Below are 72,089 nucleotides of genomic sequence, written 5' to 3'. Positions count from 1 at the left end.
ACACATTTTGTAGGCATGTGATTATGCATGATGTAATGTAAATGCACCCGTGTGCACGTAAGTGTATGTGTGCCTGTATGTGACACAAACATGCATGCTTGGGACGCGGATGCATGCACATAGGTGTTTATGTTATACATGATTTTGATAAAAGAGTATATGCAATACAAATCTTTATATGTGTGTGGACACATATTTGATGTAGGTGCGTGTAATGTATGTTTGTAAGTGTCATGTATGTACATAATTACGTGTGTTGTTAGATCTCATTGAAAATCTGTTTCTGCAGAGTGAGACATACTTAGTTTTTAATATTGAATATCTTGAATTTATTTTTTTAAAGAACGCTTTGGATATTCTAAGCCTTTTGTGGGCAGTTTGTCAATTGCTACATAATGGCTTGTTGGTATAGATTGGAATTGCATTAAAACTATAGATCATGGGGAGCCTGGGTGGCTCAGTGGGTTAAAGCCTCTGCCTTCAGCTCGGGTCGTGGTCTTGGGGTCCTGGGATCAAGCCCCGCGTCGGGCCCTCTGCTCAGTGGGGAGCCTGCTTTCCTCTCTCTTTCTTTGCCTGCTTCTCTTTGTCCCTGGCATAATTTTTCCACTGTAAGTTAAACAAACCTCCTAAAAAAAAATCCAAGAAACAAAAAAACCCTATAGATCACCCTGGAGAAAACTGGTATCTTAACGTTGAATCTCCTGGTTCATGAATATAGTATCTTTCTCCATTCATTTAGGTCTTTTTAAATTTCCTTTCAGTGATGTTTTTGTACTTTTCAACATAAATGTTTTATACATATTCTGTTAAATACATTCTTAAGTATTTTTTATTCTATTGTATATGTTTTCATTTTTAAACTTCAATTTTCCAACTGTTTTATTGCTGGTACACTGAAATATAATTGTTCTTTTTTTGTGTGTGTGTATTGACCTTGTACACTAAGATCTTGTTAAACTTACTTATTTGAGCTGCTGGATTTTTTTGTAGATTCTTTAGAATGTCCTACATAAGCAATTATGCCATCTGCAAATGGAGTTTTAGTTCTTCCTTTCCAATCTATGTGCTACTTGCCTGCCTTCCTTCCTTCCTTCCTTCCTTCCTTATCTGTCTGTCTGGCCACCTGCATGCCCTTCTTTCTCTCTCTCCGCTTATTGCATTAGTTAGGATTTCTAGTACAACATTTCACAAATGTGGGAAAATATACATCTTTACATTATCCCCGGTCTTATAGGGAAAGCATTAATTTATGAACAATAAGATTGATGTTAGTTGCAGGGTTTTTGAAGTTATCTTTTATAAAGATGGAAGCAGCTCCCTTCTTATTAATAGTTTTCTGACATTTTATCATGAACAGATGTTGAATTTGTCAAATGCTTTTTCTGCATGTATAAGATTAACATATACTCCTTATTTTATTAGTTGGTTAATATGGTAAATTAATTTTTGAGTATTAAGCTTACATTCTATGGAAGAAACCCAATTGGTGATAAAATATGATTGTTTATCTGTTGCTAGATTTGACTCACTGTAATTTTGGTTAGGATTTTTGTGTCTGTGTTCATGAGGGAGATTAGTCTATAGTTTCTTCTTCCTCCCCCCCCCCCAGTCGTATCTTTGTATATTTTGGTATCCCAATAATCCTGGCTTCTAAAATGATGGGGAGTGTCCCATCTTTTAATAGTTTCTAAAAACTTTGTGTACAATTGGTCTTATTAATTCCTTTAAAATTTGATACATAGTGAATGAAATCGACTGAACCAGAAAGTTTCTCCCTGGGAAGTTCAATTGAACTTGAACCACAAAATCAGTTTCATTGAAAGATACAGGGTTATTCAGGTTATTTCTTTCTTTTTGAATGAGGTTTGATAGTTTTTAACCCGTTAAGACTTTGTCAAAATTATTGACATAAGGTTCCCATAATACTCTTTTTCTTCTTTTAAAGATTTTATTCATTGTCAGAGAGAGCGAGCGAGAGGGAGAGCGAGCACACCAGTAGGGGGAGCAGCAGGCAGAGGGAAAAGCAGACTTTGCTGAGCAGGGAGCCTGACATGGAGATCAATCCCAGGACTCTGGGATCATGGCCTGAGCTGAAAGCAGACGCTTAACTGACAGCCACCCAGGTGCCCCTAGGTTCCCATGATATTCTCTTTTCATTCTTTTTTAGCAGCTCAGTTGCGATAGAACACACTTACCATACAATTCCCTCCTGTAAAGTCTATGGCTCCATGATATTTGTATATTCACAGATAGGCACCCATCACTTCAGCTAATTTTAGAACATTTTCACTGCCTCAAAAAGAAATTCCAAACCCTTTAGCTATCCCAACCCTAGTTCCCTAGCCCAACATTGCTCTAAACAGCCACTAATCTCACATATTTGTCTCTATAGATTTCCCTAATTGGGACTTCTACATGACTGAAATCATATAATGTGTTTTTTTGTGACTCAATTATTTTATTTAGCATAATATTTTCAAGGTTCATCCATATTATAGCATGTGTGATTCTTCCCTTTCTTTTTATTACTAAATAATATTCCGTTGCATGAATATACTGCATTTTGTTCATCCACTCATGAGTTGATGGACGAAGGGTATTTCCTTTTGACTATCTGACTATTATGAATGGTGTTGCTATCAACAGTCGTATGCAAGCTTTTGTGTGGACATATGTTGATGCCCAGGAGTGGACTTGTTGGGTCCTATGGTAACTCGATGTTTAATCATTTGAGGGACTGTTAGACTGTTTTCCAAAGCACTTCACCAGTTTACATTTCCACTAGCTCAATTTCAGTTCACTGTATGATCTTTCAATGCCATTCTCAGAGGAAAAGCAAAAGGAATCTGGGATAGAGAAGCAATCATACTTGGAGAAATAAGGGAAAAAAAATGGAGTGAGTGCTTTTTTGGGTGCATCTGATCCAACTGGGATAATTTAAACATTAAGAATGTTGAAAAATTGTGGCACCTGGGTGGCTCAGTGGGTTAAAGCCTCTGCCTTCATCTCAGATCGTGGTTCCAAGGTCCTGGGATCGAGCCCCGCATCAGACTCTCTGCTCAGCGGGGAGCCTGCTTCCTCCTCTCTCTCTGTCTACTTGTGATCTCTCTCTCTGTCAAATAAATAAATAAATAAAATATTTTTAAAAAAGAATGTTGAAAACTTAGGGACATCTGAGTGACTCAGTTGTTAAGCATCTGCCGTCAACTCAGATCATGATCCAGGGGTCCTGGGATCAAGCTGCACATGGGGCTTCCTGCTCAACAGGAAGCCTGCTTCTCCCTCTCCCACTCCCCCTGCTTGTGTTCCCTTTTTCACTGTCTCTGTCTGTCAAATAAATAAAATCTTAAAAAAAAAGAAACCTCCCTTTTGGGCTGCCTGGGTGGCTCAGTGGGTTAAGCCTCTGCCTTCGGCTAAGGTCATGATCTCAGGGTCCTGTGATCAAGCCCCGCATCGGGCTCTCTGCTCAGCAGGGAGCTTGCTTCTCCCTCTTCCTCTGCCTGCCTTTCTGCCTACTTGTGATCTCTGTCTCTCCCTGTTAAATAAATAAATAAATAAAATCTTTAAAAAAAAAGAATTTTGAAAAATTAGGTTAATTTACCACTGTCTTTTGCTTTATTTTTGAAAATTTTGTAATACAAATTTTTTAGTATAGATTATCATCAATTTGAACAAGTTGCATTTACAAAATCCCTTGAACCCCTACTACTAATAAATTGAAATTAAAATAAAGAAAAATTTATTTTAGAGTATGTAATATATGTTGTAATACACATATGAATTTTCATAAAATTTGGAAAGATAACATTAACCTCAATTATTAATATTCTCCATTTGTGGCTAGACTATTCCTTAGGTTACCACTTATTTATTTCAAGATGTTGGACCAAAGACATAATTGAGGGAAGTGAACTTTAAAATTTTATTTATGAACATTTTCAACTACTATGAGAAAAATTAAAAAAAAAAAGGACAAGTCTATGTATGGAAGATTATTCTGTGTCTAATATTGTTTGCAATATTGCTACCAGAGCTTTTCAGAATTTATCCACAAAATGCCTAACAACAACTGATTGCTTTAACTAAGATGACCTCACTTTAATTTGTGTTAACAAGGACATGTACTCAAAAACTTTAATCAAACTGGTTTTGTACGATGATTTGGGGTTATAAGGTTATACTGTAATAAAGTGGTAAGAATTTGAACATTGGGTTCATTAAAAATAATCAAGTATTGATGGCTTCATTTTTGTGCCTATGATGATAGAAAAAGTTCTGTGTTGTTTATTGCTCTCTGTCTCCCTAGAAAGCCAGGACAATATTGTCTCCATAGCAAGGGCAAGATTTGATTTGATGGTGGGGGGGGGGGGCGGCGCTTTAGAGAGAGAGGTCCAGGGGAACCAGAAAAAGCTGAAGTGAGAGAAGAAACCTGTAGAGTCAGATTCATTGGAACACCATTGTCAGTGAACACATGAAGGGGAGAAACCTAAGAAGTAAATTACTTAGGGACACAACAACAGTTGCTAACCATTTCATGGTTTGATTATTTGTAGCCTCAGGAAAGCATCCATCAGGAAAGCATTTAGTGCTTAAATAGATTGCTTACTAATCTTGGTCATTCTGTAGCAGTAAGAGGAATATACATTTTTCTCAAATTCTTACTTAGCAACATCTATATCAAAGCAAATGTGCTTGACAGAAAGCCAAATCACATATATATTTTGCAATTCAGAAAGAAAATATAAATATGTAATAAAATGGCTTTGTCCATATTATAAAATTATGTACCTTTTAATAAATTATTTTGACACAAAGGAGAATTTTCTTTAAATAATATATAACACATAAGAGAAGTTTTACCTTATAAAACTCCAAATTTAGACAAATCAATAAACAGACACTTAAAATAGACTTGTTATAGAGAACAAAGTGATGGTTACTAGAGGGGAAGTAAGGTGGAGATAGAATGAAATAGTTGAAGGGGATTAAGAAGGGCACTTGTCTTGATGAGCATCAGGCAATGCATGGAATTGTTGAATCCCTCTGTTGTACACTTGAAACTAATATAACACTGTACATTAACTAAATGGAATTAAAATGAAAACTTTAAAAAAAGGTGGAAACCCCCCACCCTATGCAATTTATTGATGATCAACAGTGGCATACCAAAGGCAGAATTGCAAGAAGGTCCATCCCAGATGTAGCTCATAAAAAGAGGGTTAGTTCACAGTCTATAGAGAATTTTAAAACAAAGAAAACCTAACCAGTACCTGCTTGCCTTCTCTTATCGCCATGCTCTAGGTTTGATTTAAGCTCCAGACCAGGGTTGGCAAGTCTTTTCTGTAAAGGGCTAGAGAGCAAATATATTCGGCTTTGTGTTCTTTGCTTCTCTGTTGCCACAACTCTACAATGCATCTGGAGATCAACCACAGATGAAGTAAAGGGACCAGGGGTGGCTGTTTTCTGGTAAAACCATACTGGCTCCTGCTTTCTGTATGAAGAGTGCATCTCTACCCATCACTGGGTGACTTCCTAGTCACCTCCTAGGGGGCAAATAAAATGCTGTCTTTGCATTGGCATCAGGCTGAGCCTTAGCTGAGTCTTGTGAACTGAACATGACCTCCACTACATCTATGCAGACACTTGAAGAATACAGTGGGTCTCCTCCCTCTGCAGTGAAATGTATTACAGACCTTGTTGCTCCTTCTTTGTACACGTGGGGGTAAGGAAGACATATGGAGTAGAAGCAAAGGACAACTGATTTGTACTTGATAGGCAAAGCTTTGTTTTAAGACCCCTATGGGATTGCTTGTTTCTGCATTGAAACCTGCATTGAAACTGACTGATATATTTCATGTTAATGCAGTGTCAATCTTATCCCTTAAGCTGGAGGAGGACTGGGTTGTGGGAAAGGGCAGCCCAAACATAGTTATGAAAAGTATTTGTTGCCTAGAAGATCTATGAGTTCACATTATCTTCAACTTCGAAGTGAGTTGCTAAGAGAGCAGTGTTTTAAAGGAGTGACACTTGTGTGGGACATTTAATTCTTTCTCCCTATATTTCTTCTTTTTTTTAAAATTTTTTATTTTTTATAAACATATATTTTTATCCCCAGGGGTACAGGTCTGTGAATCACCAGGTTTACACACTTCACAGCACTCACCAAAGCACATACCCTCCCCAATGTCCATAATCCCACCCTCTTCTCCCAAACCCCCTCCCCCCAGCAACCCTCAGTTTGTTTTGTGAGATTAAGAGTCACTTATGGTTTGTCTCCCTCCCAATCCCATCTTGTTTCATTTATTCTTCTCCTACCCACTTAAGCCCCCATGTTGCATCACCACTTCCTCATATCAGGGAGATCATATGATAGTTGTCTTTCTCTGCTTGACTTATTTCGCTAAGCATGATACGCTCTAGTTCCATCCACGTTGTCGCAAATGGCAAGATTTCATTTCTTTTGATGGCTGCATAGTATTCCATTGTGTATATATACCACATCTTCTTGATCCATTCATCTGTTGATGGACATCGAGGTTCTTTCCATAGTTTGGCTATTGTGGACATTGCTGCTATAAACATTCGGGTGCACGTGCCCCTTTGGATCACTACGTTTGTATCTTTAGGGTAAATACCCAATAGTGCAATTGCTGGGTCATAGGGCAGTTCTATTTTCAACATTTTGAGGAACCTCCCTGCTGTTTTCCAGAGTGGCTGCACCAGCTTGCATTCCCACCAACAGTGTAGGAGGGTTCCCCTTTCTCCGCATCCTCGCCAGCATCTGTCATTTCCTCACTTGTTGATTTTAGCCATTCTGACTGGTGTGAGGTGATATCTCATTGGGGTTTTGATTTGTATTTCCCTGATGCCGAGTGATATGGAGCACTTTTTCATGCGTCTGTTGGCCATCTGGATGTCTTCTTTGCAGAAATGTCTGTTCATGTCCTCTGCCCATTTCTTGATTGGATTCTTTGTTCTTTGGGTGTTGAGTTTGCTAAGTTCTTTATAGATTCTGGACACTAGTCCTTTATCTGATATGTCGTTTGCAAATATCTTCTCCCATTCTGTCAGTTGTCTTTTGATTTTGTTAACTGTTTCCTTTGCTGTGCAAAAGCTTTTGATCTTGATGAAATTTTTGCCCTTGCTTCCCTTGCCTTTGGCGATGTTCCTAGGAAGATGTTGCTGCGGCTGAGGTTGAAGAGGTTGCTTCCTGTGTTCTCCTCAAGGATTTTGATGGATTCCTTTCGCACATTGAGGTCCTTCATCCATTTTGAGTCTATTTTTGTGTGTGGTGTAAGGAAATGGTCCAATTTCATTTTCTGCATGTGGCTGCCCAATTTTCCCAACACCATTTATTGAAGAGGCTGTCTTTTTTCCATTGGACATTCTTTCCTGCTTTGTCGAAGATTAGTTGACTGTAGAGTTGAGGGTCTATTTCTGGGCTCTCTATTCTGTTCCATTGATCTATGTGTCTGTTTTTGTGCCAGTACCATGCTGTCTTGATGATGACAGCTTTGTAATAGAGCTTGAAGTCCGGAATTGTGTTGCCACCAACGTTGGCTTTCTTTTTCAATATCCCTTTGGCTATTCGAGGTCTTTTCTGGTTCCATATAAATTTTAGAATTATTTGTTCTATTTCTTTGAAAAAGATGGATGGTACTTTGATAGGAATTGCATTAAATGTGTACATTGCTTTAGGTAGCATAGACATTTTCACAATATTTATTCTTCCAATCCAGGAGCATGGAACATTTTTCCATTTCTTTGTGTCTTCCTCAATTTCTTTCATGAGTACTTTATAGTTTTCTGAGTATAGATTCTGTGCCTCTTTGGCTAGGTTTATTCCTAGGTATCTTATGGTTTTGGGTGCAATTGTAAATGGGATTGACTCCTTAATTTCTCTTTCTTCTGTCTTGCTGTTGGTGTAGAGAAATGCAACTGATTTCTGTGCATTGACTTTATATCCTGACACTTTACTGAATTCCTGTATAAGTTCTAGCAGTTTTGGAGTGGAGTCTTTTGGGTTTTCCACATATAGTATCATATCATCTGCGAAGAGTGATAATTTGACTTCTTCTTTGCCGATTTGGATGCCTTTAATTTCCTTTTGTTGTTTGATTGCTGAGGCTAGGACCTCTAGTACTATGTTGAATAGCAGTGGTGATAATGGACATCCCTGCCGTGTTCCTGACCTTATCGGAAAAGCTTTCAGTTTTTCTCCATTGAGAATGATATTTGCGGTGGGTTTTTCATAGATGGCTTTGATGATATTGAGGTATGTGCCCTCTATCCCTACACTTTGAAGAGTTTTGATCAGGAAGGGATGCTGTACTTTGTCAAATGCTTTTTCAGCATCTATTGAGAGTATCATATGGTTCTTGTTCTTTCTTTTATTGATGTGTTGTATCACATTGACTGATTTGCGGATGTTGAACCAACCTTGCAGCCCTGGAATAAATCCCACTTGGTCGTGGTGAATAATCCTTTTAATGTACTGTTGAATCCTATTGGCTAGTATTTTGTTGAGTATTTTCACTTCTGTGTTCATCAAGGATATTGGTCTATAGCTCTCTTTTTTGATGGGAACCTTGTCTGGTTTGGGATCAAGGTGATGCTGGCCTCATAAAATGAGTTTGGAAGTTTTCCTTCCGTTTCTATTTTTTGGAACAGTTTCAGGAGAATAGGAATTAGTTCTTCTTTAAATGTTTGGTAGAATTCCCCCGGGAAGCCATCTGACCCTGGGCTTTTGTTTGTTTGGAGATTTTTAATGACTGTTTCAATATCCTTACTCGTTGTGGGTCTGTTCAGGCTTTCTATTTCTTCCTGGTTCAGTTGTGGTAGTTTATATGTTTCTAGGAATGCATCCATTTCTTCCAGATTGTCAAATTTGTTGGCGTAGAGTTGCTCATAGTATGTTCTTATAATAGTTTGTATTTCTTTGGTGTTAGTTGTGATCTCTCCTCCTTCATTCATGATTTTATTTATTTGGGTCCTTTCTCTTTTCTTTTTGATAAGTCTGGCCAGGGGTTTATCAATTTTATTAATTCTTTCAAAGAACCAGCTCCTAGTTTCATTGATTTGCTCTATTGTCTTTTTGGTTTCTATTTCATTGATTTCTGCTCTGATCTTTATGATTTCTCTTCTCCTGCTTGGCTTAGGGTTTCTTTCTTGTTCTTTCTCCAGCTCCTTTAGGTGTAGGGTTAGGTTGTGTACCTGAGACCTTTCTTGTTTCTTGAGAAAGGCTTGTACTGCTATATATTTTCCTCTCAGGACTGCCTTTGTTGCGTCCCACAGATTTTGAACCGTTGTATTTTCATTATCATTTGTTTCCATGATTTTTTTCAATTCTTCTTTAATTTCCCAGTTGATCCATTCATTCTTTAGAAGGATGCTGTTTAGTGTCCATGTATTTGGGTTCTTTTCAAACTTCCTTTTGTGGTTGAGTTCTAGCTTTAGAGCATTGTGGTCTGAAAATATGCAGGGAATGATCCCAATCTTTTGATACCGGTTGAGTCCTAATTAGGACCGAGGATGTGATCTATTCTGGAGAATGTTCCATGTGCACTAGAGAAGAATGTGTATTCTGTTGATTTGGGATGAAATGTTCTGAATATATCTGTGATGTCCATCTGGTCCAGTGTGTCATTTAAGGCCTTTATTTCCTTGCTGATCTTTTGCTTGGATGATCTGTCCATTTCAGTGAGGGGAGTGTTAAAGTCCCCTACTATTATTGTATTATTGTTGATGTGTTTCTTTGATTTTGTTATTAATTGGTTTATATAGTTGGCGGCTCCCACGTTGGGGGCATAGATATTTAAAATTGTTAGATCTTCTTGTTGGACAGACCCTTTGAGTATGATATAGTGTCCTTCCTCATCTCTTATTATAGTCTTTGGCTTAAAATCTAATTGATCTGATATAAGGATTGCCACTCCTGCTTTCTTCTGATGTCCATTAGCATGGTAAATTCTTTTCCACCCCCTCACTTTAAATCTGGAGGTGTCTTTGGGCTTAAAATGAGTTTCTTGGAGGCAACGTATAGATGGGATTTGTTTTTTTATCCATTCTGATACCCTGTGTCTTTTGACAGGGGCATTTAGCCCATTAACATTCAGGGTAATTATTGAGAGATATGAATTTAGTGCCATTGTATTGCCTGTAAGGTGACTGTTACTGTATATGGTCTCTGTTCCTTTCTGATCTACCACTTGTAGGCTCTCTCTTTGCTAGAGGACCCCTTTCAAGATTTCCTGTAGAGCTGGTTTGGTGTTTGCAAATTCTTTCAGTTTTTGTTTGTCCTGGAAGCTTTTAATCTCTCCTTCTATTTTCAATGATAGCCTAGCTGGATATAGTATTCTTGGCTGCATGTTTTCTCGTTTAGTGCTCTGAAAATATCATGCCAGCTCTTTCTGGCCTGCCAGGTCTCTGTGGATAAGTCAGCTATCAATCTAATATTTTTACCATTGTATGTTACAGACTTCTTTTCCTGGGCTGCTTTCAGGATTTTCTCTTTGTCACTGAGACTTGTAAATTTTACTATTAGGTGACGGCGTGTGGGCCTATTCTTATTGATTTTGAGGGGCATTCTCTGAACCTCCTGAATTTGATGCTCGTTCCCTTTGCCATATTGGGGAAATTCTCCCCAATAATTCTCTCCAGTATACCTTCTGCTCCCCTCTCTCTTTCTTCTTCTTCTGGAATCCCAATTATTCTAATGTTGTTTTGTCTTATGGTGTCACTTATCTCTCGAATTCTCCCCTCGTGGTCCAGTAGCTGTTTGTCCCTCTTTTGCTCAGCTTCTTTATTCTCTGTCATTTGGTCTTCTATGTCACTAATTCTTTCTTCTGCCTCATTTATCCTAGCAGTGAGAGCCTCCATTTTTGATTCCACCTCATTAATAGCTTTTTTGATTTCAACTTGGTTATATTTTAGTTCTTTTATTTCTCCAGAAAGGGCTTTTATATCTCTCGAGAGGGTTCCTCTAATATCTTCCATGCCTTTTTCGAGCCCGGCTAGAACCTTGAGAATTGTCATTCTGAACTCTAGATCTGACATATTACCAATGTCTGTATTGATTAGGTCCCTAGCCTTCGGTACTGCCTCTTGTTCTTTTTTTTGTGTTGAATTTTTCCGTCTTGTCATTTTGTCCAGATAAGAGTATATGAAGGAGCCAGTAAAATACTAAAAGGGTGGCAACAACCTTAGGAAAATATGCTTTAACCAAATCAGAAGAGATCCCCAATCGTGAGGGGGGAGAAAGGGGATAAAAAGAAGTTCAAAAAGGAAAAAAGAAAAAAGAAAAAAAAAAAGAAAAGAATTAAAAAAAAAAAAGAAAACAAATAAGAAAAATATAAAAAAGAAAAAATGTATATATTAGATAAACTGGTTAAAGCACGTTAAAAAAGAAAAATGTAAAAGTTAAAAAAAAAATTTTACCAGGAGGCGAGAAAAAAAACAAAAAATGAAAAAGAAAAAAATTAAATTAACTGCAAGACTAAAAAAAAGCACAGGGAAAAAGCCCTGAGTTTCGTGCTTTGCTTTCTCCTCCTCTGGAATTCTGCTGCTCTCCTTGGTATTGAAACCGCACTCCTTGGTAGGTGAACTTGGTCTCGGCTGGATTTCTTGTTGATCTTCTGGGGGAGGGGCCTGTTGTAGTGATTCTCAAGTGTCTTTGCCCCAGGCGGAATTGCACCGCCCTTAGCAGGGGCCGGGGTGAGTAATCCGCTGGGGTTTGCTTTCAGGAGCTTTTGTTCCCTGAGCACTTTCCGTAGAGTTCCAGAGGACGGGAATACAAATGGCGGCCTCCTGGTCTCTGGCCCGGAGGAGCCGAGAGCCTGGGGCCCCACTCCTCAGTGCGCCCTCAGAGAATAGCGCCCAGTTACTCCCGTCTGCCTGACCTCCGGCCGGGCTCCAAGCTCACCGAGCCTGCGACCGGTTCAAGGTAACCCCGAGCTGCGAGCTTACTGTCGGCTCTGTCTCTGTAGCTGGCTTTCCCATTCCAATACCCGCAAGCTCTGCGACACTCAGACACCCCCGATCCTTCTGTGACCCTGCGGGACCTGAGGCCACGCTGACCTTGCGTGGGCTTCGCCTCAGTTTAGCCTCTGGAGCGATGTCCCTCAGCGGAACAGACTTTTAAAAGTCCTGATTTTGTGCGCCATTGCTCCGCCGCTTGCCCGGAGCCGGCCCCTCCCCCCGGGGTCTATCTTCCCGTCGCTTTGGATTCACTTCTCTGCCGGTCCTACCTTTCAGAAAGTGGTTGTTTTTCTGTTTCCAGAATTGCTGTTCTTCTTCTCTTCGATCTGCCGATGGATTTTCAGGTGTTTGCAATCTTTAGATAAGCTATCTAGCTGATCTCCGGATAGCTGAAGTAGTCTCAGCCTGCTACTTCTCCGCCATCTTGACTCCTCCACTTTCTCCCTATATTTCAATTCCCATCAGCCTAAAATAAAAATCAAGCTGAATAAAATGTTTAAATCATCTACTTATTGTTTAGATTAAATGAAAACCTCAAGTTTCTTCTTCCAATAAGTAATCTCATTACAAAAGTAAATGATGTTGTGGTAGAGACCCTTATTTTACACCCGTTGAGCAGACTCAGGTACATTCCTAAGCAGTATTCATTAAACTTAATGCCTTTAGTTGGCCTCTGAGGGGACAGAAGTACCGAGAATTATTTCAATATTATAAGCCTTTAACAAATAAACTTTAGTCACAGCATTCCAGTGTATTTTATTTTATTTATTTTTATTTTTTAAAATTATTTTTATTAATATATATAATTTATTATTTGCCCCAGAGGTACAGATCTGTGATCGTCAGTTTACACACATCACAGCACTCACCATAGCCCATACCCTCCCCAATGTCCATAACCGAGCCACCCTATCTCTACCCCTCACCTGCTAGCAACCATCAGTTTGTTTTGTGAGATTAAGAGTCTTTTATGGTTTGTCTTCCTCTTGATCCCATCTTGTTTCATTTTTTTCTTCCCTCCCCTCCACAACCCCCTACCCTGCCTCTCAAATTCCTCATATCAGAGAGATGATATAATTGTCTTTCTCTGATTGACTTATTTTGCTCAGCATAATACCCTCAAGATCCCTCCACGTTGTTGCAAATGGCAAGATTTCATTTCTTTTGATGGCTGCATAGTATTCTGTGGTATATATACACCAGTATTCTTTATCCATTTATCTCTTGATGGATATCAAGGCTCTTTCCATAGTTTGGCTATTGTGGACATTACTGTTATGAACATTTGGGTGCACATGCCTCTTTGGATCACTACATTTGTATCTTTAGGATAAATACCTAGTAGTGTGATTGCTGGGTCATAGGGTAGGTCTATTTTCAACTTTTTGAGGAACCTCCATGTAGTTTTCCAGAGTGGCTCCACCAGCTTGCATTTCCACTAACAGTGTAGGAGGGTCCCCCTTTCTCCGCATCCTCGCTAACATCTGTTATGGGTCTGTTCAGCTTTTCTATTTCTTCCTGGTTCAGTTTTTGTAGTTTATATGTCTCTAGGAATGCATCCTTTTCTTCCAGATTGTCAAATTTCCTGGCATATAGTTGCTCATAATATGTTATTTTAATTGTGTGTATTTCTTTGGTGTTGGTTGTGATCTCTCTTCTTTCATTAGTGATTTTATTAATTTGGGTTCTTTTTGATAAATCTGGCCAAGAATTTATCAATCTTATTAATTCTTTCAAAGAGCCAGCTCTTCTTTTTATTCATCTGTTCTACTGTTCTTTTGGTTTCTATTTAATAGATTTTTGCTCTGAATTTTATTTCTATTCTCCTGCTGGGTTTAGGCTTTCTTTAGGTATAGGGTTAGATTGTGTACCCGAGACCTTTCTTGTTCCTGAGAAAGGCTTGTATTGTTACATACTTTCCTCTAGGGACTGCCTTTGCTCCCTCCCAAAGATTTTAAACCGTTGTGTTTTCATTTTCTTTTGTTTCCATGAATTTTTTCAATTATTCTTTAATTTTCTGATTTACCCATTCATTCTTTAGTAGGATGTTCTTTAGCCTCCATGCATTTGAGTTCTTTCCAACATTCATCTTGTGTTTGAATTCTAGCTTCAGAGCATTGTAGTCTGAAGATATGCAGGGAATGATCCTAATCTTTTGGTGCCAGTTGAGACCTGGTTTATCACCCAGGATGTGATCTATTCTGGAGACTGTTTCATGTGCACTAGAGAAGAGTGCATATTTTGTTGTTTTGGGATGGAATGTTCTGAATATATCTAGTCTGTCCATCTGGTCTAGTGTGTCACCGAAGGCTTTTATTTCCTTGTTGATCTTTTGCTTGGATGATTTGTTCACTTCATTGAGGGGAGTGTTAAAGTCCCCTACTATTATTGTATTATTGTGATGTGTTTCTTTGATTTTGTTATTAATTGGTTTATATAGTTGGCTGCTCCCATGTTAGGGGCATAGATATTTAAAATTATTAGATCTCCTTGTTGGACAGACCCTTTGAGTATGTTATAGTGTCCTTCCTCATCTCTTATTATAGTCTTTGGCTTAAAATCTAATTTATCTGATAAAAGCTTTCTTTTATGTCCATTAGCATGGTAAATTATTTTCCATCCCCTCACTTTAAGTATGGAGGTGACTTTGAGTCTAAAATGAGTTTTTTATAGATAGTATATTGATAGGTCTTGTTTTTTTTAATCCATTCTGATACCCTGTGTCTTTTGACTGGGGCAGTTAGCCCATTTACATTTAGGGCAACTATTGAAAAATATGAAATTAGTGCCATTGTAATTTCTATCAGACAACTGTTACTGTACATTGTCTGTTCCTTTTTGGTCAATGTTACTTTGAGTCTCTTTCTTAGCTTAAGAGGACCCCTTTCTTTATTTCCTATAGGTCTGGTTTGGTGTTTGGAAATTTCTTTAATTTTTGTTTGTCCTGGAAGCTTTTTATTTCTCCTATTTTCAGCGACAGCCTAGCTGGATATAGTATTCTAGGCTGCATGTTTTTCTCATGTGGTGTTCTGAATATATCATGCCAGTCCTTTCTGGCATGCTAGGTCTCTGTGGATAAGTCTGCTGTCAATCTAATATTTCTACCATTGTATGTTACAGATCCCTTGTCCCGAACTGCTTCTAGGATTTTCTCTTTGTCATTAAGACTTGTAAGTTTTACTACTAGATGATAGGGTTTTGACCTATTTTTGTTGATTTAGAAGGGGGTTCTCTGTGTCTCCTGGATTCTGATGTTTTTTCCCTTTGCCATATTAGGGAAAGTCTGTTATAATTTGCTTCAATATAACTTCCACCCTTCTCTCTCTTTCTTCTTCTGGTATCCCAGTTATTCTAATATTGTTTCATCTTATGGTATCACCTATCTCTCAAATTCTCCCCTCATGGTCCAGTAACTGTTTGTCTCTCTTTTGCTCAGCTTCTTTATTCTCCATCACTTGGTCTTCTATATCACTAATTCTCTCTTCTGCCTCATTTGTCCTAGCAGTAAGAGCCTCCATTTTTGATTGCACCTCATTAATAGCTTTTTTGATTTCAACTTGGTTAGATTTTAGTTCTTTTTATTTCTCAGAAAGGGATTTTATTTCTCCAGAAAGGAATTCTCTAATATTTTCCATGCCTTCTTTGAGCCCAGCTAGCACTAGTGTCATTCTGAACACTAGTTCTGACATATTACTGATGTCTGTATTGATAAGTTCCTAGCCATCAGTACTGCCTCTTATTCTTTTTATTTATTTTTTTTTGTGGTGGGTTTTTCCACCTTATCATTTTATCCAGAGAAGAATATATGAATAAAAAGCTAAAATACTAATAGGGTGGCAAAGACCCCAGAAAACTATTCCCTAACCAAATCAGAAGAGACCTGAAACTGGGGGAAGAAGAAAAGGGAAATAAATAAATAAATAAGTAAGTAAAATACATATATTTGACAGGTGAATAGAACAGAGCCACTCCCTTGATTTTGGATATGTTCTGGTCTCTTAGAAGAAACTACATCCCAAAATTTTAAAGAAAGAAAAACTTATATATATGCAAAAATAAGGGTAAATATGATGAAGGGATGGAATTTGACTATAACGATGAAAATTTTAAAAAATTCTACAAAAGACATTAATAAGATAAGTTGGTTGGAACAAGAAAAGAGAAAGGGGATAAAATACAATCAGGCTGGAACCAGATTTAAGGTACATTTTGGTCTATTAGAAGAAATTATATCCTAAAATTTTAAAGAAAAAAACCCCCTATATGTATATAAAAAATAAGGTTAAATACATTGAAGAGATAAAGTATGAATATAACAATGAAAATTTAAAAAGATTTAAAAAATATTGATAAGATAAAATGGTTTTAAAATGTTAAAAGAAGAAAGAGGAAAAGTTATAAAAATAGAATAAGAAAAAATAAAATTAAAAAAATTTAACTTTGCAAGACTAAATGATTGTGGGGAAAAAGCTATTAATTCTATGTGTTGCTTTCCCCTAGCTCTGGAGTTCCACAGTTCTCCCCAATTAGTGAACTTCATATTGGCTGGATGTTCTTGCTGATTTTCTGGGGGAGAAATCACCTGTTGCGGTGATTCTCAAATGTCTTTGCCCGAGGCAAGAATTTCACTGTGCCTGCCAGGGGCCAGGCTAAGTAATCTACTCTGGTTCACTCTCGGAGCTTTTGTTCCCTGAATGCTTTCCATGTAGCTTTGAAGGAGGAGAATGAAGATGGTGGTCTCCCAATCTCTGGCCCAGAGGAGCCGAGAGCTTGGGGTCCTACTCCTCAGTGCACCCTCAGAGAATATTAGTCAATCTCTCCTGTCTCCCTAGTCTATGGCTGCATTCCAAGCTCATCTAGCCTGTGACTCAGCATTTCTGTCTCTGATGCATAGCCCCATTTGGAGTCTCCAAATCCAGCAGTTTCTTGGATCCTGCACAGATTCTACAGTGTTCCTCCTGGAGGAGGAAGGAGGGGGTCTCTCCAGATCTGTCACTTGTGGGGTCCCTGCTTGAAGAGCATTGGCCTGACTGTGCTTTAGATCATGGTTTAAGGTAACCCTGAGCTGAAAGCCCCCTCCTCAGCTCTGTCTCTTTAGCCAGATTCTCGGCTCCAATACCTGGTAGCTCTGCCACACCCCTGCTCTTTCTGTGACCCTGCTGGTCCTGAGACCACACTGTCCCTGTAAGGGCTCCACCCCTACTTCGCCTCTGGAGTGATGTCCCATAGTGGAACAGAGTTCTAAATGTTCTTATTTTGTGCTCCGCTGCTCCACCCCTTGCCGGGAGCTGCCCCTGCCATCCCCCACAGTTTATCTTCCCATTGCTTTGGATTTACTTCTCTGCATGTTCTCCCTTCTTGAAAGTGGTTGATTTTCTCTTCCCAGAATTCCTACTCTTCTTCTCTTCTATCTCCTGTTGAGTTTGTAGGTGTTCTGAATGGTTTGATAACTATCTAGCTGAACTCCTGGGACCTAATGCTATTTCAGTCTCCTCCATTTTATTTTAATGATTTATTTATTTGTTTGAGAGAGAGAGAGAGAGAGTGAATGCACAAGTAGGGGAAAGGGTCAAGGAGCGAGGGAAAGAAATCCTCAAGCAGATTCCTCCCTGAGCACAGAGCCCAATGTGGGGCTCAATTCTAGGACCCTGAGATTATGACATGGACTAAAGTCAAGAGTCAGATGCTCAACCCACTGAGCCACCCAGGGGCCTCTAATGATGTTATTTTAAATCTAATTATATAGCTTCCATTTTGTTCTAACCAAAGCAAAATTAAGATGCTGGTTTGATTTCTATTATAAGTGACTCAGAGTAGATCTTCAATAAATTTGATTCCATCTGAAGCATCCTTGCCAGTGTGCTGGATCCAGGACCCACAGTGACATAGACCCTGCAATTTTGGAACTCTGGAATACCACTGGAGATGGACATCAATAAATTAATCACACAAATAAAATTAAAATTGCAACTCCGCTTTGAGTAAGAAACACATTGTACTTTGAGAATGCGTTTTAACATTTACCTAGTTTGAGAATCAGGGAAGGCTCCTCTGAAGAATCCATACTTGATCTGCTCCAGGAAGAGCAGAGGTTACTAGGTGAAGAGAGGTGAAGAAGTGTCCCAGCAGAAGCAGCAGTGTATGCAGATACCCTGTGGTGGATGAAGCACACTGGATACTTAGGCCTGAGACAATGCCAGTGTGGCTCTCTGCTGTACCATTTATGGTTAGCATGCCACAGGGTAAGACTAGAGAGGGGGCCAGAACACACAGGCCTTATAGACCATGTCAAGGACTTTTATGTTAATTAGAGGATATTCTCCTGGGTAAGATAGACTGGGTGCAATCAAATTGTGTTTGGAAAATATCGCTCTGGCTGTAGGAGTGAATAAGTTTGCTGTGCCCATAGGTGAGTATGTGGGCATGGTAAGGAGGACATTGCAGTGATCCAGGTGAAATCTCACTGTAACTTAGGCCAGAGGGGAATTGGGAAATGGAGAGAAAATAGTAAATTTTTTGTCATCTTGGAAACACCCCTTTCAGGCCCATAAGAGATGTGAAATATAGTTGGATATAGAGATATGGAGCTTAGAGAGGTCTGAACTCAGACAAAATACGTGAGTGACTACTATCACAGATATAAATCAGGTTGCCTAGGGAGAGTACAGAGTGAACAGTGGAGGAAGCCCAGATGTGAGCACTGTGGAAGGCTAACGTTTAATACATTTGCAGACTTTTTGGCCATTATTTCTTCAAATAATTTTTCTGCTCCTCTTTCTCTCTCCTCCTCTCATTCTGTTACTCCCATTATGAATATGTGAAGGTTCTTAGTAGTATCCCACAATTTTCTGAGGCTGTTTTTGTTTGTTCTTTTTCCCCTTTTCCCCTTAGAGTGCATTATCTCTATCAATCTTCAAATTCGTTAATTCTTTCTTCTGCCTGCCCATACTGGCTCTTGAGTGCTTGCTATTTCAACACCAAAATACCATTTTTCCATTTTCAACAACACCAAATTTCCATTTGGTTCATTTTCATAATTTCTATCACTTTACTGAAAACTGTGTCCAATGTGTATTGTCATCATACCTTCCTTTACTTTTTTAACTCATAGTTTCTTGCAGTTCTTTGAACGTAATTATAATGGCCACTTTGAAGTCTTTGTTATTTAAATTCAGGTGTCTGGTTACTCCCACAGCTAGTTTCTATTGCCTGCTTTTCCCCTAATTTCACATTTTCTTGTTTTTTAAATTTAAATTTAAATTTTTTTGTTTGTTTGTCTTGAAACCAGACATTTTAAATGTATTCTAACAACTCTGGATACTGGCCTCCCATTCCCATACCTGGGCTTGATATTGTTGTTTGTTTATTTGTTCAGTAACAAGCTAGATTATTTTAGTGAAGTCTATTCCCCCTCCCCCACAGTGTTAAGCCTCCTAAGTTGCTGCTCAGAGGATACACAGTTTTGGGTGTGCCCAGTCACCAAACACTGGTTTTGGCAGGGAAGTCTTTGTCTCCTTCTGTGATCACACTTAGATGGTAAAGTCCACTAATTGCTAATTGCTGGTTGATTGTCTTCAACAATGCCACTGGGTGTTTATTGTTCCAGAGTTTAGCCATTAAAATTAGGCTCCTTTAAAGGAATAATTTCCAAGGTCAGTGATTTGTATTTGCTCTGACCCCAAGTGGGCTCCTATCTGTCTCTTTCCCAGTTTCTCTTGGACAGACTATCTCAGTTGCCTTCACCATGACTTTCACAATTTATGAGAATGCTCTTAAGCTTGAATCTGTCGATACTCTGTTCCAAATGAAATCAATTTCTTTGAGAAGGTATTAGGAGATCTCTGTTTACCGCCCACTTCTCCTTTCAGGTAAAATGTCTGAGCCACAGCTTTGGAGCTGGGGTTGGGGACAATGGTATAATTCTCTTTTAATGATATTCTCACTTTAGGGAATAAGTGTTTGGTGGAAATAGGGGGCAGTAGACTCAGGTCTTTTTGGGTTGTGTCTCATGGCTTGCAAGTAATGGTTTATGAGACAGTAAAGGACCACTGAGGCCCCAGTAATCTCAGTGATGCCATTCAAGGTAGAGCCTCAGTATTATAAGTTGAGGTTGAGCAGAAGTAGGGAGTCCTCACTTCTTGGCACCACTTGCTTAGCATTTGGCTTCATCAAACTGTGGATAGGATGAGAAATGCTGACATCTTGCTCCTCTTGTAGAGAAAGTCCTCTGACTAACTGCTGGAGAGAAAGAGAGCTCTGTGTTCCTGGGTGCATCAATAGGTTTTCTATTGTATTGAGAACCAAGAGTAGGGGTCTCAATTCAAATACCACAGACTCTTGTGGTTCCTTTCAAATGTTCATAGACTTTCTTCATTTGTTTCTTCACTTGCTATATGTCCTTCAGATCATTTCCATAAACATTAAGTGATTCTTTAAAAATAGATAATTTTCACCGGGGATTGCGTCCCCAGAGTTTATCTGTGTCATGCTGGAAGTCCCCCTCTGAAAGTTAATTTTCAACAGCAGCAATAGAAGAGGATGAGCAATCCAATGAGGAAAAGAAGGAATGACCAGAGAGGTAGAGGTAGAGAGAAAACCAGAGAGTGTGTCCTCTAAGTCAAGAGACATGACTGGTAGGTCAAGTAAGACCGAAAAATGTGTGTTATAATTTACATAAGGAAGTCATTGGCACTGTTGGTTTTGGTGGGATAATGATGGTACTGGAAGCCAGTTTGGAGTGCAGTGATGATGGCAGCCAAAGAGTGTGAATGACTATTACATTTTTTAAATATAAAATTTTTAGGAGAAGAGTTTAGAAAATAAGAAATGAGTATTCCTGTGCCTGCTGCCACCAGTTTTATTAAATCTTAGCTTGTGGTCATATTTATTTTTGATTAAAATAAAATAAGTAATGTTTGCTTCCTCCAGAAGCAAGTATTGTCATTAATTTGATGTCTTTGATTTCTGTGCATATATATAATCCTATAACTACACTTGCACATATATGTAAATGATACAAAGTATTATTAGTCTGTAATTTGTATATAAATGATAATAAATGTTACATACTCTTCTACAACTTGATTTTAAACCTAATATTGTGCTTTAGAAATTCATCCTTTTATTCACAGGAGATATAGCTCATGTTCATTTATTTTAGAAATATGTCCTAATTTAACTTTTATTGATGGACATTTAAGCTGTTTATGAGTGTTTTTCTTTTTTTTAATTACAAAGAGCATTCCACTGAACTTTCTGGAGAGCACCTTCTTGTATGCACATGTCAGGATATTCTCAGAAGTGGGGATGCTGAAGTATAAGGTCACATGCCTGAAGTTTTGCCAGATGGTGTCAGTGACTCTCCAGAGCATCACTAATAACATATAAATTTCCATTTCTTTAACATCCTTATCAGCAGACTTTCTAAATTTGCCTTTCAGATGTGTGTAAAATGTGTGTCATTATGGTTTAATTTCTTTTCCCCATTTACTCATGAGGTTCAACATCTTTATACTTCTTATTGGCAGTTTGGCTTCCTCTTCTGAATGATTTCATCCTTTTGCCCATTATTATCTAGAGATATGTTTCCTTATAAATTTGTAGGAATTCCTCATGTGCTGTGGAGCCTAATTTTATCAAGAATGTACATTACAAATATAGTCTTTCAATCTGTGCCTTATCCTTCAGTTTGTTTGGTTTATTGCTTTGAACAGATATTTTTAGTTTGAATCTACTCACACTTACATATGTCTTCCTTTATGATTTGTTATGTTTGTTTTTGCTATTTGAGATTAGCTATTTCATTTTGGTTTTTCTCTTTCTTTGTTTCATCGATCACAGCTGTTATCAGAGGCGATGGGTCAAACATGAATTTATTGCTCACTCTGGGCCTTCTAAAAAGCTCTTGTAGATGTTTACCAAAGGCCAAAGTGGCATGGTAGTGGTAGATTGAAGGTCACACTGGAGGGATTTCTGAAAAAAAGTAGTAGATACTTAGTAAAGAGTGGAAAGGAGCTTATAGAATTGGAGATGGTTTGCTTAAAACCAGTAGGATGCATATGATTGAGATGAAGAGGCTGAGTATGGAGGGACTGTTACTACTTGTAATCACACATCTTTATTAGGTAGATGCATAAAGACCCTGAAACACTGGGAATAAATGACCAGGGAGTTACCGGCCCTTGGTAGGAGGAAGGCCAACATCCCTGCTATTAACACAAAGGAAGAAGCTAGAATGTGGGAGATGCAGCTGGATTTGTATGTGAGGAATTAGGAAGATGGATTTCTTCTACTTAACAGCTTCTATTTTCTCTGTAAAATGAAAAGATTAATCATCCATGGAAAAAAGGTCATTAGGATGGGATAAGATGGGTATCGCCCTCCTCCTCCCCCAACCCTCAATCCCTGGCATACACTAATCTTTCAACTGTTTCTATAGTTTTATCTTTTCTAGAATGTCCATCCTGGAATCATACAGTATGTAACCTTTTCAGATTGGCTTCTCTCGCTCTGCAACGGAGATTTAAATTTCCTCCAAAGCTTTTTATGATGTGTTGGCTCATTTCCTTTTATTGCTAAATAAAATTTCATTGTATGGATCATGATTTGTTTATCCTTTCACTATTTTTTTCAATAGTAGTATATTTTTTCAAAATTCACATTCACTCTTGAAGGGCATCTTGTTTTTTCCAAGATGAAATATGAATAAAGTTACTATAAACATTCATGGGGAGGTCTTTGTGTAGACTTAACTTTTCAACTCAGTTGGGTAGATATTAAGGAGTGTGACTGTTGGATCAAATGATGAAGACTTTAATTTTGTAAGAAACTACGAAATTATCTTCTAAATTGTATCATTTTGCATTCTTACCAGCAACAAAATAAGTTTCTGTTGCTCCACATCTCACTAGCATTTGATGTTGCCAGTGTTTTGGATGTTAGCCATTCTAATAGGTGAATAGTGGAATGTCATTATTATTATAATTTCCTTTGATGTGGAGTTTCTTTTCATAAACTTATTTGCAATCTGTATATTTTCTTTGGTAAGGTATGGATTAAGGTCATTTGTCTGCTTTTAAAATTGCATTTCTTGTGTTCTTATTGTTGAGTTTTAAGAGGTTCTTCTAGAAGAAAACATAGGTGGTAAACTTGAAATCACTCTTGGCAATGTATTTTTTGTATTTTCTCTTAAGGCAGTGGCAACAAAAGCAAAAATAAATAAATGAAACTACATCAAACTGGAAAGCTTCTATACAGTAGAGGAAACCATCAACAGAATAAAAAGACCTCCTTTGGGGCACCCGGGTGGCTCAGCTGGTTAAGTGTCTGCTTTGCACTCAGGTTGTGATCCCAGATCCTGGGACCAGGGCCCTCACTGGATACCCTGATCAGTGAGGAGCCTGCCTCTTCCTCTCCTGCTTCCCCCGGCTTGTGTTTTCTCTGTTAAAAATAAATAAATAAAATCTTAAAGAAAAAAAAAAGACCACCTTCTGAGTGGGAGAAGATAATTGCAAATTATATATCCAGTAAGGGGCTAATTATCCAAAATATACAAAACATCTGGGTGGCTCAGTTGATTAAGACCTGCCTTTTCCTTAGGTCATGATCCCATGGTCCTGGGATCAAACCCCATGTTGGGCTCTCTGCTCAGCGGGGAATCTGATTCTCCCTCTACCTCTCCTTCTGTGCTCTCCCTCACGCTCTCTCTCTTTCAAACAAATAAAGCTTCAAAATATATAAAGAAATTATACAACTCAATAACAAAGAAAACAAAATAATATGATTAAAAATGGGCAAAGATACTTTTTTCCAAAGACACACAGAGAACAAACAAGCACTTAAAAAGATGTTCAACATCACTAATCATCAGGGAAATGCAAAAGAAAACCACAATGAGCTGTCTCACACTTGTCAGAATAGCTGGTATCAAAAAGACAAGGAATTAGAGGGAGGAGTCAAGATGGCGGAGAAGTAGCAGGCTGAGACTACATCAGCTAGCAGGAGATGAGCTAGATAGCTTATCTAAAGATTGCAAACACCTGAAAATCCATCGGCAGATTGAAGAGAAGAAGAACAGCAATTCTGGAAACAGAAAAACAACCACTTTCTGAAAGGTAGGACCGTCGGAGAAGTGAATCCAAAGCGACGGGAAGATAGACCCCGGGGGGAGGGGCTGGCTCCTGGCAAGCAGCGGAGCAACGGCACACAAAATCAGGACTTTTAAAAGTCTGTTCCGCTGAGGGACATCGCTCCAGAGGCTAAACTGAGGCGAAGCCCACGCAAGGTCAGCGTGGCCTCAGGTCCCGCAGGGTCACAGAAGGATCGGGGGTGTCTGAGTGTCACAGAGCTTGCGGGTATTGGAACGGGAAAACTGGCTACAGAGACAGAGACAGAGCCGACAGTAAGCTCACAGCTCGGGGTTACCTTGAACCGGTCGCAGACTTGGTGAGCTCGGAGCGCGGCCGGAGGTCAGGCAGACGGGAGTAACTGGGCACTGTTCTCTGAGGGTGCACTGAGGAGTGGGGCCCCAGGCTCTCGGCTCCTCCGGGCCGGAGACCAGGAGGCCGCCATTTGTCCTCCGGAACTCTACGGAAAGTGCTCAGGGAACAAAAGCTCCTGAAAGGGCCCCTGGGTGGCTCAGTGGGTTAAGCCGCTGCCTTCGGCTCAGGTCATGATCTCGGGGTCCTGGGATCGAGTCCCGCGTCGGGCTCTCTGCTCAGCAGGGAGTCTGCTTCTCTCTCTCTCTCTCTCTCTCTGCCTGCCTCTCTGTCTACTTGTGATCTCTCTGTCCAATAAATAAATAAATAAATCTTTAAAAAAAAAAGCTCCTGAAAGCAAACCCGAGCGGATTACTTACCCCGGCCCCTGCTAAGGGTGGTGCAATTCCGCCTGGGGCAAAGACACTTGAGAATCACTACATCAGGCCCCTCCCCCAGAAGATCAACAAGAAATCCAGCCAAGACCAAGTTCACCTGCCAAGGAGTGCAGTTTCAATACCAAGGAGAGCAGCAGAATTCCAGAGGAGGAGAAAGCAAAGCACGGAATTCATGGCTTTCTCCCTGTGATTTTTTTTAGTCTTGCAGTTAATTTAATTTTTTTCTTTTCATTTTTTTCTCTTCTTCTGCTAAAATTCTTTTTTTAACTTTTACCCTTTTCTTTTTTAACTTTTTAAACTAGTTTATCTAATATATATATTTATTCTTTTTTATATTTTCTTTACTCATTTTCTTTTTTTAAATTCTTTTCTTTTTTTTTCTTTTTTTTCTTTCTTTCTTTTTGAACCTATTTTTATCCCCTTTCTCCCTCCTCACGATTTGAGATCTCTTCTGATTTGGTTAAAGCATATTTTCCTGGGGTTGTTGCCACCCTTTTAGTATTTTACTTGCTCCTTCATATACTCTTATCTGGACAAAATGGCAAGACGGAAAAATTCACCACAAAAAAAAGAACAAGAGGCAGTACCGAAGGCTAGGGACCTAATCAATACAGACATTGGTAATATGTCAGATCTAGAGTTTAGAATGACAATTCTCAAGGTTCTAGCTGGGCTTGAAAAAGGCATGGAAGATATTAGAGAAACCCTCTCGGGAGATATAAAAGCCCTTTCTGGAGAAATAAAAGAACTAAAATCTAACCAAGTTGAAATCAAAAAAAGCTATTAATGAGGTGCAATAAAAAATGGAGGTTCTCACTGCTAGGATAAATGAGGCAGAAGAAAGAATTAGTGATATAGAAGACCAAATGACAGAGAATAAAGAAGCTGAGCAAAAGAGGGACAAACAGCTACTGGACCACGAGGGGAGAATTCGAGAGATAAGTGACACCATAAGATGAAACAACATTAGAATAATTGGGATTCCAGAAGAAGAAGAAAGAGAGAGGGGAGCAGAAGGTATACTGGAGAGAATTATTGGGAAGAATTTCCCCAATATGGGAAAGGGAACGAGCATCAAAATTCAGGAGGTTCAGAGAATGCCCCTCAAAATCAATAAGAATAGGCCCACACGCCGTCACCTAATAGTAAAATTTACAAGTCTTAGTGACAAAGAGAAAATCCTGAAAGCAGCCCGGGAAAAGAAGTCTGTAACATACAATGGTAAAAATATTAGATTGGCAGCTGACTTATCCACAGAGACCTGGCAGGCCAGAAAGAGCTGGCATGATATTTTCAGAGCACTAAACGAGAAAAACATGCAGCCAAGAATACTATATCCAGCTAGGCTCTCATTGAAAATAGAAGGAGAGATTAAAAGCTTCCAGGACAAACAAAAACTGAAAGAATTTGCAAACACCAAACCAGCTCTACAGGCCAACTATATAAACCAATTAATAACAAAATCAAAGAAACACATCAACAATAATACAATAATAGTAGGGGACTTTAACAGTCCCCTCACTGAAATGGACAGATCATCCAAGCAAAAGATCAGCAAGGAAATAAAGGCCTTAAACAACACACTGGATCAGATGGACATCACAGATATATTCAGAACATTTCATCCCAAAGCAACAGAATACACATTCTTCTCTAGTGCACACGGAACATTCTCCAGAATAGATCACATCCTCCGTCCTAAATCAGGACTCAGCTGGTATCAAAAGATTGGGATCATTCCCTGCATATTTTCAGACCACAATGCTCTGAAGCTAGAATTCAACCACAAGAGGAAGTTTGGAAAGAACCCAAATACATGGACACTAAACAGCATCCTTCTAAAGAATGAATGGGTCAACCGGGAAATTAAAGAAGAATTGAAAAAAATCATGGAAACAAATGATAATGAAAATACAACGGTTCAAAATCTGTTGGACACAACAAAGGCAGTCCTGAGAGGAAAATACATAGTGGTACAAGCCTTTCTCAAGAAACAAGAAATGTCTCAGGTACACAACCTAACCCTACACCTAAAGGAGCTGGAGAAAGAACAAGAAAGAAACCCTAAGCCCAGCAGGAGAAGAGAAATCATAAAGATCAGAGCAGAAATCAATGAAATAGAAACAAACAAACAAACAAACAAAAAACAATAGAGCAAATCAATGAAACTAGGAGCTGGTTCTTTGAAAGAATTAATAAAATTGATAAACCCCTGGCCAGACTTATCAAAAAGAAAAGAGAAAGGACCCAAATAAATAAAATCATGAATGAAAGAGAAGAGATCACAACTAACACCAAAGAAATACAAACTATTATAAGAACATACTATGAGCAACTCTAAACCAACAAATTTGACAATCTGGAAGAAATGGATGCATTCCTAGAAACATATAAACTACCACAACTGAACCAGGAAGAAATAGAAAGCCTGAACAGACCCACAACGAGTAAGGATATTGAAACAGTCATTAAAAATCTCCAAACAAACAAAAGCCCAGGGTCAGACGGCTTCCCGGGGGAATTCTATCAAACATTTAAAGAAGAACTAATTCCTATTCTCCTGAAACTGTTCCAAAAAATAGAAATGGAAGGAAAACTTCCAAACTCATTTTATGAGGCCAGCATCACCTTGATGCCAAAACCACACAAGGATCCCATCAAAAAAGAGAGCTATAGACCAATATCCTTGATGAACACAGATGCGAAAATTCTCACCAAAATACTAGCCAATAGGATTCAACAGTACATTAAAAGGATTATTCACCACGACCAAGTGGGATTTATTCCAGGGCTGCAAGGTTGGTTCAACATCCGCAAATCAGTCAATGTGATACATCAATAAAAGAAAGAACAAGAACCATATACTCTCAATAGATGCTGAAAAAGCATTTGACAAAGTACAGCATCCCTTCCTGATCAAAACTCTTCAAAGTGTAGGGATAGAGGGCACATACCTCAATATCATCAAAGCCATCTATGAAAAAACCCACCAAAAATATCATTCTCAATGGAGAAAAACTGAAAGCTTTTCCGCTAATGTCAGGAACAAGGCAGGGATGTCCATTATCACCACTGCTATTCAACATAGTACTAGAAGTCCTAGCCTCAGCAATCAAACAACAAAAGGAAATTAACGGCATCCAAATCAGCAAAGAAGAAGTCAAACTATCACTCTTCACAGATGATCTGATACTATATGTGGAAAACCCAATAGACTCCACTCCAAAACTGCTAGAACTTATACAGGAATTCAGTAAAGTGTCAGGATATAAAGTCAATGCACAGAAATCAGTTGCATTTCTCTACACCAACAACAAGACAGAAGAAAGAGAAATTAAGGGGTCCATCCTATTTACAATTGCACCCCAAACCATAAGATACCTAGGAATAAACCTAACCAAAGAGGCACAGAATCTATACTCAGAAAACTATAAAGTACTCATGAAAGAAATTGAGGAAGACACAAAGAAATGGAAAAATGTTCCATGCTCCTGGATTGGAAGAATAAATATTGTGAAAATGTCTATGCTACCTAAAGCAATCTACACATTTAATGCAATTCCTATCAAAGTACCATCCATCTTTTTCAAAGAAATAGAACAAATAATTCTAAAATTTATATGGAACCAGAAAAGACCTCGAATAGCCAAAGGGATATTGAAAAAGAAAGCCAACGTTGGTGGCATCACAATTCCAGACTTCAAGCTCTATTACAAAGCTGTCCTCATCAAGACAGCATGGCACTGGCACAAAAACAGACACATAGATCAATGGAACAGAATAGAGGGCCCAGAAATAGACCCTCAAATCTATGGTCAACTAATCTTCGACAAAGCAGGAAAGAATGTCCAATGGAAAAAAGACAGCCTCTTCAATAAATGGTGCTGGGAAAATTGGACAGCCACATGCAGAAAAATGAAATTGGACCATTTCCTTATACCACACACGAAAATAGACTCAAAATGGATGAAGGACCTCAATGTGCGAAAGGAATCCATCAAAATCCTTGAGGAGAACACAGGCAGCAACCTCTTCAACCTCAGCCGCAGCAACATCTTCCTAGGAACATCGCCAAAGGCAAGGGAAGCAAGGGCAAAAATGAACTATTGGGATTTCATCAAGATCAAAAGCTTTTGCACAGCAAAGGAAACAGTTAACAAAATCAAAAGACAACTGACAGAATGGGAGAAGATATTTGCAAACGACATATCAGATAAAGGACTAGTGTCCAGAATCTATAAAGAACTTAGCAAACTCAACACCCAAAGAACAAAGAATCCAATCAAGAAATGGGCAGAGGACATGAACAGACATTTCTGCAAAGAAGACATCCAGATGGCCAACAGACACATGAAAAAGTGCTCCATATCACTCGGCATCAGGGAAATACAAATCAAAACCCCAATGAGATATCACCTCACACCAGTCAGAATGGCTAAAATCAACAAGTCAGGAAATGACAGATGCTGGCGAGGATGCGGAGAAAGGGGAACCCTCCTACACTGTTGGTGGCAATGCAAGCTGGTGCAACCACTCTGGAAAACAGTATGGAGGTTCCTCAAAATGTTGAAAATAGAACTGCCTTATGACCCAGCAATTGCACTACTGGGTATTTACCCTAAAGATACAAACGTAGTGATCCAAAGGGGCACGTGCACCCGAATGTTTATAGCAGCAATGTCCACAATAGCCAAACTATGGAAAGAACCTAGATGTCCATCAACAGATGAATGGATAAAGAAGATGTGGTATATATAAATACCAATGGAATATGTAATACCAATGGAATACTATGCAGCCATCAAAAGAAATGAAATCTTGCCATTTGCGACAACATGGATGGAACTAGAGCGTATCATGCTTAGCGAAATAAGTCAAGCGAAGAAAGACAACTATCATATGATCTCCCTGATATGAGGAAGTGGTGGTGCAACCTGGGGGCTTAAGTGGGTAGGAGAAGAATCAATGAAACAAGATGGGATTGGGAGGGAGACAAACCATAACTGACTCTTAATCTCACAACACAAACTGAGGGTTGCTGGGAGGAGGGGGGTTGGGAGAAGGGGGTGGGGTTATGGACATTGGGGAGGGTTGTGCTTTGCTGAGTGCTGTGAAGTGTGTATACCTGGCGATTCACAGACCTGTACCCCTGGGGATAAAAATATATATTTGTAAAAAATAAAAAATTAAATAAAAAGAAAATCAAAACAGAAAAAAAAAGAAGACAAGGAATTAGAAGCATTAAAGAAGTTGTAGAGAAAAGGTGACACTTTTATACTATTGGTAGGAATGTAAATTAGTGCAGCCACTATGGAAAACAGTATGTCAGTTCCCTAAAAAGTTAAAAATAGAACAATCATATTCCATTTCTGAGTATTTATCTAAATTCAATGAACACATTAATTCAGAAAGATGTATTCATCCCCATGTTCATTGCAGCATTATTTACAATAGCCAAGATACAGAAACAACCTAAATGTACATGCATGGATGAATGGATAAAGAAGATGTAGTTATATACTACAGAATGAAATATCACTCAGCCATAAAAAAAAGGAAATTTTGCCACTTGCAACTACAAGATGGTCCGTGAGGATATTATGCTAATTGAGATAAGACACAGAGAAACAAATCCATTTGATTTAACTTATATGTAACACATAAAAAACAAAACAAATGAACAAACAGAACAAAACTCAGACTCAGAAGACAGATTGGTGGTTATCAAAGAAGGAGGAGTTAGGTTTTTTTTTTTAAAGATTTTATTTATTTATTTGACAGACAGAGATCACAAGCAGGCAGACAGGCATGCAGAGAGAGGGAGAGGAGGAAGCAGGCTCCCTGCAGAGCAGACAGCCCGATGCGGGACTCAATCCCAGGACCCTGAGATCATGACCTGAGCCGAAGGCAGCGGCTTAACCCACTGAGCCACCCAGGCGCCCGAGGAGTTAGGTTTTATGGTAACAGATGATAACTAGTATGGTGATCTCTTTGTAGTGTATGCCTTTATCAACTTACCATGTTGTACACCTAACACTAATATACTATTATATAGCAATTGCTATTAGATTCTAATTTCCTACTGTTGTCATCAGGAAATATACTTGGTATGATTTCATTTTTCTTAATTTTGCTTAGACTTGTTTTGTCACCTAATATATGGTTTACCTGGAGAATATTTTGTGTGTACTTTAGAAGAATGTATATTCTGTTGCTTTGGGATGGAATATTCTACACATGTTTGTTAAGTTCACTTGGTCTATACTTTTATTTAGGTTATTTGTTTTCTGTCTGGATGATCTATTCATTGTTTAAAGTGGAGTATTGAAGTATCCTATTATTATTGTATTGTCTTTTTTCTCCTTCAGATCTGTTAGTATTTGCTTAATATATTTAGGGGCTATGATGTTGGGTGCATATATGTTTACAATTTTTAGATCCTTTTGATGAATTGACTCCTTTATCATTATGTAATGACTGTCTTTGTCACATGTTACAGTTTCAGACTTAAAGTCTTTTTTTTTTTTTCTGATATAAATATAGCTACCCTTGCTCTCTTGAGTTTCTATTTGGATAGAATATATTTTTCCATCTCTTCACTTTGACCCTATGTCCTTAAAGGTAAAGTGAATCCTGAGAGTTGATGGGGAGTTGAGGGGGGAGGGATAGGGTGGCTAGGTTATGGACATTGGGGAGGTTATGTGGTATGGTGAGTGCTGTGAATTGGGTAGGACTGATGATTCACAGACTTGTACCCCTGAAGTAAACAATACATTATATGTTAATAAAAAATGTAAAGTTATGGGACGCCTGGGTGGCTCAGTTGGTTAAGCAGCTGCCTTCGGCTCAGGTCATGATCCCAGCGTCCTGGGATCGAGTCCCGCATTGGGCTCCTTGCTCAGCAGGGAGCCTGCTTCTCCCTCTGCCTCTGCCTGCCATTCTGTCTGCCTGTGCTCACTCTCCCCCGCCCCCGATAAATAAATAAAAAAAATCTTTAAAAAAATTTTTTTAAAAAATGTAAAGTTAATCTCTTATTATTAGTACATAATTGGGTCTTTTTTTCCTTCCATCCATTTAGCCAATCTATGTCTATCAACTGGAGAATTTAGAGCATTTATATTTAAGATTATTATTGATAGATGAAGAATTACTAATGCTATCTTATTAATATTTTCTGGCTGTTTTGCACTTCCCTTTTTATTTTCCTGTCTTTCCTTGTGGACTTATGATTTTCTATAGTGGTATGCTTCTTTTTATCTTATGTGTATCTACTGTAGGTTTTAAAAAATTTTTTATTAACATATAATGTATTATTTGTTTCAGGGGTACAAGTCTGTGCTTCATCAGTCTTATACAATTCACAACACTCACCATAGTACATAACCTCCCCAGTGTCCTTCACCCACCCATTCCAGCCCTCCCACCTCCCTCTACTCGAGCAACCCTCAGTTTGTTTCCTGAGATTAAGAGTTTCTTATGGTTTGTCTCTCTCTGGTTTTCTCTGATTTCCATTTTTCCCTCCCTTCCCCCATGATCCTCTGTCTTGTTTCCAAAATTCCTCATATCTTGTTTCTCAAATTCCTCATATCAGTGTGATCTTATAATAATTCCTTTCTCTAATTGACTTATTTTGCTTAGCATAATATCCCCTAGTTCTATCCACATCATCACAAATGGCAAGATTTCACTTTTTTGATGGCTGTATAATATTCCTGTGTGTGTGTGTGTGTGTGTGTGTGTGTGTGTGTGTGTGTGTGTATCACATCTTCTTTATCCTTTCATCTGTTGGTGGACATCTAGGCCTTTTCCATTGTTTGGCTATTGTAGACATTGCTGCTATAAACATTCAAGTGCATGTGCCTCTTTGGATCTCTACATTTATATCTTTGGGGTGAATATCCAGTAGTGCGATCGCTGGGTCATAGGGCAGTTCTATTTTCAACTTTTTGAGGAACCTCCATGTGTTTTCTAGAGTGGCTGCACCAACTTGCATTCCCACCAACAGTGTAGGAGGGTTCCCCTTTCTCTGCATCCTCGCCAACATCTGTTGTTTCCTGACTTGTTAATTTTAGCCATTCTGACTAGTGTGAGGTGGTATCTCATTGTGGTTTTGATTTGTATTTCCCTGATGCTGAGCGATGTTGAACCCTTTCTCATGTGTCTGTTGGTCATTTGGATGTCTTCTTTGCAGAAATGTCTGTTCATGTATTCTGCCCATTTCTTGATAGGATTATTTGTTCTTTGGGTGTTGAGTTTGATAAGTACTTTCGAGATTTTGGATACTAGTCCTTTATTTGATATGTCATTTGCAAATATCTTCTCCCATTCTGTCCGTTGCCTTTTGGTTTTGTTGACTGTTTCCTTTGCTGTGCAAAAGCTTTTGATCTTGATGAAGTCCCAATAGTTCATTTTTGCCCTTTCTTCCCTTGCCATTGGCGATGTCTCTAGGAAGAGGTTGCTGTGGCTGGGGTTGAAGAGGTTGCTGCCTGTGTTCTCCTCAAGGATTTTGATAGATTCCTTTTTCACATTGAGGTCCTTCATCCATTTTGAGTCTGGTTTTATGTGTGGTGTAAGGAAATGGCCCAGTTTCATTCTTCTGTATATGGCTGTCCTATTTTCCCAGCACCATTTGTTGAAGAGACTGTTTTTTTTTCCCCATTGAACATTCTTTCCTGCTTTGTCAAAGATTAGTTGACCATAGAGTCTATTTCTGGGCTCTCTATTCAGTTCCATTGATCTATATGTCTGTTTTTATGCCAGTACCACCATACTGTCTTGGTAGAAGAGCTTGAAGTCTGGAATTGGATGCCACCAACTTTGGTTTTCTTTTTCTTTTTTCTTTTTTTTTTTTGAAGATTTTATTCATTTATTTGACAGAGACAGAGATCACAAGTAGGCAGAGATGCCATTGTCATTCATTTCTGAGCCAGAAAGACATGTTTTCTGCACACACTGTTGAAACTGGGGTGGGCTAACTCTTTAGCTTGCAGATAGGATAAAATCCCTACTTTATCTGTAAAGGACTCTTCACAGTTCTTGGGTGACCATCTAGCTCTAAAATCCTGCGGTCTGTGCTTACAGCTTTGACCAGCGAATGGGAGGATAAGCTCCCTACTTGAAATGAATGGTTTTCTTTTTTTTTTAGATTTTATTTATTTATTTGACAGAAACAGATATCACAAGTAGGCAGAGAGTCAGGCAGAGATTGATGAGGAAGCAGGTTCCCTGGCAGAGAGCTTGATGCGGGGCTTGATCCCAGTACCCTGAGATCATGACCTGAGCCGAAGGCAGAGGCTTTAACCCACTGAGCCACCCAGGTGCCCCTGGTTTTCTTTTTCAACATTTCTCTGGCTATTCAGTGTCTTTTCTGATTTTATATAAATTTTAGGATTATTTGTTCCATTTCTTTGAAAAAATTGATGCTATTTTGATAGGGATTGCATTAAATGTGTAGATTGCTTTAGGTAGCATGGACATTTTCACAATAGTTTTTCTTCCAATCCATGAGCACAGAATGTTTTCCATTTCTTTGTGTCTTCCTCAATTTCTTTCATGAGTACTCTAAAGTTTTCTGAGTACGGATTCTTTGCCTCTTTGCTTAGTTTTTTCCTAGGTATCTTATGGTTTTGGGTGCAAATGTCAATGGGATTGACTCCTTAATTTCTCTTTCTTCTGTCTTGTTGGTGGTGTATAGAAAGGCAACTAATATCTGTGCATTGATTTTATATCCTGACACTTTACTCAATTCACGTATGAGTTTCAGCCACTTTGGGGTTGAGTATTTTGGGTTTCCCACATAAGGTATCATATCATCTGCAAAGAGTGAGAGTTTGACTTCTTTGCCAATTCAGATGCCTTTTATTTCTTTTTGTTGTTTGATTACTGAGGCTAGGACTTCTAGTATTATGTTGAATAACAGTGGTGATAGTGGACAGCTCTGCCATGTTGCTGACCTTAGGGGAAAAGCTCTCAGTTTTTCCCCATTGAGAATGATATTCACTGTGGGTGTTTCATAGATGGCTTTGATGATATTGAGGTATGCACTCTCTATTCATACACTTTGTGTAGTTTTGATCATGACAGGATGTTGTCAAATGCTTTTTCTGCATCTATTATATCATATGGTTCTTGTTCTTTCTTTATTAATGTATTGTATCGAATTGATTGATTTGTGGATGTTGAACCAACCTTGCAGCCCAGGAATAAATTCCACTTGATCATGGTGAATAATCCTTTAAATGTACCATTGGATCCTATTGACTAGTATTTTTGTGAGAATTTTTGCATCTGTGTTCAAGGATATTGGTCTGGAATTATCCTTTTTGACAGGGTCTTTGTCTGGTTTTGGGATCAAGGTAATGCTGGCCTCATAGAATGAGTTCAGAAATTTTCCTTCCCTTTCCATTTTTTAAAACAGCTTCAGAAGGATAGGTATTATTTCTTCTTTAAATGTTTGGTAGAATTCTCCTGAGAATCTGTCTTGTCCTAGACTCCTGTTTCTTGGAAGATTTTTGACTTCTGCTTCCATTTCCTTGCTGGTTATGAGTCTGTTCAGATCTTCTCTTTCTTCCTATTTCAGTTTTGGTAGTTTATAAGCTCCCTGAAATGCATCCATTTCTTTCAGATTGCCTAATTTGCTTGTACATAGTTGCTCATAATATGTTCTTGTAATTGTTTGTATTTCTTTGGTGTTGGTTGTGATATCTCCTCTTTCATTCATGATTTTATTAATTTGGGTCCTTTCTCTTTTCTTTTTGATAAATCTGGCCAGGAGTTTATCAATCTTATTAATTTTTTCAAAGAACCAGCTCCTACTTTCATTGAACAGTTCTACTTTTTTTTTTTTTTTTGGTTTCTATTTCATTGGTTTCTGCTCTGATCTTTATTATTTCTCTTATCCTACTGGATTTAGGATTTGTTTGCTGTTCTTCCTCCAGCTCCTGTAGGTATAGGGTTAGGTAGTGTATTTGAGACCTTTCTTGTTTCATGAGAAAGGCTTGTATTGTCATGTACTTTCCTCTCAGAACTGCTTTTGATCCATCCCAAAGATTTTGAACAGTTGTGTTTTCATTTCCATTTGTTTCCATTTGTTTCTGTGAATTTTTTCAATTCTTTAATTTCCTGATTGGCCCATTCATTCTTTAGTAGTAGCCTCCATGTATTTGAGTTCTTTCCAGCTTTCCTCTTGTGATTGAGTTCTAGTTTCAAAGCATTGTGGTCTGAAAATAGGCAGGGAATGATTCCAATTTTTTGGTGTCAGTTGAGACCTGATTTGTTGCCCAGGATGTAATCTATTCTGGAGCATGTTCCATGTGCACTAGGGAAGAATGTGTATTCTGTTGTTTTGGAATGGGATGTTCTGAATATGTCTGTGATGTCCCTCTGGTCCAGTGTGTCATGTAAAGCTTTTATTTCCTTGTTGATCTTTGCTGTCCATTTCAGTGTCCATTTCAGTGAGGGGAGAGTTAAAGTCCCCTACTATTATTGTATTATTGTGATGTGTTTCTTTGATTTTTTTTTATTAATTAGTTTATACAGTTGACTGCTCCCATGTTAAGGGCATAGATATTTGTTTTAATTTAATTTAATTTTTTTCAGTGTTCCAAGATTCATTGTTTATGCTGAGTGAAACAAGGGCATGGATTTTTAAAATGGCTAGATCTTCTTATTTGACAGACCCTTTAATTATGATATAGTGTCCTTCCTCATCTCTTATATGTAATTTGTCAGATATAAAACAAATGTAATTTGTCTGATATAAGGATTGCCACCCAAGGTTTTTTTGATGTCCATTAACATGGTAAATTGTTTTCTACCCCCTCACTTTAAATATGGAGGTGTCTTTGGGTCTAAAATGAGTCTTTTGCAGACAGCATATTAATGGGCCTTATTATTATTATTTTTAATCCATTCTGATACTTTGTGTCTTTTGATTGGGGCACTTAGCCCATTTACATTCAGGGTAACTATTGAAAGATATGAATTCAGTGCATGCAGACATATTGTCTGTATGGCAACTGTTACTGTATATTGTCTCTGTTCCTTTCTGGTCTATGTTATTTTTAGGCTCTCTCTTTGCTTAGAGGACCCCTTTCAATAGTTCCTGTAAGGCTAGTTTGGTGTTTGAAAATACTTTTAGTTTTTATTTGTCCTGGAAGTTTTTTTAATCTTTCCTTCTATTTTCAATGACAGCCTAGCTGGATATAGTATTCTTGACTGCATATTTTTCTTGTTTAGTGCTTTGAATATATCAAGCCGGTCCTTTCTGGCCTTCCAGGTCTCTGTGGTAGGTCTGTTGCCAATCTCATATTTCTACTGTTGTATGTTACAGACCTCTTGTCCTGAGCTGCTTTCAGGATTCTTTTTGTCTCTGAGACTTGTACGTTTTACTATTAGATGATGGGATGTGGACCTATTTTTATTGATTTATAAGTGGGTTCTCTGTGCCTTCTGGATTTTGATGCTTGTTTCCTTCACCAAATTAGGGAAATTCTCCACTATAATTTAATTCAATATATCATCTGCCCCCCTCTCTCTTTCTTCTTCTTCTGGGATCCCAATTATTCCAATATTGTTTCTTCTTATGGTATCACTTACCTCTCAAATTCTTCCCTTGTAATCCAGTAGTTATTTATCTCTTTTTTTCTTTATTCTCCATCATTTGGTCTCCAAATCACTAATTCTCTTCTGCCTCATTTGTCCTGGCAATTAGAGTCCGCATTTTTTATTGCACCTCATTAATAGCCTTTTTGATTTTGACTTGGTTAGATTTTAGTTTTTCATTTCACAGAAAGGCATTCTTTATTATCTTCTATGCCTTTTCAAGCCCAGCTAGCATCTTTATAATCATAATTCTGAACTCTAGTTCCGACATCTTACTAATGTCCATAATTGATTGAGTCCCTAGTCAATGGTACTGCCTATTGTTATTTTATTTTTTTTAAGGTGAGTTTTTCTATTTTGTCATTTTGTCCAGAGAAGAATAGAGTGAATGAGAGAACAAAGTGTGCAAAGGTTAACAATGACCCCAGAAAAATATACTCTAAAGATATCAGAAGAGACTGGAAATGGGGGCAGGGAGGAGAATGAAAGAAAAAAAAATAAAAAAGAATATGATTAGGCTGGTGAATACACACACTATATTCTGGGTGTAATTTTGTCTGTTAGAGGAAACTGCCTCCCAAAATTTTAAAGAAAGAAAAACTTTATATATATATATATATATATATATATATATATATATATATATACTTAACCATATATATATATATGGTTAAGTACAATGAAGGGATGGAATATAACTGTAAAAATGAAAATTAAAGAAGATTAAAAAATGAATTGATAAGATATTGGTTAAAATAGGAAAGAAGAAAAAATTCTAAAAAGAAAAGAAAAAAAGGATATTAAAAAAATTAAAGTTGAAAGACTAAGGAATCATTGGAAAAAAGCCATTAATTCTATGTGCTGTATTCCTAAAGCACTGCTGTTTTGCATTTCTCATTTATCAGTAAACCTGGTCTTGGCTGGATGTTTTTGCTGATCTTCTGGGGGAGGGGTCTGTTGCAGTGATTCTCAAATGTCTTTGACTGAGATGGAATTGTACCGCCCTTGCCAAGGGCCAGGTTAAGCAATCTGCTCAGGTTTGCTCTTGGGAGCTTTTGTTCCGTGAATGCTTTCTGTACAGCTTCAGAAGAGGAGAATGAAGATGGCAGCCGCCCAATCTCTGGCCCGTAGGAGGCAAGAGCTTGGGGCCCCACTCCTCAGTGTGCTCTTAGAGAAAAGCAGTCAATCCCTCCCATTTCCCTGGTGTCCTGCCACACTCTGTGCTCACCTGGCCTGTGAGCAAGCATTTCTGTCTCTGGCACAAGGCCCATTTGGAGTCTCCAAACCCAGCAGATTCCTGCAGTGTGCTCCCACACCACTCCTCCTGGAGGAGGAAGGTGAGTCGCCCTGCATCTGCAGCTAGTTGTGTCCCTGCCAGAAGAGCAGTGGCCTGACCGAGGCGTGGATCATGGTTTAAGGTAACCCCGAGGTGAGAGCCCCTACTTTGGCTCCATCTCTGCAGCTGGCTTCCCCGCTCTGATACCTGGGAACTCTGTCACACTCAGACATCCCTGGTCTTTTTGAGTCCCTGTGGGTCCTGAGACCACATTACCCACGAGGGCTCTACCCCCCACTTAGCCTCTGGAACATCGTCCCTTAGTGGAGCAGATTTCTAAAAGTTCTAATTTTGTGCTCTGATGCTCTACTGCTTGCCAGGCCTTTCCCCCTTACCCCACCTCCCCACTGTCTCCCTTCCTGTATGTTGCCTCGGATTTACTTCTCTACAAGTCCTACCTTCCAGAAAGCTGTGGTTTTTCTGTTCCTAGAATTGCTGCTATTTTTTTCTTTGATCTCCTGCTGAGTTTGTAGGTGTTCAGAATGGTTTGATAACTATCTAGCTGAATTCCTGGGACCCAAGGAAATTTAGGTCTCTCACTACTCTGCCATCTTGCTCCTCCCCTCTACTGTAGGTTTTTGTTTAGTGGTTATCACGAGGCTTACATAAAACAATTTAGAGATGTTATAGTCTATTTTAAGTTGATTAAAGCTTAACTTTGCATACAAAAACAGTGCCTTTTTATCCCTGTTCATTTCTGTTTTTGATGCCACAGTTTACATCTTTTTGTATTGTGTATGCATTAACAAATTGTTTTAGGTATAGTTATTTTTAATACTTTTGTTCTTTAACCTTTATACTGGAGTTAAATGGTTACTACTCCACCATATTATAGTAATATAATCTTCTGAACTTAATTACTTACCTTTACTATTGTTTTTTATATTTTCATGTTACTAATTATGTCTTTTATTTCACCTTGAAAACCTCCCTTCAACATTTTCTGTAAAGCAGGTCTAGTGGTGATGAAATCCCTTAGCTTTTTTTTTTTTTAAACCTTTATCTTTCTTTTATTTCAGAAGTACAACTTTGCTGAGCAAAGTATTCTTTGTTGCTCCTTTTCCCTTTTAGCACTTCAAATATAATATTCAGCACTTTTCTAGCCTGCAAAGATTTTGCTTAGGAATCTGTTTATGGCCTTATGAGGGTTTCCTTATAGGTTTTTTCTTTTGCTGCTTTTAAAATTCTCCCTTTGTTTTTGATTTTGGGTAGTTTTATTGTGTGGCTTGGAGTAGAACTCTTTGAATTGAAAATTTTGGAAACCTATGAGTTTCATAAAATTTGATGTCTCCATCTCCCCCCAGATTTGGTGAGTTTGCTGTCATTATTCCTTTAAATAAACTTTCTCTTTATACCTCTCTCCTCTTTCTGGGACTCCAATAACGTACATATTGTTTGTCTTAGTGGTATCCCATATAGTGTGGTATCATATTCATGTAGATTTTTTTCACTTTTGTTTATTCTTTTTTCTTTGTTTGCTTCTGTCTGGGAATTTCAAATTACCTGTCTTTGACTTCACAGATTCTTGCTTATGCTTGGTCAAGCTTAATATTGATGCTCTCCATTGCACTTTTCATTTCATTCACTGTGCTTTTTAGCTCTAGGTTTTCTGTTTACTTTTTTTTTCATGATTTCTAGCCTCTGTTAAACTTCCCATTTTGTTCATGTGTTGTTTCTCCAATTTTATTGAATTGTCTTTTCTGCGTTTTCTTGTAGCTCAATGAAATTCCTTAAAGCAACTATTTTGATTTCTTCATCAAGAAAATTGCAGATTTTTGTGTCTTTGGGGTAGATTTCTGGAAAATCATTGTCATATTTCCTTGATTTTTCATGTTTCTTGAAGTCTTACATTGCTGTCTTTGTATTTGAAAAAGCAGCCACCTCCTTCCTTCTTTCCTGACTACCTTCAGGAAAGAAATACCTTCCGTCAGCTCTGCTAGGGATTCTGAGGCTTTCTCAGATATTTTCTTTATATATGCCTCCTCCACATCTCTAGTTCCCTTTTAAGATTATATGCCTTTTCTAGATCTTGCAAAGCCAGACAGGGTGCTTTCTCTACAGTGTTGCTAAATGCTCAAGTCTATGTATTTTCTCTAGTCCTGCAGAGTATGGCCAACTTTCTGTGCCTTCTTGCTAATCATCTACAAAAACTTTCACTTGTCTCCCTTAGAAGTACATACAGGGAGCCAGCCACAGGATGGGAGTTTGTGTGGGTGAGACATGTGGAATGTCAGTGGGGGGAGGGTGTCCTGTGGGCAAGTTAGGAGATTGACAGGCAAGGTCTCCCTGGTGGCTCAAAAGCAGGTTTCCTGATAAATCTGCAAAGTGGTTAGTACATGTCTTATATGCCTTCCAAGTGCCCTGGCTTCTGTCCTTCCAACCTATCCCTACCCTAAGGCATCAGTATTCTGAATGGGGCAAAAAGAAATGGGCTTCTTCTGCAAAGCTGTGGAACCCAGGTGCTCACTCATATGCCCTCATTTCCCCCTTGGGAGAGAACTGGATGGAGAATGTCTCTCTTGGCATGGAGCTGTGCTACCTTGGGGAAAAGAGATGTAGGTAAAATGGCACTGTTTCTCTAACCCTCTTTGATGTGTCCAATCTTGGATATTTTTTTGCTCCAATAGTATGCTGGAACTTCTTTGCTATACACCTGGACTTCTATAAATATCCTCTCATCTGTAGGTGATTGTTAAAACTGGTGTTCCTTGGGTGGGGGGGAGACAGTAGGAAACGCCTATTTTTCCATTTTGGTGACATCACTCTCATATCTGCTTAGTCATTTCAATATTCCCCTATTATAAAGAATCCTGTGATAAGCCCCATTGTGTGGAGCCTTTCTCTATGTTAAGGAGTATTTCTCAAGAATATTTCCTAAAATAAGAAATTACTAGCAGCAAAGTAAAAGCAGTTTTAAGGGTCCTGAATTATACTGCCAAATTGCTCTCATGAAAGGTTCTGCAAAATTACAGTTCTGATAGCAAGACACAAGCCTCCTTGTTTCATTTCACTCCCCATCATTGAATACTACCTAAAAACCTTTCTTAATTTCATAGGCAGTTTCCAACATATTGTGATTTAAAGTTTTTTTTTTTAAGATTTTATTTATTTATTTGACAGACAGGGATCGCAAGTAGGCAGAGAGGCAGGCAGAGGGAGAGGGGGAAACAGGTTCCCTGCTGAGCAGAGAGTCCAATGTGGGGCTCGATCCCAGGACCCTGGGATCATGACCTGAGCAGAAAACATAGGCTTTAACCCACTGAGCCACCCAGGTGCCCCTAAAGTTATGAAACCCTATAGCATCCTATTTGTCTTCAAATATACAAGCTTGCATATCACTGCAGCAAGGAGAAAGAATATTTCTCATCTCGCTCTTGTTTGGTAGTTATTAAAATGAAAAAAAAATTCAAACACACTTGTGGTTTTTTTTTTTTCCTGTGATGTATATAATTACTTGTACACACATTTTCAAAGCAAAATCATCAGCTGATTATCTCCAGATAAACATCCAATCAAATGTCATTAGTATTCACATTGGAAACAAGCAGCATTTTTATTGTGAACCATCAAGATTGCCCAATCTGTAGGGAAGAGATGAAACAGAGACAATTGCTAAAAGAACTAACAGCACAGCACTTTTAAGGACCCATAAAGAGCATGTAGTTCGGCTTCCTGCACACCTGTTTTCATTTGTGCTTTCAAATTGAAGGAAGTTTACAATGAGTCTTGACAACAATAAGTGCCATATGTTGAAGACAATCATTGCTCTAGCCTGTGGCTTCCCTAAAAGAGCTGTGGTTGAGAAATACCATTTTACACTCTAATAGGAAACAATGAGAACTACTTTTCTTTTCTTGTGTGTTTAGGAGTTCTTCCATGAACCGGGGCATTGACACTGTCATCTACGTAAACATTTGCCAAATACATAATTTGGGGAAACAAGCTCTAGTAAGAATAGGTACATGCTAATGGTTTAAGACCAATGATTTTGTTTTGTTTTTGTAAATCATCTCCTTTAAGCCTTAGCACCAGTCTCTGGGAAGAAGGAAGCCTTGGAGAAGACAGAGCTGAGCCCAGGACCGTCCTCTGGTATGTGGTTGCAAGTTAAGTTCATTGAATTCAAAGCTCTTGCTCTTTCTTTTCTTTCTTTTTTTAAAGATTTTATTTATTTATTTGACAGAGAGAGATTACAAGTAGGCAGAGAGGTAGGCAGAGAGAGAGAGGAGGAAGTAGGCTCCCTGCTGAGCAGAGAGCCCGATGCGGGACTCGATCCCAGGACCCTGAGATCATGACCTGAGCCGAAGGCAGCGGCTTGACCCACTGAGCCACCCAGGCGCCCCGCTCTTGCTCTTTCAACACCAGGTTGTTTGTCTCTCATTTCTCAAATAAGGTCCACAGCGAAGACCTTTCATCCCCTGCTCATTCCCTGCTAGCTGGAGTTGCTGCTGTAACTTTGATGGGGTCCATTAAATTTCATGGGTTTTATGACCTCCCTCCAAAGCATCCTTTTGTGCTTACCCAAAGACAAAATCCAACTACAAGCAGGACTGATATGGGTGCAGGACTTTTCATTTCATGGGGACTGCATACATTTGACTGATTAAAATGATGTGGTTTGGGAATCACCTTTGTTTGTGAGAGCAATGCTAGTCACTGTCATTTGGAAAGCCAGTCTGCATCTCCTTTGCCAAGGCTCAGAGTTAATTTCATTCAACTCTGTTCTGACTTTGTGGCCTGTATGGGCATGTACGTGGCCAGGCATTCACCTTGGCCTGAAAGGTTATAACTCTTGAGCTGGAGGGAGGCCAGACAGTCAGGTTGGGTCCCTCTAGAAAGAGTGTCAGTATCTTGGGCACCTTGATCTTATCATATGATAGATGGAAACAGCTTTTTAAAAGAAAGAAAGCAATAGGACTTGTGTTAGGATAATTTAAGACTTTGTGCCAGAATTAATGTTAGTCTTGGTTCCATATTAACTGGCTTTTTGTTTTGAGTAGACCTCTTATACACTCTCTAGGTTTTTTCAAATTGTCTCGGTTTTCTCACTTGTGCAATAGGGATAAAAACTTGGACATATCACAAAGTTTTGCTAAATCAAATGAGTCAATGAGTGCAGAAGCACTTTTTAAAATTAAAGCTGTATGTGAGCTCGTTGTCCAGATAGCTGTTCTCAAATCTGACATTTCTCTTCCCTCTGTCCTATGACTCCTTATTATCCCCCTGCACTGCCCTCCCCTCCCAGGTGCATCATGGAATTCTGTCAGAAATGTCAGGCTAAGGTGATTTCCATCCAGAGAGAGGCTTGGAGAAGTCAGCTCCTTACAGTAAACACTGCAGGTATGAATGTTCTCAGTTCTGTAGAGTGAGTGTCTGATTCGTGACAGCTCATACCCCTTAACTGCTTTCATCTCTGACATTCTAGCAAAAAATTACCTTTGCACTGTTTCAGCTGATAGAAAGGAAATTGCTGTTTTGTGGTTATTTGTTTGGAATTAGGCAGCAGAAAAGAAAACAGTACCCTGCTAGGCAAGCCATAAAATGGGATTTATCCCTTCAACCTATTGTAAAATTAGAAGACCCAATAAAACAGGGAGCACAGAGAACACTTTCCAGAAGTAAAAGATAACAGAGCATATGGTAAATGGAGCAAATTGTGGATGGTAGTGGTGCGAGAGCCAAGGAGGAAATTGCAAGAGTGTAGATATTTCAGCAAACTCTTAATTCAGGACCCTGACTGTGCCCTGGAAACTTGTTTTCTTTAGGACTATATGGTTCAAAGACAAATGTTCAAGCTAGATTTTAATGAACAAGGCAAGAATGACCCTTGAATGGACACAGGTTAATTCTTTCCAGCTACCCACTCAACAGCGCTTGGACTTACTTTTAAAGAACTTGTTTTTTTTGCTTTGTCCCTCCACTCCCTCGAGCATCTAACTAATGGGAGCTCATGTTCATGTTTTCATCTCAGACTGACTTACTGTTGGCAGAAAGCAGACTTTGAGTGCACCAGGAGTGGAAGGAGTTGGTTGGGAGGCCTGTGAGCCACAGGGCAGTAAATAGATTGACACAGACAGATTGATGTGCTTAGTTCAGTCTGTTCCGTAACAGGAGTTCTGCGGCTATGGAGTTGGAATACAAGGCTTCTTGGAAAAGATTGACTCTGTGCTTTCCCGAGAAAGAGTAATTAACAGTTCTGATTCAATCAGTTTCACAAGGCTTTTGTGTAACCTGCGGACTGTGTCCATTTTGAAGGACATTTTGAAGGATTACTGTTAAACTTTGGTAAAATTTCTAAATTGTTTCCTTTTTATCTAGAGAAAGAAAATAAAATTCTTTTTTTTTTTTTTAAAAAGATTTTATTTATTTATTTGAGAGACAGAGATCACAAGTAGGCAGAGAGGCACAGAGAGAGAGAGAGGGAAGCAGGCTCCCCACTGAGCAGAAAGCCTGGTGTGGGACTCGATCCCAGGACCCTGAAATCATGACCTGAGGTGAAGGCAGAGGCTTAGCCCACTGAGCCACCCAGGAGCCCCAAGAAAATAAAATTCTTAAAAACAAAACAAAACAAAACAACCTTGTTATTCTGAACCAACTTTAAACTTACAGAAAAATCTAAATAATGTGAAGAGTTCCCATATATCCCTCACTGAGCTTCCCCTGATGTTGACATTTTACATAACTGTAGAACAATTACTAACACCAGGAAATTAACATTAGTAGAATACTGTTAACAAAATAAAGACTATGTGTTTCTTACTTCTTCTTCTCCTGTGAATTGTAACTTCTAGATTGACCCTTGTTTTTCCTGACCTTGGTATGTTTGAAGAGTTTTGCTGGATATCCCTCAATTTGGGTTTGTCTGGTGATTTTTCCTGAAAGGCCTGAGGTTATACACTTTTATTAAGAATACTAGAGAATGAAGCTGCAGCTTTAGTGTGTCATATCAGGGGCTTCCAGGTGTCAGTGTGTTATAATTACTGGTGATGTTGGCTTGATTACTTGGTGAAGGCAGTTTCTGCTGAGGTTTCTCCATTTTAAGTTTACTACCATTCCTTTTGTAGTTAGTAAGTATTTTGGGGAAGACACCTAGAGACTCTGCAATCCTGTTTCTCCTGAAACTCTTGCTTACTAATTTCAGCCCCTATTGCTGGATCTTTCCTGGAAAAAATATTACTGTAGTGTTTGCATAATGGGGACAACCTATTTCCTTCTCCATTTATCAGTTGGAGAAAATAAAGAAAAGACCATCCTATATGGGATGGTCTGCCCTTTTCCTCCATTTATTTATTGATGCTATACATTTAAAAAATGTTTATCAGTGAGAACTCAGTGATATTTATTCTATGCTATGTGTAATACCCTAATACCTTCCCTTTCTATTTTGTTTGTCAAATGTGTTCCAGCCTTGTCGTTAGGATCCTCTTCAGGTTGGCTCCTGTGGTCAAGCCTCCATCTTTTTTGAGCATTTCCTGACTTTCTGGTACCACAAGATGCTCCAGGCTCATCTTGTATCTTGTATTTTCCCTGATCTTGTTCTGGAATTTACTGCTTCACAGATAGCCCTGTTGTTGTGGTGGTTGTTGTTGTTGTTGTTGTTGTTGTGTGTGTGTGTGTGTTTAATAGGTGGAAGATGGTTAGAAACAAAATCAGAGCACTAAGAGTGTTTATCATTTCTGGGTGTCCCTGCTTCTAGTGCTCCCATGCGTATGCACACATCTGCACCTATCCTTTACCTGTATATTCATATGAAAGACGTGACTTTGTACCAGTCCTTCAGATACCCACGCACTAGCATGGGTCGCCCTTGGGCTTTATCCCTTTCTTGGGTTGTAACTGTTTTCTCTAACCGTCAGGAACCTGGTTCTCATTAGCTTCAAAATGTTCCTCGTTTGCTCAGTTTTCATATGAGCATGGATTACTTTCAGATTCACAACCCATACTCCAGTAAGAGACACATTTGCTGATGAGATTACAGCGTTTATGTATGTTTTTTTTTTTTTTTTTGTCTTAATTCCTACAGTATCTAGACAAGATGTTGCTTTCCATGGTCACTTAAGTCAGTCTTCCCCTCCCCCTCCCTTCGGTGTGGTTATGGATGGTATTCATTTGGAATACGGCTTTTAAAACAAAACACATGCTCAAGTTTGCATGCCAAGGTGAACATGCTTGTGACAGCTTCTGTCTCAACTGGCTTCTTCTTTCCAATCCCATCTGCTACTGCAGTCTTCCCATGCGGAGCCACCAGCCTCTTTGCCAAGCCTGGGTTTTTGTCACACACTACGCTCCTTCTTTGGAGAGCTGCCCGTGGTCTCGATTCAGAGGTCTGTCCAGGACTCCTGGGCACCCCAGCACAAAGGGCCTTTGACATGTGCCAGAACCTGCCTGCCTCTGCTTTGTGGGGACGGCTCCTGACCAGCCAAAACCCCGACCCAGGCTGGGCCTCAGAGGGTGCCTCAGAATGGGCTGGGGCAGGCCCAAGACATCTCAGGCAATGGCATGTGGTGAGCTTGTACCTGGGCCTCAGGGAAACGTCTGCCTGCTTGCTGTCCTTCAGTTTGCTCCAATGTCTACGTGCTTTGTAACTAGGGGCACAGTGTGGGTTTCCCCTCATCTCTGTTTGGAACCCTGAGCAATTTAAAAATAAGAACCCCAACTGGGAGGCCATCTCCAGTAACCCTGCTTACAGGAAAGAGGGAGGGCAAATGCCTCCTGCTGTGGCTCTAGGCCTGCAGAATTCCTTCACAGTCGGGCCCAAGGTCACCCTCTGCCTACAGGTCAGCAGGACCAGGGAAAGAAGGCTGTGGAGAAATCCCCCACAGAGGGAGTCTGGGAGAAGAAGCTGAGCTCTCGGGGAGGTAAAAGGGGAAGCATTGTGTGAGTGGGAACAACCAGTCTCCAAAATGAAAGTGTAGTTGTAGGTTCATTTATGTGTGACAGGACCCAAGTCTACTTTGGTTTTGGTAGACTTTTCTCTCTTTAGACTTGAAGATGCTGAGGGCAAAGAGATCTTTTTTTCTTCATTATCTATGTTCTTAGAAAGCATGTCAATTGAATGCAGAGCCCATGAAGAAATGAAATAAAAAGATGAGTTTTAAGACCTAAGTGTCCTAAGGAGAGGATTACCAGAGTGGGGGTGGACATGGATGCCTGTGCTGGGCGAGAGGAGCTTTATCTGGGTCCCAAAGGTGGAAGAAGGGAGATGAGCAGGTGGGGAGGGAGAACACATTCCATGCAGACCAGGGAAGCATGGTTAGGATGGTCAGGGTGTTTGGGGCACTGCAGCTAAGAAATTGAATGAAAGTGGGGAATGATGGGGGATGAGGTTGATATAGTTGATTAGGACCAAATCCTAGAGAGAGAGAGCAGAAGTTTTAATAGTTAGAAATTGAAATTTGGAGCCAAATAGATGTGTTTGGTTTCATACAAGTTTATATTTGGTGGACCTTTTTATTGTTACAAGGTATGTTCCTATACTTGCGATGGTTGAAATAGTTCTGTGGTTCAGGGGTGTGTGTGTGCGCGCGCGCGCATGTGTGTACTTGTCTCTTTATCTTCTGTCTATCATCATCATCTATCATTCCAACTATCCTCCTCATCATCCATCATCAATTAATCTGGGGTAGCAGTCGAGTCTACAATGTTGTAAAGTTTGGAGTCAGTCTGCTGCCATCTCCAATACTTCCTCTCTGGGTGACCTTGGATTGGTCACTTCACCTCTCAGAGTCCCAGTACCCTTGATCTGTGAAGTGGGCCTGGGAACAACAAGAGCCAGGCCACAGAGTTGCTGTCAAGATAGGTCGCTGCATGAGCAGCGTGGTGGGTACCTGGCTTTGGGAAGCAGGTGCTGTCATTAGCAATGACACTAACTCTACAGGGAAATGGTGCTGCTGGCGCCCATGTTCAAGCATGGACATCTGATGTTTCTGGAAAAAGGAGGAGTATAAGGAAGCCATGTGTCAGGAAAAGTTGATCCCAGAGCGTGCGGGCTGGGCTGACGTGAGGGGATTGTCCGAGTAGCCAGTTGTGGGCACAAATGATGCACACGTGAAAACATAGTGACACAAGAAGATAAAAAGTCCCAGGTAAGTGAGACAGACAGGTGAGCCCCGAGAGGATGGTGAGATACAGAAAGGGAGTGAGAGAGGAGGCATGGACAAAGAAGTGAGATCTGAGGTTGGTTCAACTCCTGAGCTTGATCCTAGTTTTGGTCAAACAGAGTATCTTTTACTTATTTAAAGATGGAATTCTGGGAAAGTGAAATGGAGGACACAATGGAAATATCCCATGATGCCGCTTCCTCCCAGCATTGTTCTCCCCTTCTTGAGAAGATAGGATTTTCCTTGCTGTTGTAATGTCGCTTATCTACGGATGACAGCAAAACCTCCTGATGATTCGTGAGCAGCTCGTTAAAAGCTGGGCATTTCCCTGACTCTTGAAGACAACACTTTGAATGTGCCAAGGAGTCAGCTCCCCTGTTCAGGAGGTGGAGAGAAGGTAAAGGTGCATTTTATCCCTTGCACACAAGGACAGGGGAGAATATCTCCGGAACAGTATGTTTGGGTTCTTATGAACACATGCGGTGTTTGGTGAGGCACTGCAGCTTCAATATTATTTTCTCGGTGAATGAATAAAAACTAAGAAGGGTGTAGATGTGTCCAAGTGGAACAGGGCAGGCATAAGGATGCCCACTTTGTCACGGAGAGCCCCTCACGCGGTCTACCCACGGGATGCCATCATGACTACATTAGTCATTTGGTTTCACGTGGCTTGGGTGCTTTTCCTTTAAACAGCCTGAGGGTTTCCATGGAGCTAATTACCTGCCATTTATTAAAGAACCACAAGTTATCTGTGTGCATGAATATATGCATTTTTGTTACCCAGCCAGAATCTCCCTGTAGTGCCTTTCTGATCTGAACTTCAGCTTCTTCTGTTGCTGGAGAGAAGTGTCTCCTTTGCTTTTCTTTCTAATCTAATTCTTCTCCTGCTTCCCCCACCTCTTCTTCCTTATCTCTGCTCTCTGTGGTTCTCATGTGGAATTAACACTGCACACAGGTGAGTTGGTTCTTATAGTAGAGATGATAACTTAACTGCAAAAATTCTGTGATGCCACCATTCTCTATCTCCCTCCACCGTTGGTGGCCTCTCCTTAGTTTCCGTCTCCTTACATGTAATGGGTTGAGTCCTCTCCAAATTCCTATGTTGGAAGTCCTAACCTCCCATCCCTCAGAATATGAACTTCTTTGGAAATAGGGTCATTGCAGATGTAATTAGTTAAGATGAAGTCATACTAGGATAGCATGGGCCCCTAATCCAATATGACCAGAATCACTATAAAAAGGTGAAATTTCAATACACACACACAGACACACACACACACACACACACACACGGGAACTTCATGTAAGCAGGAAGACAGAGACTGGAGTTTTGAATTTGTAAGTCAAGTGACACCCCGTGATTTCCAGAAGAGTGCCAGAAGGTGGGTGGGGACAAAGGGCACAGGCCTCTCTGGGTATTTGTATCCTGTTTACACAAAGTTGGAGTGTTTATAATACTCTAGCTAGCTCACATATCTTGAATACCTTTATCTTTACCAATGAGAGCCCATTTCTATGTCTATCTTGCTTCAACAAGCCACTGTTTTCGCCAATGCAAACTTCTTCCTGACATTCAGAATGATCACTAGAGAAGATAAAAGCATTGGTTGAAATGTGAGTAACAGGGGCACTTAGAGCAGCTCCTTCTAGAATACAGGTAGGTCAGGGCTTTCACCTCAGGACTGTGGATCACTCCAGGACTGTAGTTCTGATGTTTGAACAGTTAGCTTGAGCTAACACACATAACATCATACTGTGTCTTCTGAAGTATTCTTTATAATCTTTTTTTGAAAAAGATTTTATTTATTTATTTGTTAGAGAGTGAGAGAGCGCACAAGTAGGGGAGTGGCAAGCAGAGCAGGTGAAAGAGAAAAAGGCTCCCAGCTGAGCAAGGACCCTGACATGGGACTAAATCCCAGAATCCTGGGATTATGACCTTAGCCAAAGGCAGACTCTTAACCGACTGAGCTACCCTCTTCTGAAGTGTTTTAAGAGGAAGTGCCAAACCCCAGGACTAATGCTTTGCTAGGCCAAGCCAGTTAAACACAGTTGCTACCACTCCCTATTGTGTTCCATCCTGTGTTCTCTGTCATTTCTGCCCCATTTATATCCTATATCCTGTGGGTCTGTGGGTGCTCGTGTGAAGCATGAGGATGTGGGCACTGAAAGTCAGATGAGGGAACTTAGAGCTTGTACAGTACCTGACTCTGGCAAGCCATGCTAAAGTTGAAACATAGGGGAGCACATGAAAGGTAAACAGATGCACACTCCTGAGATAGGATTAATGTCCCAAATCCACCAGTACTGGTCATGTGGCTTTGGCTGCTACTTCATCTCCATGGAGTGGAGTGTCCTCATCTATAAAATGTGCAGTCTGGATGAAATGTTCTGTAAGGACTCTTTTAACCCCGCCAAATTACTTTTTTATATTCTACTGTGTGGACATAAGCAGCATGGATTCTTTGTGGAAGGAATGGGTAAGAATTCTAGAGGGAAGACAAATGCAATTTTTAAAAATTTGCTAATAAGTTATGTGTAAAAATGCCATTTACAGTATGGAGCCACTCACTGGTTTCTTGAGTCCTACCCATGACTTGATGGTGTAAGGGACGTTGCTGGCTGGTACATTTCATCCTACTTATTTATGCGTACATGTATTTATTACCCTACACACTTAAGATAGGATTTAAGGTGAAATTCTTCCACTCTCCTTCTTCCTAATTTTTTCATAATTTTCATACACAGCACTAGGTGGCAATGTTGTGTTTTTAAAATCACTTTTCTTTTTCCACACTAGTGAGATGCTACTTAAAAATAACTATGTTTTCCATTTTAGTTCATCTTGAGATCATACTTCCTCATTGTTTAAAATGTGATAAGAACCCTTCATTCTTGAGCTCAGAGGCACTAAAAATTGTTGTTGTTGTTATTCTTCAAGATAACAATCCCAGTAGCTAAGTCAAGTAAAATTAAATAAAATCTATCCTATGGTATAAAAGGAATTTGAACTTTCCCTGAAAAAGGAATTTAGAATTCATCCTGAAAATAGAGAATTGACAGAGAGATTCTTATTCTCTATGGAGAAGAATGCCAAACCCAGTTTTACTCTTTTTTTCAGTGTATCTGTTTTTTTGGGGGGGGGGGTTGAGAGAGAGAGAGAGAGAGAGAGAACCATAAACCAGTTTTAGAAAGCAAAGGCCATTTTAGGCCCTCATCATAATATAATTTTTGAAAAGAAAAGACATTAATCTTCTGAAAGATAACTCTTTGCAAATCAGGAAAATCACCCAGGCATTTCTTTCCACAGTAGGAGTGAAACCAGAAGGAAAGAGTACATTAGACCCCAAATTTCCTCTGGCCTGATAGTGAAGAGTATGGACTCATCTCTTTCACAGATACTGTTTCTAGAAACTAGCAGTTTTGGGGGAAAGTTATTTGTATGTTTAATGATCTGAGACTGTTTTTCTACCAGTACTGTTATATTGACATTGGGCAAGTCGAGGGGGTGGGGAGGAAGATGGATAATGGGGTACTGGTCTTATTTGCTCAGTTACTTATGTTGCAAATCCTCACTTACCGATAAACACACACCCAGCCACAGTTGCAGAGTGTCTCTGGGGGCCATTTAAAATCATGCATTGGGAGCACCTGGGTGGCCAATCAATTAAGTGCCTGACTCTTGGTTTCCGATTAGGTTGTGATCTCAGGGTCCTGGGATGGAGCCTCATGTCAGGTTCCTGTTCAGTATGGAGTCTGCTGGAGTTTCTCTCTCCCTCTCCCTCTGCTTCACCCCCCTGCACTCTCTCTCAAATAAATAAGTAAATCTGTAAACAAAACAAAAACAAAAACAAAAAAACATGCATGGACCATGGGCTCTGCCCCACCATCCTAACTTCATAGGTAGGGCACCCAGTCTTTGAGGATTTTGACTTTCTCCTTAGTTAAATGGGGGCTCCCATCTCTCAGAATTGTTGTGACAACTCAATAATAATGATTTAAAGAAATAATAAAGTACAGGGCATAGAACATAATAGTTAATACTGCTATTTTCCTTTTCTTTCCAAAGGTTGACCAAAAATGACCCTAATGTCACCTGACCTGAATTGCTGGCCAAAGTGTAGGTAAGGCTCAGATGTCAAAAGACAACTCAGACCTTAACAATGCTCATACTTGCCATAATAGCAAATGCACAAATTGTTTCACATTCAAAGCCACCGTCCCTTTTAAAACCACATGCATGTTTCCTCCACAAATAAGAAGTAAAAATGAACGAAGAAAAACCCCAACATGCCAGGCAACAAACTCCGCACATGACTTAATGTGGTACCTGCATTAGGTACTTTTAAAACTGCTCTGGCTTAAATGTCAGAACTTCCCCAGAAATCTAAAGATGAGTTTGAAAAAAAAAAAAATAATTAAATAAAGAAAATAAAGATGAGTTTGAATATCAAAATTTGGTTTTGATTTGGTTTTCCAGACCTACTTAATTTGTAGATGTAAAGTCTAGGCAAGCAGAAATAATTTCATTTACTTTATCTAATTGGACAAATAAAGACTGAAGTGATACTAGAATGGACTGTACTAGACACTATTCGCCACAATATTTGAAACAGTGAAGCTTTGTTTCATATGTATATGAATTTAGATTTTTGTTCGATTTGCTATATGTTGTTGAGATTATTATGTCTTATATACATATGAATTTATGTAAATGACTTTAAATCAACTGTCCCTAGAAACATTATCTATGAAAGACGTAAGTCCTTTCACTGATACACACAATGCATAGGACAGCCCCCACAACAAAGGACTATCCAGCCCCAAATGTCGACGGTCCTGTGGTTGGAGAAACCCTGGCTTAGAAAGAGCTTCCCGATGGTGTGGTCCAGACCCTTCTGGTTTGGGTTAATATTGTGAGGTGATAACAGGATTATCTGTGTCTCAGTAAGCACCTAGAATACTCTGTAATGAAATGATACAAAATATTCTTACTCTTTGCTCTTTGTATTGTTGTGTCCACAAGAAATGAAAGCTTCTAGCTTCTTAGGGATTTTGAAAGGCTATCATAGAAGACTTCAATGATCTTTATAAGAAAATTATGCAGAATAAACTTGTATACTGCTGGTGCTATATGACGGCTCTAACATAATGCAAACTGTCATTCTGAATGAGCCTATTAGAAATAATTCATGTTTTTCTGGCATATGAAACCAGAGAGAAGTGTGTTTTAAACCAATGTTCAGTTGAGGAAGTGCTAGGGACCAGGCTCTGGGGATAGGCTGGGAGGAATGATACACTCACTGACTTCAGACAACCAGCAGTCTTAGGACAAAGACAACTGTGAGTCAAATCATGACCTGAATCAGCCTAAAATCACAGCGGGCTGGGTGCTGGGGAAAAGAGGAGCCTGGTCTCTAGGAGTGGAAGGTAGAGAGGTGTTGGGTGGAGGTCACTGAGCAGGTCAAGGAGGTCAAGAAGGCTAGCACCACTGGGGGAGCGATGGGGGAGTTGCTGGAAGGTAGAGTGGGGAAAGCAGAAGGAGGAGGCCAGGTTAGGAATTCAGATCTTTATCATAAGAGCAGTAAGAAGCATTAATTAATCAGAAGCACAAGATAATTAGTTTTTCTTTTTTTAAAAAGATCACTCTGGTTGGAAATGGAAAATGGATGGTGTGAAAATAATTATACTATTTTTATTCCCGTTATTTAAGTGATATCCTGTCTCTCTCCCTGTCCCCAGTCCTACAAAGGAGAGGCCTTGCCTATACTATCCTGAGATGCAGACAGGTTTCTTAACTGGGTTGATGTATGGAACCAATGTGAAAATTCTGAAAGTGATGTCCTGAAGGTGGGACAAGGTCTGAAGTGGAGGAATTGGTCCAAAACCAAAAATCCATGGGTTTAAATAAAAATAATGAAACAAGATGGGCACTACAGCAAGAAATTCACTGTTGGAGAAACACACAGTACTAAAAAAGGGAGAGCCTGGAAGGATCCTCTGATCATGGCAGGCCCGTTTCCTGTGACTTTTCCTGGACACAGCAGGGCAGGTAGCCTTTCCCAGATGACCTCTCTTGTGAAGAGTGGGAGACAGGGTGTCCCTGGGTTCGATCAATGAGTCCTCTTATGGAGCTCTTGCAAATTTCTGATGCAGAATGTGAATTTCCCAAATCACCGTCCCATGGGCATTTCCCCCACGCTGTACCAATATGGGACCTCCATGGCATCACCAGGAATCCAGTACTCTTTGTTTAAGATTATCTGGATCCCCTGCTATGTCTGGCTGCTGGAGTGCACGGTGGAATATGGGATCTTAGCAGGCTGGGAGAGGCAGGCACTTGGCAAAGACATGGCGAATGCCCATGGAAGGGACAGTAGAGTAGAGAGGCCAGAGGTTTTATTTAAAGGAATAGCACCAGAATGGATTTTTCCACCACTGTAATATGGCCTCATCCTGATTCTAATATTTGTGGTTTTCTCCTGTTTTTATACCATTCTGTGTTTTTGATAATCCCATCACCACACTCTATTTTTGATAATCCCATGACCACATTCTATTTATTTATTTATTTATTTTTTAGGAGGGACACTTTGTGTCCTGGGCTATCAATATGGGGCTGTCCTTTTGAGCAGGGCCAGGGCCACTGTGCTGTACACACACAGAAGGCATCATGTGCACACAGTCTGTGTGAATGATGCCCCCTGGAGTTGTTTTCTACACACACATACATTTGGAAATTTAAAAACAGAACATTAACCATATCTTGTTCTTTGCATTCCTTTTATAATGCAATGCTTCTGACTGATGAAGCAAGTAGTCAGGAACTGTGGGGAAAGAAGGAAACATGCAAAAAGTCATATGCCAGGAGGCTATCTTTCTGTATTCTTTGGTTAAAAGAATTCTTGGCTTGGTTCTCTAACTCTCACTGTGAGTTCTGGAAGGTGGGGGTGGTGTCTACCCTGGTCACTGGGGTTTACCTAACTCTTGGCACAGACTTCCACACAAAACAGGAACTGGGTAAATACTTGTGGAGTAAAAAAAAATTTTTTTTTTTCATTTTTGTGGACATTGTTATTGATTGGGGTTATTTTCAGCTGTTGTCATAGAACTGTTCCTGCAGAGGCTTAATCAAATAGGCAGCTACTTTTTCTCCTTCGTGGTCTGCAGGCAGTTGCATGGAGCCCCACAAAGTGACCAACAAGGAAACTGTTCTCTTTCCCTGCTCTGTTCTTTGCACGAGGCTTTTGCCCGAGGCTTTTGCATGCAGGGTTGCCAGAAGATTGTGCCAGGCCTCCAGGTGGGACAAAGAACAAGGTCAAGGGGCAAAACAAGATGATTCTGTATCTTTTTACTGGAAATAAAGTAGTTTGTTCAAAATCTTCACTAAGATCTCTGTAACAAACCAGGACATAGCATCCTTTGCCCCAAGAGGGCAGGAACCAAATTTATTTTACTCTGACTATGGAGTTACCTGTATTCTCTGGGTGTTGCTACAGTGGCTCAGGGCTTCTTATAGTGCCCATGATGTATGTACATTAAATACCTGATTTTTTTTCTAGGTACATGAAAAAAATGTTCCTTATGTTATTTACTAAGAAAAAGAATTTTATAAACCTAATTCCCAGCATGGTATTTTTGAGAAGCTTTTGAGATAATACCTAAAGTTGCTTCATTAAAAGAGGAGGCTGACAATATTCCTGACAATATCTTAAGCCAAAAACCTTCTTGTGATGGGGCTCATGAGAGTAATCCAAACTGATTGTGTCTGATCAGTAATTCAGGATTTAGATTAAACAAGAATGGAATCCAAAGACAAATGATCCCTTTAAGGAAACAGTATGCTCATCTTCATCTCACTAATGACATTTTTTTCCCCCACATATTCAAGACCAGGTTTTATTGCCCATGTACTCTGTGAAGAGCTCTGAGCTCCTATCAGGTTCCAGGCGCTGGGCACAAACACGAATGCATTCATGGAACAATGAGTGGGAGTCTCACCCCCCTACTGGGGTTGTTGCCGCCTTCCATCCCTAAGGCCAGCGCCCTCAGATGCTTGCATTTCAGTGGCCGGAGGCAGAAAAGAGACAAAGGTACAAGTAGATAAAGAGCCCCTTGTAAACAGGAATCAGAGCCTGAAGAAAATAAAACGAGGCACAGATGGAGAATAAGTGAGTAGCTGGTGGAATAGGGAGCCCCTTTCGATTGGGTGGTCAGGGGTCTTTCTTAGATCAAGGGAGAGATGGGAGCCAACCCAGAGTAGGTGGCCGGGAGGGAGGCGGGCAGGCACAGAGGACAGCCAGTGTAAAGCTCTGAACCTGAATAGCTTAGTGTTCCGGCCAGGAGAAAGCGCAGGTATGGCCGAGAGTAGTTATTAGGCTGAGACTAGTTGTTAGAGGACAGCAGTGCGTGCTCACGAGGGACCAGGTCACACAGGACCATCAGGCCATGTGAAGAAGCTTGGACTTTATCTTAACCAAAATTAGAGGCAGCTGCAGTGTTGTCTGATCTGTGACTTGGAACTTCTCTGTGATGATCAGCTGTAGGCATTCAGGCTGACAGTGCTCTTGTGGGGAGTGGGGCTCGGCTCTTGGATTAAGCTGTGAGATAGATTTGGGAGGTGGAGCCCATGAGATTGGCTGTAACCTTCAGTTGGGGGGGTGCATCGGGGAAGAGAATCAGGACCACTCCCAGCTTGCGGATGAGGCACCATATTGTACCTGCGTCGATCAGCTCCCTCTGTCATAACTCTCTAGGTTAACCCCAGGCTGGGGGGCTTAACCAACAGACATTTATTTTCTCACAGTCTTGGTGGTTGGAAGTCCAAGATCAAGGTGTCAGCTGATTTGGTTTCTCCTGAACCATCTCCCATTGGCTTGCAGATGTCTGCAAATCCCTGGGGCCTCTCAGTGTATCCAAATTCCCTCTTCTTATAAAGACCCCTGTCAGATTGAATTAGGGCCAACACTAATGTCTTATTTTAACTCGATCACCTCTATTACAGGCTCTGTCTCCAAATACAGTCACATTCCGAGGTACTGAGGATTAGCACTGCAACATACATATTCTGAGGAGACACAACTTAGCCTGTAATGGTCCACAATGAGCAGATATCCAGATAAACCCAGCAAAGGAGCTGTCATGAAAGATAGTGAATCTTTTCAGATGTTAGAGATACCATCAAGATATAGATTCCGTTTGCAAAGAAATCTGGATGTCTTAATATATTTTTTCTGGTCAGAACAGCTCTGCCAGGGTTAATAGTATCAGAGAAGAAACTAGAAGGAGAAGACTTGGAGGGGAAGGAGAGGAACAGAGGAGGGAGCCAGAGAAAACAGACTTTTTGAAATGATTCTCAGGCTTTGCTCAGTGAGAGAAGTTGTCATGTGCAATTATATTTACCCAGATATAAAAATTTGCTTCAGAATGTAGTGAATTTCATGATTGTAGATGAGCTTTGATATTGAGAAAATTGGTTACTTCTCTGGGGAGGGAGATGGGTAGAAATGATTTGCATTCTGGCGGGGATGGGGGTTAGTTATTAAGGAGAGTGGCCCAAGTCAATGACATACTGGCTGCTACTTCCTTAGTGTTTTGAAATCATGGTGACTCCAGGGTAAGACCTTCTCACAATGAAAATATTTAACTGTTTTTTTTCATGATAACATAATTAATGGGTAATTATTCCTGTAGCCTTTGTGCATGATTAGATGTTCAAAGAATGCAGGAAATACGTAGGGAAAAAAATGAAATCATCTGAAATTCTACAGTCTGAGATCACCAGCATCCACAGTGACTCATCGTCATTTCTTCATGCTTTACTTTATGCACATATATGCAGATCTTTAATTCACACCATGCAAGCTATGTTATTTACAGTAGGGTGCATGCATGAGCACGTGTGTTTGTGTGTGTGCCCATGGGGCTCAACTGTGCATGCATGCTGTTCCCTCTCCCTAGCCATTCCCTGTGAACTGTGCTGGCAACCTGTTTCCCATCCTTTCTGTTCTCCAAGGACCCATGCTCACTTACCAATATAGACCTATATCTACACTCAAACACAGGTTCCATTTTAAAATTAATGTCTGTTTTACAAAAGTGTGATCTCAAGTGAATATGTCTGTATATACAAACACTCATTTTCCCTCATCTCACTTTCTCATTCACCTCTGTTCTTTGCAAGTGTTCTGCCTCGTAAGTGCTAATGGCATGTCTGCTTTGTTCCTTGAATTCAATTTCGGTGCCTGTTGAGATGCTGTATTTCATCAACATCCCTTCTGTGAGCATCACATCTTTGTGTCAGCACTGGCCTGGCTTTCCCAGCTTCTCCTTCTCCCACCTCTTCTTGGTGGGGGAGATGCTGGGGTGCTTGCTGGTGGACAAGTGATGTAATTAGATGTTCCATTAGCATACACCCCACAGACTTTTCTCGGGAGTGCTCTCCTTCTCTAAGTGTTAATTCCGTTGAAATGTCAGTGGGTCAGAGGGTATTTCTACACATTATTATTATTAGTTATTCAGCAATCTGGCTCACTGTGTGAATTGACCCTGACCTTGGTTTGGAAATCCACAAAGTGCTTCCCTGAACTTTTTGTCTTTGTCACTGCTTTCCATAAAGGTAGAGATTTGTTCTCCTCTCCCTACCAGAGGGACTTAGATTCCCATGCAAGACATGGATCTAATTTCTATGACTTCTTCCTACAGAGCCTACCCAGGTAATTTCCCCAAGATCTGCTCACCTCTTCCATGTTGCTTCTCTGATCCCAATGCAGAGAATGACTATTGCTTAACTGAACCTGCCTGGCAATCAAAATTGTTTCTATTGAGATGATGTTCCAGTCCTTTAATGAAATGTCATTCTCTTCAGGAATGCTTGGGTGGCAGAAAGGAAAATTGTTCTATGTTTCTGATTAGTGTGCTTTTCACTGTGGGAAATATTCTTAGCATGGATCTTGAGCCCAGGGAAGCAATATGGTTGCTGATCTTAATATTTTGAAATCTTAAATCCTAAAGGGCTTAACCCCAAAGCCAGATATTTACTAGTTGTACATTATTAATAACACACATTAAATAAGTTGCAACCATGAATGCAGATAAAATAAGAGTTAATGGAGGGGTGCCTGGGTGGCTCAGTGGTTAAAGCCTCTGCCTTTGGCTTGGGTCATGATCTCAGGGTCCTGGGATCAAGCTCCTCATCAGGCTCTCTGCTCAGCGGGGACCCTGCTTCCTCCTCTCTCTCTGCCTGCTTCTCTGCCTACTTGTGATCTCTGTCTGTCAAATGAATAAATAAAAATCTTCAAAAAAAAAAAAGAGTTAATGGAAATATACGATGCTGTTTTTTGACTTTAATGGAAACCTGATAAGATTTTATTTAAAATATTTTGTGAAAAGTGAAGTTATAATAAAATTATACAGAGGGAAAAGTTCTAGAATGATCCATAAGTGTGTACGTGAATGCAGTACTTTCTCCAGCAGTCATTTATCGTAAGAGGATTTATGGCTGTTTCATGATTTCCAAGGGCCAACTGTTAGCACAGACTTGGTCTTAACAGGTCCAACACCACACCAGGAGGGAATGGGGATGGAATGCAGAAACTGGCACATTCTGTTGGGCATGCTCCTTGTCCTCTTGTGCAGGAGACTCTGGGTCCACAGGGGACCCAGGACAGGGGGCAGCTGCAGGACCGGGAAGGGGCCTGGTAGCTGCTGAACTTTCCTGACACACTGAGTGGTGAATGGGCCTGAGGGCCAGTAATGCTGGAGAATCTGTGTTGAGACCTCTGTTTCCAGAATTCAGAGCTCTCTGGGGTCTGCCAAGCAGGCGGATGCTCTCTGTGCTTGGCCCTCCTGTCACTATGTCCGGGAATTAGACGAAGAAAAAAATCCTTGGTTGCTCCAAAATGAGGCTTCAGTTCATGGAACATTTCCACAATGTCAAGCCTTCAGTAGCTCAGTACTGGTGTATTTGTGTGTGTGTGTGTGTGTGTGTGTTCACATGTACAAATGGTTCTGACCTTATTTTAGCAATTTAAATGCAGGTTAACATAACTTGGTTTTCCTGCTGTGTGGGTGCCTAGGAAATTTAATTGAATCTAACCAACACTTGTATTCTCTGGAACGGACAGATGAGTTTTCTCTGGGGAATGAAAAATTCCAGGTGGTTCGGAATTGGAAGACAGCCTGTGAGAGCAAATGAACTCCATGCGGGGAACTGTGAGGTCTGCGTTCCCACCTTAACTCTTGTTGTCCATCCAGGGAAGTGTAAGTAGGTCATTTAAACTCTTAATGTTTTAAGTCAAAAATGAATGTTTTAAGTCAAAATTTAATCAATGGTAAAAGAACTAAATTGGCTATCTGACTTAAAAAACTCCTTCCAGATTGAATATCATCAGCCAAGGGTGAAACAACAGATCAACTACTTATTGTCTTCAGATGCTTATATAGAAAAGCATTAAATTACAAGAGCATCCAAAAAATCATGTAATAAGCAAAAGAATCCAGTAACTTCCTGACTTTAAGTTATAACTAGGGTAAAAGACACTCTAAAAAAAAAATCCCCTTTAGTAATTATTGCATTACACAGACCATTGCCCTGATTATTCATTCATTCCTAAAATATTTCAAGTTCATGCTCTGTGGGCAGTAGTTGCAAGGTGCTAGGGATGCAAGCTAAAAAGACATACGTGCCTTCCTCGAAGTAGTCATGGAAGGTGGGTCTTGGAGAAAGAATGGAAAGTACGTAGTAAAGAAGCTAATGACTACAGAGTATAATGAGGGCTACCACACCTAAAGGATACCTTGCTGCCTAGGAAATGCTGATCTTGTTGCACATTTCCATCCACATTGTGAAAACGTAAGATGGAAGTGATTGCAAAATGTTCCTATATGCTCCCCACTCACTGGATTTTCAGCAGCTAAAACCAATCATGATGAATGAGAAAATGTAGATGTGAGTGTAATATATGTACTGTTTCAAGGAATTGACACAGGAAAATGTAAGGAAAAGGGGTATTAGCTCTGGAATGAGGTGGATGTGAATTCGGATTCTGGCTCTTTCTAAACTGGTTCCTCTAAGTGAGTAAATCAACTTCAAGCTTCAGTTCCCTTGTTTGTACAAAGGGACACACTGCCTATAGGAACACGTGAAAGGATCTAATTCTCTGGTCTCCTCACTTGGTATTGGTCTTATATCAACTTCTGTAGGTCACTGTTTTTCCTAAGTATCTGGAGATGTTTTTCCCATCACACAAGAGATAAAAGACCTCCTCTTATCTCTGGTACAATGGAGACACCTTGGGATCTGGAATTAAATTTGCCTTGTTAACAAGTTCCCATTGACATGGCAGTGGGCCTTCAGCTCCTTTATGAGGCTCCTTAGAAAACATGCACGTGATGAGAGACCATCTCTTTGGGCTCCTAGACTGTCTAGGGTGTAGTCTCTGTCTTCACTGTCACTTAGTTCCATTCACCTGCTCTCTATCCCCATTAGGGCCATTTTGGCCATTTCACCCTGTCTCTGTTACAAGTTCCTTGTCCACAGCCACTCATCCCAATACCCTCAACCTCTTCACTTGGCCAGAAACCATCTATTTAAACCTAATACATGCCAAGTGCCAGGCAATGTATCTTCTGCTTTGTGGGAGTCACTATCTGGGACATAGGAACGTGCCCATCATGATGCCCTGTTATTTCTATTGTCTGGAAAGCTGTTGCTAGAGCTTGCCTTGTTTTACTTACTGGGAAATATCATCTCCTCTTTTGAAGTTCACCCTTACAGAGGGGTTTTGCTACATGGTTGCTTGACCTGAGAGATTTTAATTTATGCATCATCTTGCTTTCCAGTACTGTACCTCCCACAAAGTTGCTGGGCCAGTTGGGGGTCCCTGAAATCCACACTATGATTTAGTTAATGATGAACCCATCACTCTTCAATCCTGATTCTTTTTAAGACTCTGAAAATTCCTTTTGAATAAGGCAGGAACTCTTTATCCAGGAAACTCCTTGACTCCTGTGTACACTGGTGGAAACAGATAGAAACCTGAGTATGCTGTCACTTAACTTCACCCACAGATATGTCTGTACTCAGTATGAAGCTGGGACAGGCAGATACACTTCAAGATTTAACACAAATGGGATATTTCCTTTGAAAGAGCTCTTGACTTCCAGTCATGTTGATGGGTTGCGCATAACAGATCTCCTTATACTATTCTGAATGCAAAGAAATTGTGGATGAAATATTTAAAAATATTTTTGAAGATTCAAGATCAAGGTAGGGAGACAGTAGAAGGGAAGAGAAGCTGAACTGAACCAGCCTCTAGATAAGGGACCCTCATACAGAGCTTTTGACAACTGTATGGATGGGCAACATATGTGTGGGTTCACACTAAGCAGGAAAAAACCTGAGTGCCTAGGTTGAAACTAGGAGCTGGGGGAATTATTGCGTCTTTGAATAGGAACTGGGCTATCTACCCATGAGGCTGGGGTCCAAGTAAAGAGCAAACTGACCACCCTTGATTATTGACTGTATGTAGAATTATCTATGATCAGGCCTGTGGAACTTTTAGTTGTTGAACTCACAGAGTTACGCTCTCCCAGAGATTTAGCACCAGAACCCACAATAGGTTTTGGGCAAATAAAGAACTACACAGAAAAATTTCTAAGACCCAGAGAAAGAATAGTCATGGAGAACTATGATGTAAAATGAGATCATACAGAGGAATGGTGCAATGTTTGATAGAATTGGCTCCATGAACATTGATCTATGGTACCACCCCTGCTCTGACTCCAAATTGTAAGTGCATGTCTTAAAGGAGAAGTGATAAGAGAAGACTATGAACACAGCTTAAACGAGTATGTTTAAAAGCCAAAAGGGATAAAGGAGAATATGACCTAAGGATAAGAAGTTATGAAGTAGAAGAAACGGATATAAAAAATAACTCAAAATCTGGGAATTAAAAAAAATCACTAGAGGGTTTACTGATTCATTAGACAAAACTGTAGGGAGAATCAATAAAGGGGTAGATAGATCAGGTAAATCTTTCAGAAATCAGCGTAGAAAAATAATGATGTGAAAAATCGAAAAGTTAAGAGGTAAGGAAGACAAAATGAACAGTCCCAGCACACCTGTAATGGAGTTCCTGCAGGTGATGGAGACAGTAGTAGAGGCAGCGTCCAAAAAGATAATGTTGACTTATTTCATTCAGCATAATCTCTTCCAGTCCTGTCCATGTTGCAGAGAGAGTCAATTATCATATGGTTTCACTTATTTGTGGAGCATAACAAATAGCATGGAGAACATGGGGAGTTAGAGAGGAGAAGGGAGTTGGGGGAAATTGGAAGGGGAGGTGAACCATGAGAGACTATAGACTCTGAAAAACAATCTGAGGGGTTTGAAGTGGCGGGGGGTGGGAGGTTGGGGTACCAGGTGGTGGGTATTATAGAGGGCATGGATTGCATGGAGCACTGGGTGTGGTGAAAAAATAATGAATACTGTTATGCTGAAAATAAAAAAAAAGATAATGTTGAGAATTTTCCAGAAGTGGAAAAAAAATACCCATCAGATTGAAATATTATAATGGTACCAAGATTCATTAAGTAAATCATTCATTCAATGAATCCAAGATTCACTTATGAATCTTGGAACACTGAAGAAAATAAAATTAAATTAAGATGTTAAAAAAATTTATAATGAAATAAGTAAATTCTACACACACACACACACACACACACACACACACACACACACACACATAAAGAAACTGAAAAACATCAAGAGAAAAATTCTAAAACCCACCAGGGAGAAATCAGAGTGCTGATAAATAAATAACAGTCTAAAGACAGTAGTGTTTGCATCAGAAATAAAAGAAGACAAGACAATGGAAGAAAATATTTAAGGTCCTGAGGAATAATGTTGTGAACTTAGAATGCTGAGTTGAATGAATATTTAAGAGTGAAGGGAGAAAAATAGATAAGTTTGTAAATATTATTACTTAAAGGCTTATAGCAAGATATATGAAATATACAAATAATGTACTTAGATAAGAATAATGAATTTATAAAGAAAGAGTGGGATGCAGGAAGTAATAGTAAGCAGAAACAAATGTGCAGAACATGGTGATGTATTTAAGTACATATTCACTGAAGAGTAAAATAATTATTAATGACAACAATAGTGAAAAAGCCAGAGTGTGTGTGAATTTATAAGCCATATAGAAATAAAGAATAGAATACTAATCATGTGAGGTGGGGATTAGGAATGTGGAAAATTGAGAGGGAAGTTAAATTATTGCCACCCTTCTGTGTTGTTTGATAAGAAGATAGAGATATTGATTCATTTGTACTTATTTGGAAAATATAATTTTAAGTATATATGTGAAAAACAAGAGTAAATGCACAAATGGTAAAAGTATAATGCATGATCACTAAATGAGTAGAGGGAAAGATGGGAAATATATAGTTTGACCATCCTTATAGAAAGAGAAAAGAAGAGAAGTAATAAAAATACATATTTAAAACCCACAAATAAGATCACACAAAAAAGTTCAGATATATCAAAATCATACAATGAAAGGGGTAAACACAAATTAAATGACAGACATAAACAGATTGGATTAATATCTAGCTATTTGATGTTTACAAGAAACACATTTACAATGTAAGGATACAAAAATGTTGAAAAACAATAAACTACAAAATATATGTCAGCTAAATACTAAAATAAGATAATGTAGAAATATTAGTAATAACCAAAGAGAATATAAGACAAAAACAGAAAAGCAAAGGAAACATTTCTTGTGAAAGAGAGGCAAAAATTCCCTAAGAAGTCATAGCAATAATGATTGCATGCATATGAGATATAATTGCCAAATATTTAAAGAAATAACTTACAGAAAAATAGAAGAAATTGGCAAAGCCACAATGATAGTGTGAAGTTTAACTATGCTTCCCAGAGAATAATGGCTCAAACTTACAAAAAAAATCATAGAAATTAGAAAAACACAATTGACAAACTTTGATTTAATGATTTTATATAATCTTTTGCTTTTGACAAAGAATATAATTAATTTAAGTACATACAGAGCTTTTCAAAAAATATATATTTCATTGAAAAAAATTTCAACAAATCCCTAAGAATTTATCATATATAACCATATAAATTTATATAAATATATATATTTTATATTTTATATATAATATATAATTTACATTATATCTAATCATATAAATTTATATTTATGTATATAACCATCTTCTCTGACTACAATGCAATAACATCAGAAAAATAAATAATTGGCACGAGCTCAAAAAAATCAGATGTTTATGAAAATATTTAGATAAAACACATTTCAAAGTAATCCATTAGTTATAAAAAAAATGTCATGATGGAAATTAAGAAAATGAGAAAAGTATCATAATATTTAAAAATGTGCACTATAGTAAAACCAGTTCTGAGAATGAGAGTTATATCTTTCAAAACATATTAGAAAAATAAAAAAAATCAATTATCAAAATTATCAATTAGCTAAGCAGTCAGTTCAAGAAACGAGGAAAAAAACAACAGAGCAAATTGATTCCTTTTTCAATTCTGAAAACATTCAGGTATCATTATTTTAAAACATTGCCTGTATTCTACTATCTCCTTTTTTTTTGACACAGACTTAAAAAAGTATTTTCTGCCCTTTTTCTGCTCTCTTGATTTTCTTACCTCTTTTGTCACTGTGTATTGCATATTTGATGTTTTAATAGCCTATTTACCAGTTCATCAATCCTTTCTTCATCTGTATCTAATCTGCTGTCATATTCATACTTTGTGACCATGTTTATGGCTTTTGTATTTTTTAGTTAGATTTTTTTTCAGATTTCTTATATCATTTGTTATAGTTTTTTGTCTTCTGTAGATAACTTTTAGCTTGATTTTAATTTTCTTGTCTAGTAATTGTAATTTTTTTAAAAAGTTATATCTAATAATTTCAATATCTGGTCTTTATAGGTTTTCCTTTTTCTCTGGTCTTCTTTATTGCGCTCTGTGTGTGTGTGTGTGTGTGTGTGTGTGTTTGTACCAGGTTATCTTTGTGTGCTGGTTACTGTATTTTTTTTTTTAAGACTTAGTTTTTTTGAGTTTCAGGTTGACAATAAAGTTAAGAGGAAAGTATGGAGATTCCTACATATGCCCTTACCCTATACACGCATAGCATAGCTCTTCATTACCAGTATTGCTCACCAAAATAGTTTAAAGTTCCTCCACTTTTCATGGCCTGATAGTTCTTTTTTGTTGTTGCTTGTTTGTTTGTTGTTGTTGTTGTTTTAGCACTGAATGATATTCCATTTTCTGGAAGCCCAGTTTATCCCTTCATCTATTGAAGGATAGCTTGGTTGCTTCCGAGTTTTGATAGTTATGAGTAATGCTCCTGTGAACATCGATGTGCAGATTTTTTTGTGTGGACATACATTTTTAACTCCTTTGGGTAAATACCAATGATGGATGGTATGGTTAAGAGTATATTTAGTTTTGTAAGAAACTGTCAAACTATCTTCCAATGTGGCTGTGCCATTTTGTATTTCCACTCTTTGTATTTACAAGAGTTTCTGTTGTCCTACATTCTTGTCAGCATTTGGTGTTGTCAGTGTTCCAGACTCTAGGTGTGCAGTGGTTGATTATTGCATTTTAAATATTATTTGTAGGAATAACATGAGGCCCAAGATGAAAATACATTCTTCTAAGGAGGATTTGTATTTTTCTCTATTAGGCACTTGGGGATGCTATTGGCTTGTGGATGACCTTATTCCAAGTTTAAAGTTTGATGTTATCTGGATCACCCAGGTGGTAAGAACTGTGACTTCAAGAGCTGCCTCATTTATTTTCATATTTTAAGAGTTAGCATTAGTTGTCCCCAGGTAATATGAGGCTGTTAATTCAAATTACCACTGGGCATGTTTGTGCTTTGACCTCATTCTCATTGGCTCAGTCTTGTAGCTCTTTACTAGTTGAGCTGAGGGTTAGTAAACACTCTTAGAAGAAAAAAAAAAATGACTTTGAGAGCTGAGTTTACTTTTCTGGATTCTCTCATTTTCATGAAATCAATACCAGTGCTTTCAAGAAATCCTATATTTCTTCTTAATCTATATCCCTAATACTGCATTTGTTCCATGTATTAGAGTTTTCTTGGGTATTCCTGTCCCAAATTGTCCTACTCACTTATTTCCCCCCTAAATAAAACAAGTGCTTATTTGACATATCTTAGATGTGTTGTCCGTATTTCAAATCTAACATGTCCAAAATAAGGTCCTTTATTCATATTCCCCTCACCTACTCACACAGACACACACACACACACACACACACACACACACACACACACACACTCTACTCTCTGGCATTTTCTATTCTCCAATCCTTGTTCCCATTAATCTTACAAATGTTCAATAGAAAACCAAGAGTCCTCATAAATCCTTTTGCATCCCTGTGTGCCTTCCATCCATTCCTGGCAGGTCCCCTCAACATAAACTCAGAGGCCTCAAAATCCAGCCATTTTTCTCCACTCTCAAAATCCAAGGCGGATGCTCTAGTTCTGAGCCATCTTCATCTCTCTTTGACTAATGGAGGCATGGACTAATTAGATGAAAACTTTGTTTCCTCTTCTGCTGAGCACCATCCTTCCATCATTAAACTCCAGACAGAATAATTGTTTAAAATGAGAACTGTATCGTGACCCTCCCTGGTTGAGATGGCATTCCATTGCACTGGCAATGGAGTCCATGGGTACCAAGGCTCTTCTCTATGAGCCCACTGCATGCACAAGCATTTATTTCTGTTCACCAGATGAGTGAAACTTGTATGTGCCTTGCGGACCTCTTACTCTGCCTGGGGACACACACTCTTCTAGGCTTGTTTCTTCTTCTTCTTTTTTTTTTTTAGTATTTTATTTTTATTTATTTATTTGAGAGAGAGAGAGAGACAGTGAGAGAGCATGAGTGAGGAGAAGGTCAGAGGGAGAAGCAGACTCTCCGTGGAGCTGAGAGCCTGATGTGGGACTCGATCCCAGGACTCCAGGATCATGACCTGAGCTGAAGGCAGTCGCTCAACCAACTGAGCCACCCAGGCGCCCCACCTAGGTTTGTTTCTTAACAGCCAGTTGTCCCCTCCAGAGCACATCTTCAGTGGCATCCTGACCTACTGAAATTGCCAGACACTATAGATGGCCAGCCTTGCCCTTATGTCTTGTACTGTTTCTGGTTCTTCAGAGCACTTACTCCTATTGGAAACACTCCTGCTTAGCCGCTTATTTTCTTGTTTATTGTCTGTCTTCTATACTGGAATGTACCTCTCTTTACAGGATCCTAGAACACTGTGCGATACAGAGAAATGTCCAATAGGTATTTTTTGGTGGTTTGAAAATAGGAGAATTTCCTATGTTTTCTCTGAGTTGCTTTATTTTCAGAAGCACAGATTGCATTTTAATTTAGAAAGTCTGGTTTTTCTTTTCTTTCTTTCTTTTTTTTAGAAGGGGGTAAAGAGATCTGTGCTTGAGATGTCCAGGAAAATCTTCCTTCTCTCTGCTAGAAGGTGGATGACAGCATCCTACCACCAGACTCTCCACACAACCCAACCCATGAGAAGTATGACTGACTGCATGATGTGAGCCTGGCCTGTCCTCTTCAGTAAGCACAGGTCCTTTTGGCATGGCTCCTCTCCCCATCATGTAGCTGCATTCCCATCTGGTCCTTCTCATGCGGCAGGCTCTCCCTTCTACCCAGACACACTAACTCACCAACAAGTACCTCCTCCACAGTTGGCTCTGTCTATAGCTCCTTCTACTCCCTCAGTGGTTGTAAGGCTTAAAATATATACTGTTTTGACTTTGTTAGGATTTGATTCTTTTAGATGGATTGCATGCTTTGTTTTTTCTTTTCAATTTTGATGATCTTAGGGATAAATGTAGTGAACAAATATTAAGCACTTGAATGTGTTTTTTACATGAATGAATGAATGAATGAATGAATGAATATGTTTAAGTGTGTAGACTTTAGATCTTCAGTTGGTGGTTGGTTGGTGTTTACTTGATGATTACAACTTTCAGTGTTTCTCATTCATTTTATGCTAGGCTTTTTTATTTTCCCCATATTCTCACCAGTACAAAACAAAACAAACCAAAAATACTTCCTGGTTTTTCAGCTTGACTAAAGATACTCTTAAGCTCTTTTATTGGAGAGGGTCTCAAAGCAAATGTAGGGACAGGAGAGAGGCAGAGACAAAGTGGAACTCTAACCTCACTTTTCTCAGACTAAATTCGTAATGATCCCTAGATCATAGAACTCAGATTTTGAGGAGAAGAGAGATGACATTGCAAGTAGAATTTAAAAGAAATATATGAGTTGGGTATTTCTGAAGATGTTTTAGTGGCCAGAAAGTGAACTATGACCTTGGATTGTGTGTTATTGCTGCTCTCCCTTTATGCGTACTAATTGGTTAATATTTGGTTTTACCCATGTCACTCTTCAAAGGAAATTGATATGTCTTATCACTCTCTAATTCAGCTCTTAATCTAATATTTTACCTTCATTCCTTGTATGACTTGTTGCTAATACATTCTTATTGGTATTATTAGTAATGTATTATTATTAATAATTTATTATAATCAATAGCATATTATTAATAGCCATGTAACTTTCTAGTATATGACTGTGTGCCTTTCTAGGATATCTGGTTTTCTGAGCACCTATCCTATGAGTTGGGAGGAATATATCTTTATGGAGCAGAATTTATAACTACAGTAATTTATAATATAAAGAATTTATAACTACAGTAATATGAAATAATAATGAAATAAACTATCCCAAATGCATACACAACTACAAGCTGGTACATTCCAAATATGGTCTGTAAGTCTCTTGATCAGAAATCAGAATGTATTTTTCTGTAACAATATTATAAAAGGTTGCTGAGTTCCTGAACTAGCCCAAAGAAGCTAATTAAGTAGTTGAATTTGGGGGACTAAAGACTCACTAAAGAACAGACTACAATGGACTATAGGTTGAGAGTGCCAATGAATCTAACTGCCCTTCACAACAATGTTTTAAATTCCTGGGCACACCAGAAATTTGTCTCTCTGACAAACCTTTTCTCTTCCCATTTTTTTCCTGGTGAAACTCTAGCAATCCTTTTGGTGGGGATTTTCTTGCTTTGAAAGGAAGTAACAGGACATTTTCAGTGTGGGAGAGGACCAAAACTCTGGTTGCTGGAGCGAGAAAGCAGCTTATCTCTAGGTCAATGTGGTCATTTCTTGTTGGCTGAGTGACCATGTGGAAGAAAGCTGTTTTGAGAATTGTGAAATAAGAAGCACCAAAAGAGCTGAAAAGGAACAGAGTGGCTTGAAACATGAAATATGAGGAGTATAAGATATTGAGGGGATTTCTGGAAGCAATGTTCATTTACTTATGAGGTAGTAGAAATTGCTGGAAGCAAGGCTGCAGTAATTCCTACAGAATGAAGTCTGGGAATCCAGAGCCTGCTAGTCTATTCAGTAGACCATGGAAGCCACATTACCATTTCTATTTTGGAATGCACAAATTATGGAGTCGTTAAATCTTATTAAATCAGTCTAAGACCATTGGGACTTGTAATTGTCATTTTTTATGCGCTGTGTAAAGTCTTATGAAACCATAGGCTTTTATAATTGTATTTGAGACACTTCCTTCTAGAGCCCACACAAATAATTACCAATATTAAGGTGCTTGGAGATTCTGCTTCTTCCTATAGGACCAAACATATGGTTGATTTGACCCTCCAGCAAAGTAATGAAATGAATTAATTTCTGGATGATTAACAGCTTTTGATGGTGACTGTATTGGCTTAATAATGAAGACAAGCCATCTGTATATGTGATTCTGCATGGAAATGGATTTAAAAGATGGAAGAAAGCAAATGCTTTGCTATGAGACTAGAATGTTGAATTTATATTATCTTCATTCTACCGCATATAGGAGACTGTGGTTTGAATAAGTCTGCTAATCAGCTTAGGTAATAAGTGTTGGGACTACTTATCTTATATCTCATTCTTCCAAAACAGAAATAAACAGCAAGCCTGCATAGTGTTGTAATTATCCACAAGAGCCCAAGGATTTGATAAAAGTGAAAATAAACAACAGAATCAAATAACATAATTTTCTATTTTTAGCCAACATTTAGGGAAGACTGTGAAGTAAATTT

This window comes from Mustela erminea, chromosome 7, assembly GCF_009829155.1.
Source record: "Mustela erminea isolate mMusErm1 chromosome 7, mMusErm1.Pri, whole genome shotgun sequence".
Classification (NCBI taxonomy): Eukaryota; Metazoa; Chordata; class Mammalia; order Carnivora; family Mustelidae; genus Mustela; species Mustela erminea.
Note: the sequence above shows the minus strand (reverse complement) of the source record.